A 60,948-nucleotide genomic window follows, 5' to 3' on the forward strand; every position below is an offset into this window, starting at 1 on the left:
CAAGGGGGATAGAGCAGTCATGATCGCCTGATGTTCAATGCGATCAAAAGCTTTGGAAAGATCCAAAGCTAAGACTGCCTTGGTGTGACTTGGAAGAAGCGGGTCAAAAAGGTCATGTGTGAGTTGCAACATGGCGTCCTGTGCGGATAGATGGGGGCGGAATCCCACCATGCTATGCGGGTAAAGATTGTTGTCTGCCATGTGACTTGTGAGTCTCGCTAATACCACATGCTCGAGGAGCTTCCCGAGGCATGAGGTTAGCGAAATCGGGCGAAGGTTTTGAATGGTAAGTGGTTTGGTGGGTTTGGGTATGAATATTACCTTCGCGTGGCGCCAGGACTGAGGGAGGTTGCCCTCCCTCCAGCACTGGTTGAAGTATTTCGTAATCTGGGTGATCGATCCCAGCCGCGGCGGTTGAATTTCTTTGCAGGAGAAATTCTAGAGGCCCGTGTACTGTGCGATGTCAGTGCACGTTAAAGAACCCCAGTTGGTCGAAATATCCGGGGCCCTCCACTACGGCGTCTCTCATAGCCAGAGTCGCTTTGGGACGTTAAACCCCATAAACCAACCAACCAACCAACCATTTTTGAGAAGAGGAAATGGCTCAGACCGTGGAGGTCTGAGCCATTTCCTCTCTCAAAAATGGTCGGTCGGTCGGTCGGTCGGTCGGTCGGTCGGTCGGTCGGTCGGTCGGTCGGTCGGTCGGTCGGTCGGTCGGTCGGTCGGTTGGTTGGTTTATGGGATTTAACGTCCCAAAGCGACTCAGGCTATGAGAGGCGCCGTAGTGGAGCGCCCGGTGTTCCTCTGGGGACACCAGGTCCACACACGCTTGCTCCAACATGCGCGCTCACACGCGCAATAGCATGGGGTACAGGGCCCTTTGCTGCTGTGCATCGCCGCCACTCCTCTCTGGTGCAACAGCACAAAGGCGCCTATGCACAACTACTTAAAGGCTAATTATTGATTAATCACTAAATACTAATTAGCTGCTAATGAGTGCCGCTTAAGCTTCGGCTTTAGGAGTGGAACGCGACAGCGTGTTGTAGCGCTTCGAGGGAGTCCACGGAAGGCCACCACCCGTTCGGCGCGATGCCTTGCCCTTAGAACGCGATGCTTTTTGAGGAAAGGAAATGGCGCAGTAATTCTCTCTCATCTCGGTGGACATCTGAAGCCCACCGAAAGGAAGGGAGGAAGTGGGAGTGAAAGAAGAAAGAGAAAGATGCGCGTATTGAAGAAAATTAAAATTGTATTTGAGGAAACGAAAATACGCAGTAACTGTCTCACATATCTCGGTGGGCACCCGTCGTACAGGAAGGAAGGAAGTGAGAGTGAAAGAAGAAAGAGAAAGAGGGGCCGTAATGAAGAAAATGAAAAGTGTATTTGAGGAAAGGAAACTAGGCAGTAACTGTCTCATATATCTCCGTGGACACGCGTCAAAAGCCGCATCAGGCTGCGGCCGTGTATCTGTATTTTTCAGCCAGCGTCCGTCCCGCGCGGCGGGCGCGGTTGTTGCGACGCGCGTCTTTACTCTGTCTTCTTATCTTTCAATTATCTTCTATCTGCACGTGGCAGCGGTGGTGGCTCGGCTTGAGCCAGTTGGCAGGCCCGTGCACATTCCTTTTCATTCTTCTCTCAGTCGCAGTCGCAACCAAAAGCCGGACACTTCTGCTGACATCCACGTAGAATACATAGTGGCGGGCCAGGTCTTCCGCCCGCGCCAGGCGCCGCCCATTATGGTCCTCACGTTCATGTTCGCGGGAAGTGGGCGCACGTGGAGGGCGCATATAAGAGTGGTGTGTTGGATGTGCAGTCGGGCAAGGAGGCGGCAACCCGACGATAGAGGCACACCTTACGGCGCAGGTGGTACGGCTCTCCACAACTCGAACTGGCCGACAAGTCCTGAGTGATTTAAACATCAATTGCCCTCGACAGCTAGCCACCAAGATCGACATCCCAGCCTCATGGAGAGGACAACTCAAGGCAGCTCCACTACCCAGGAATATGCACCCTGATTTTCACCAGCCAAGACGACAAGCACGAGCTGAAGCCATGAAAAGACACTACGGCGGGCGCGAGGGCGTGTTCTATGTCGATGCTGCGGGTCCTGAGCAGGGAATGACGGCCGTCGCGGTAGCGCACCAAAATACAACAGTCGACGGACTAGTACTGGCTAGCCAGGACATACTGGCTGCGGAAGAAGTGGCGACTGCTGTAGCTGCAACACACACTAGCTCAATATACATTCTCACAGATTCACAGACAGCGTATCGCAATTACCTCAGGGGCAGGGTCGCACCGCTAGCAGCTAAAATCCTGCAAGATAGCTACATCCGTGGCTACCAACCCACACACAAACACTTAATATGGGTACCAGGTGGTGGTGGTGAAAACATTTATTCAGAACAGGAGGTGTTTGGATCGGCCCGTAAGGGACCGATCCTCACAAACACTAGGTGGAGGTCCCTAGTTTGGGACCCCAGTGGCGGTAGCCGCCGCCCGGGCGCGCCCGACCAAGGCTTGTTGGGCCTGTAAGTCGTGGCAGCCGAGCAGGGTCGCCTCCCAGTCCTCCCGGGTTGGGTTGGGGATAGGGGGAATGGCCGGGTTGGAGGGGCAGGCCCACACCATGTGATAGGTGTCCGAAGACACCGCACCACAGTGCGGGCAGCTGCCGCTAAAGGAGGGGTCAAAATGTTTTAGTGCTGCCGGGCACAGCAATGTATTGGTGAAAAGGCGGAGAAGAAGCCGCTCATCCGCCTTCTTGAGGCCTTTACATGGGCTAGGGTAAAGGCGATGGCTATCTTGAAAGTAGGTTGCGATATTTTTGAACGTATAAACCGGATTAAAATCGGGTTCCTGATCAGGTGGGGAGGAGAAAACAGCCCGGTGAGAGAGCGCGCGGGCGGCTGCGTCTGCTGCCTCGTTTCCTGCCAACCCCTGATGAGCAGGGGCCCATATGAGGTGACGGTGTGCGGGGTCCGTATCCCGTATGCAATTTTGGTATATTCGATAGGCTAGGAAGGGAGTGCTGCCTTGTTCGACGTTCCGACAGGCCCCTCGCGAGTCGGTAATTATGTATTTTGAATTGGAATGTGAGGCCGCGAGAGCAATCGCGACCTCTTCTGCTTGTGTTGCACTGCGGGCTCTGAAAGTGAGGCCGTTAACTGTGTTGCGTTTGTGAACTACCGCGGCCGTGTACCATCCCCCGTGGTGAGGGCCGGAGGCGTCCACGTAGTATACACCTGTTTTGTTGCCATAATATCGGGCTAGCGCTTCCGCTCGTGCCAGGCGCCGACCATTATGGTCTTCATGTGACATGTTTGCTCATTTCTCCCCCGGGCACCCAGTGCGGATGCCGTGGAACCTCCTACCCCACTACTAACTTACAATGACATACTTCAGCACTTAAGATTATCCCGTCGGGTCTACCCTCCGCCGGCTAAGACACTAGATAAAGGGGAGGAACAACACCTCCGAAAGCTACAGACCAACACTTACAACAACCCACGAAGACTACATGCCATAGACCCGGAGTCATTTGACTCACAATGCAAATTCTGCGGGGAGAAGGCGGACCTGTACCATATGGTATGGGCCTGCCAACGAAACCAGGCGATCACTGTTAATAACCAGCCAACGCAGGAGGGGTGGGAGGCAGCTCTGTCCAGCTCGGACGAAAAGAGTCAAAAGCAACTCGTCGAAAGAGCCCGGACAGCAGCCTACGCCAATGGGGTTCCGGACTGAGAGCTCCAACCACCGCTACAACCTCCTAAACCATTTCATTAAAATATTTTCACCACCACCACCGACGATGTCTTCGAGAGACGTGTGTATTGGTTGGTCAAGTGGGCTTCCCGGAGCTCCCGAAATGTGTTCACCATGCCCAGCCCCAGGAGGCGCTTGTTGGTGTGGGCCTGCCCCTCCAACCTTGCTATCCCCCCTCACCCCAACCCAACCCGGGAGGACTGGGAGGCGACCCTGCTCGGCTGCTCTGACCTGCAGGCCCCACGGGCCTTGGTCGCGCGAGCACTGGCGGCGGCCGACGCCACTGGGGTCCCGAACTAGGGACCTCCACCTAGTATTGTAAGGGCTGGCCCCCTCTGGGTCAGGTCATGCATAACCTCCAGTAGTGTATGTGTAAATAAATGTTTTCCACTACCATCTGCTGACAGCCTTCTGTCGACAACGATGAGGCGTTAAAGGCTTTCGCCTCGACCACCTGGGGATCTTTGACGTGCGCTGACATCGCACAGCACACGGGCGCCTTATGCGTTGCGCCTCCATCGAAACGCGGGTGCCGCGGACGGGTTCGATGGATTCTTGCAGCGGAATTCGTTCACAGACCCGAACACGGAAAGTTAAACGAAGACGACGCGCACCTTAATCTTCTCATGCGCCATCTGCTGGGGCAGCGGTGTACTACATCAGATTTCCCGGCTTTTAGAGCGCAGCTCTTTGGCGTCCGTTCCTGGGTTTCGCGTCGTCGTCGGCCTCGTAACCAGCTCCGCCCCCCTTTCATCCCCCCAGCGCTATCGGCGTCAGCGGCATCAGTCAGTCGCTGCTATCTCTTCCCTCCTCCCTTTATCGTGTTGTCCGCTTGCTGCGCGCGCTTCTGCCCCCATCGTTTGCCGCTGGGTGTACACGCCGCCCCCCTCCCCCTCTTCCTGCGAGTCTCCGGTTGTCAAAGCGCCGGCTCGAACTTAATTCCTTTCTTCGCTCCTCCTCCAATGCAACCCCTGTGCGGTGGCAATCAGAGAGCCAGATTGGTGGCGGCGGATCTGTATATGTGCACCGCCCGAGCCGAAATTGCGAATACGTGTGAAAAATAAAAAAAAAATTCTGTGATAGCGCATACATGTGTTGCTCGATTTCTTTGCCTCAATCTATCGAAAAGGTGAAACAGCTTATTTGCTGCGCTCAAATTTCGCATTAGGAAGTAACGTAATCGTCGGTAATTTTTCGGTGGCTGCTGCATGCCAGCGCCGCTACGCAACGTCAAGCAAATGGGATATGAAACGCCAGTATGCACTTTGCTACTCTCTTAATCACTGCGTCCTTAATTCCAACCTGTGTAATTACACAATACTTACTAACATACAGTCGTACCACTTTGCGTGAAAGGCCGCATGGTATCTCTGAAGAGAAGTTTATTTGAACCCAGGAGCATAAAAGGGACAGCCTCCCCTCTACAAAACAGCAAAACACATCACGGCGACAGATGTCGCCCGATGCGCACACATACAATCACAAGCAACGTAAGTGTCCAAAGTACAAGAGTTCAAGAGGGTCCATACGCGCGGGGAAAGCACGCGGGAGGAAGACCGCGCACCAATTCCGCGCACAAACATCGCGCACTACACTGGCGTGCGACACTCAATATGGCAGGAGCCGCACCGTCACACGGCCCCTGCTTGCGATGATGAAGCGGGTGCTCCAGCGTCGCAGGAACTCTTCTTCCGGCAGCGTCACCCTTTATAAGTACGCCTGCTGGAACAGGCGTGCTCGCACTCGCTGCAACATCGGGAACATGGCCCGCTGGGGTCGGCCCTGCAAGGAAGCGGCGCCTCTCTGGCGCCACAAAACAAAGGCGCCTGCACACAGTAATAGCCGCACAAGCGTATCGCACGGCCTAGTGCGGGCGTCGAGAGAAACAAAAAACATACGCGACATAAGTCGCCAAAACGTTCTTGCCACTACACACTCAAACATGGCGTGCTCGAGAGTCTCGGTCTCGCCGCACTGCGGACACCGCGAAGAGGGTGCGCTGCCCCACGCTGCGACGCGGACCCCCGTAGGCAAGACCCTCCAGCCTCGCAGCCAGCCGAAGTAGCGGACCCCTGGTGGAAGCGTGTGAGACGTCATGTCTCGCCACCGTACCCGCCTGCTCCGCTCTAGCTGTTCAGGTGTAGCCTCCTGGATGGCAAGGAGCTCGCAAATGCGGGAGGCCTGCGTCTGAGAGACGTCGACCTCGGGCAGGGTAGACTCTGCCTTCCAGCAGACATACCGGAAGAACCCCGGCTGCTGTTCGGCTGAAGGATCTACAAGGCGACCAAAAAAAGAGGCGCCGTGACGTCCCGAGGAGGTAGGCGAGAAGACCTCTCCCTGGGTAGTCAGTGGCGTTGATCAGGTCGTGGACGCCTCGGACAGCGAGCACGCTGCACATAGGTTGGGCAGGCTAACCCGCCCATGCGCGTGGGAAGGCGGAGGAGCGCGCGAGCGACGGTCTCCGTCTTTCCCGCCCAGAAAAAACTGCCACAAAGTGTGGCCAAGCGGCGCTTTAAAGTGCGCGGCAGGCATGCGACGCGAGCGATGTAATAGAGCTTCGCGCACACGGAAGATCTGATGATAAATGCCCGCTCCGACAGCGACAGGCGAAAACGCGATGCTACTGCCAGACGCTGCTCTGCGGTCGCTCTCAACTCTACGTTTCGCGGGCTACCTCCCCTGAGGAGACGAACACTACTCCTAGGACCTTAACCGCCGAGACCCACTCTACATCGCCAAGCAGGTCTGACGAAAAAGCCCCGGAGCGCAGGGCTTGGCTCTTGCCCCTGTTAAGCAGGGCACCGGGCAGCTCGCTGTAATTCGAAAAAAGCCGTAAGAACACTACGTAACTGTCCTCGTCCCGCAAAAACAGAGACACGTCGTCAGCGTACGCGGACACCTTCACCTGACCTTGCCCCGGCAAAGGGAAACCGCGCACCGATGGACTAGCTGCTATGCGACGCAGGAGCGGGTCTAAACTTAAAACGAACTACATTGGCGACAGGGGACAGCCCTGTCTAACGCCGCGTTCTATGCTAAAGGGGTCGCTCAACGAGCTGTTAAACAACAAACGAGCTGTAAGGCCAGAGTACAGCTGTTCTAGACGCTCCACGAACTCCGGCGGAAAGCCGAAAGCCCCTAGGACGCCGAAAAGGTAGCGGTGCTCGACACGATCAAAGGCTTCCGCCTGATCGAGTGAGACAAAACAGCCCGGTATTAAGCAGCAGTTGTTGACAGAAATGTCACGCTTTTCAGTTGGTAGAAACGGTCGTGACGTCACAGTGCGCGAATTTCAAACGGGGCCAATTGTACTTTGGCTACTAACCATGCAACCAATTAAAGGGATCGTATAGTGATGCTCCAAGTAAGTGGGACTGAGTTTACCTAATTGCTTACTTAACCAATTAGCCTGATTAACCTTTCTAGTCAGACCAGATAAATAAATAAAACCGAGTAGGAAATTGGCCGAGCTTGGGAATCGAACCCCGGTCTCCGGAGTGCGAGACGAGCACGCTACCAGCTACCACTCCGCCATGCCAGCTCGATGGTTTGGAATGAACAAAGGCGCGTCTAGTGAATACGGTGTCTTCGTTCACTCCCATTTTCCTCCCTTCCCGTTACGGCAAGGTTTAGGTGTCCACCGAGATATGAGAGACAAATACATTTCCTTTCCACAAAAATCAATTTACCGACGAGCAAGGCGTAGAACGTTGTTGTTGTTGTGACTGAGAGAAGGATGAAAAGGCAATTGCACGGGCCTGCCTACTGGCTCGAGCCGAGCCACCACCGCTGCCACGTGCAGATATGGGAGAGTTAAAAGAACAGAGGAAAGAGAAAAAGGAAAGAAGAGACGCGCGTCGCAGCAACTGCGTCCGCCGGAGCGGACGCTGCTGAAAAAAAAACAGATAAGCGGCCGAAGCCGCGCTCGCCGAAGCGAGGACAGATACCCTCACTCCCGCAAGGCGTAGAACCGAACGGGCGATGGCGTTACGGCGAAGTTCAGGTGTCCAGCGAGATATGCGAGACAGATACATTTGCTTTCCTCAAAAACCAATTTACCGACGAGCAAGGCATAGAGCCGAACGGGCGATGGCGTTCTATGGACTCCCTGGCAGCGTTGCAAGACGCTGTCGCGTTCCACTCTTAGAGGCGAAGCTTAACATCTTAACCACACATCAGTGACACAAGCAGCAACACTGCGCTTAAAGGGGTGGAGACACCAAATTTTGAAGCTATAAAAAGCCTGCTATGGGATTCCTATGTATGCAAGGGCAGTCACTGCCAGGTGTTGGACGCAACAAACGTTTAAAAAATATTTTAATTCGGTTCCAAAGATTACCTAAATGCTCACTCTCACGACCTAGACCCATTCGCTAGCGCCATCAACCATGACGTCACAAGGGGTGTAGAAAAATAAAGTTTTAGTGACGTCATACCAAAATACAGTGACGTACGATGAGCGGGGCACAGCCGCGTGAGCGCAGTCGACGCACCAGCGAGCCGCGTTTGCTGCTAACCGCCACTCGCTCGGTTTGCGGCGCGCCGTCCGATTGCAGCTCGTTGCCTGCGTCCGGCCTGCTAGATGTCAACGGCGGGCCGCTCGCGGCAACAACGACGGGAAGCGGCAGCCAATGCGAGCGCGGAGAGCGGCAGCGTCATGATGACATAGGGCGCACTCCTTGGAGCCGGGCGGCCTGCGCCAGTCTTCGTGCCGAACGCCGGCATCTGAAGAACGCGATAGTATTGTTTGTTCACGTTCATAGCAAACCCTGGGATATATGAATATCAAAAATGCATCGTTTGTGACGATCGTTGGCAAATACCGAGTTCCTGGTTGTTATAGCGGGACAATCTTTAGGGCCAAGCAACCCTGAGCTACCATGTGTCACGTGTTGGCGGCTTTCCCGCCAGTCTGTACCCTGCCACCAGCAATAAAGGACGTAACATATAATTGGCGACGAGGTAAAAATGGCAACTGCGCTGGGCACGATTGGGGAATTCGTTCCAACAGAGGCGACGTCTTGGCCCTTGTATTTGGAGCGCCTCGAATTTTTCTTTCAAGCAAACGACATCGACGGTAACGAGAAGAAGCGAGCAACGCTCTGCAGCGTTTGCGGCCCAGCAACGTATGCCATCGTTCGCTCCCTTTGTTCTCCGGATGCGCCGTCGGCCGTGGCCTACGATGAGATCGTCAGGCGTCTCTCAAACCACTTCTCGCCGCGACCGTCGGTGACAGTACAGCGTTTCAAGTTTGGCACACGTCAACAGCAGCCCGGTGAGTCAATTGCCGACTACATCGCAGAATTGCGACGTCTCTCGGAACACTGCGATTTCGGTGCGTCGCTCGATGACATGTTGCGCGACCGGCTAGTGTGCGGGGTGCGAAGCGAGACCCTTCAGCGTCGGTTGCTGGCGGAGCCGGAGCTTACGTTTGCTACAGCTCGGGAGAAAGCCATTGCAATGGAATCTGCGCAGCGACAGACCGAGCAAATTCGCGGCAGTGCCGCATCGTGTGAAGTTGGCAGCGTGAGCGGGCAGCGTTTCGACCCGTGTGTTGCGAAGGTCTCTGCGCCAGTGACAGCCAAGGAGGGTACCCATAAGCAGGCTGGTTCGCCTGGGAGCACAAGCGTATGTTTCCGCTGCAAGGGTGCGCATTCGCCAAGCAGTTGCCCATTCATGAATATGCAGTGCCACTTCTGCAAGCAACGAGGGCACATAGTGAGAGCATGCAGGAGGAAGGCGGCAGCTCGCGCTTCGGCTGAACCCAACTCTCAGAACAAAACACGGGCCAGTGGAGGCCGTCACAAGAATGCTGCGTCGGACGTTTACGACGTGTTCGTGCTGTCTGGTGAAGAGCCAGCCGTGAGAGTGGAAGTGCGCGTCAACGGAAGTCCCCTAGAGATGGAGGTGGACTCTGGTGCAGTGTGTTCAGTCATCAACGACCGGACTATGCAGAAGCTGCGAATATCGAAAAGGGCGTTGCGCCCAAGTACTCTTCATCTCCGAGCTTACAATAACAAGGAACTACGAGTGTTGGGTGAACTGACCGTGAAGGTGGAATTCAAGGGGCAGGAACATCGCCTGCGATTGGTGGTGGTTAAGGGTGCTAGTATCGGACTTCTCGGTCGGGACTGGTTCAAGTCTTTGGGAATAAGTCTGAGTGGTGTTCACAGTGTGTACGAGCCGAGTCGAACTGGCAGTAGGGAAACAACAGCCTTGCTCAAGAAGTATTCTGCAGTCTTTGAGCCTGGACTTGGGACAAGTAAAGGGCCTCCTGTACGCATAGAGGTGAACCCGGCAGCTCCGCCGCGATTTCTGAAGCCACGACAAGTACCGTTTGCATTGAGACCGAAGGTGGACGAAGCACTGGACAAGTTGGTGAGCCAAGGCATTTTCCAGCCTGTGCGGCACTCGAAGTGGGCAACACCTGTCGTTCCAGTTGTCAAAAAAGATGGATCGATAAGGATCTGTGGGGACTACAAGAGCACAGTCAATCGTGTAGTGCAGTGGGAGACGTATCCCCTGCCGACACCGGAGCAGCTGTTTGCCAGGCTGGCAGGTTGCTCGAAGTTTTCAAGGCTAGACCTCGGACAGGCGTATCAACAGAAGACTGTTGATGAAGAAACAGCTGACTTGTTGACGGTTACAACACATCGGGGACTGTTCCGCGTAACCCGTCTTCAATTTGGCGTGGCAGTGGCAGTGGCTATCTTTCAGAGGTACATGGAAGAACTGTTGCATGGAATTGATGGTGTTCTTGTGTTCTTGGATGACATCTTGATCGGTGGAAAGGATGAGGTGCAGCACAATGCTCGTTTACAAGAAGTGCTCAAAAGAATTCATGAAGACGGTCTGCGACTAAAGTTTGACAAATGTCAATTTGGTGTTGAGGAAGTGTGTTACTTGGGATTCCGTGTGAACTCTGCAGGTGTGCAGCCGACAGAAGACAAGGTGCGTGCTATTCACAAGGCCCCAGAGCCGACATGCAAAAAGGAACTTCAAGCCTTTTTAGGAGCTCTGAACTTTTACAACAAGTTTCTTAAAGGAGCAGCTCATGCCTTGGAGCCACTGTACCGGCTGTTGGACAAGGGTCGCGAGTGGCGTTGGATGGAAGCTGAGGCGGAAGCATTTCGCCAGGCGAAAGATCTGCTACAGTCATCACATGTTCTGGTGCACTATGATGTCAACAAACCCCTAGTGCTGGCCTGTGACGCATCCCCGTACGGACTGGGTGCTGTGTTGAGTCATGTGTGCGAAGATGGCAGCGAGAGACCGGTTGCATATGCGTCGAGAACTATGAGTGCGGCAGAACGGAATTATGCCCAGACAGACCGAGAAGCGCTCGCCATCGGCTTTGGCATAAAGAAGTATCATCAGTTTCTATATGGGAGACATTTCAAAATTGTGACAGACCACAAACCCCTCTTAGGACTGTTGCACCATGCCAAGCCCATTCCCCAGGTGCTATCACCACGGATGCTGCGTTGGACCCTCATGTTATCGGCTTATGACTATGAAATTGAGTATCGACCAGCGGAGAAGCTTTCCAATGCTGATGCATTCAGTCGTTTACCACTGAGAGCCAGTAGGGCAGAGGAAGAGGAGCAGCGTCTTGGGGAAGTAGGGATGCTGGAAATGGCGCCGGAAGTAGCATGGAACTCTAGGAAGGTGGCAAGATTCACGTCAAGGGATAAGCTGTTGGCTAGAGTCTGCAATTGGGTGCAGCATGGGTGGCCAGAGGGTAAGCTGCCAGAAGAGTTTGCAGCGTTTGTGAGCCGCAAGCATGAACTGTCGGTGTACCAAGGTTGTTTGCTGTGGGGCAGTCGTGTGGTCATTCCAGAGCCAGCTCGACCGTATGTCATGGACATTCTTCACACAGCTCATCCAGGAATTGTCAAGATGAAGGGGCTTGCCAGAGGAGCCGTGTGGTGGCCAGGAATCGACAGAGATGTTGAGCAGAAGGTGAGAGACTGTGCACGTTGTCAGGAATCCAGGTCTGCGCCAGCAGCTGCAAAGATTCACCCTTGGGAATTCACCAAGCGTCCTTGGACAAGACTACACATCGATTTTGCTGGGCCCTTCCAAGGCAAAGTTTTCCTCATTGTGGTGGACTCTCACTCAAAGTGGTTGGAAGTGTGCCGGATGAATTCCATGTCGACAGCTACAGTTTGTGCGAAGCTTCGTTTCCTTTTTGCTACCCATGGCATTCCAGAAACTGTTGTTTCTGATAATGGCACTGCCTTTTGTTCGGAGGAGTTCAGAGACTTCATGTGCCGGAATCAAATCCGACATGTGACCGTTGCCCCATATCACCCTTCTTCGAATGGTCAAGCAGAACGCATGGTGCGCGAAACCAAGGGAGTACTCAAGCGAATGGTTGGAGGCGATATCGACACACGTCTGGCTAGGTTTTTAATGACCCAGCATATCCTGCCTCATGCTACAACAGGCAAGAGCCCGGCCGAATTGCTAATGGGCAGGAAACTTTCAACTGTGTTAGAGCGTCTGCATCCTGACCTGCAGTCCAGTGTGCAGCAGAAACAAGAGCAGGTGATGCAGCGCCGTAGCCAGGCAGTGCGACTGTTTGATGTGGGGGATCGAGTGTTTGTGCGCAACTATCTCTATGGGCCCAAGTGGTTGCCGGGCATTGTGGATGCTGTCACAGGACCAGTGTCGTACTTGGTCGTCACCAAGGACGGTCGTCGATGGAGACGTCATGTTGACCAACTCAGAAGTCGTTCTGCCAGCTACGCATTGGACAGTTTCGCTTCTGGGAGGTGTGAAGAGGAGGAACCGCTGGTTGCTTCCCCGGCAGGGTGTTCCGGGCTTGGCATTCCTTCAAGCCTAGAGGACCCTGGAAGACGGGACCAAGGAGAAAGACTGGAGGAGGCTGCAGCGCCCAGTACCGAATCTGCTTCCTGTGGTGAGGACCGTGAAGCGAGTGCTTCCCTTCAAGTCCAGCGACCACAGCGCCAACGCAGCCGCCCTGCGTATCTGAAGGACTTCGTGACGTAGGGGGGAGGAGTGTTATAGCGGGACAATCTTTAGGGCCAAGCAACCCTGAGCTACCATGTGTCACGTGTTGGCGGCTTTCCCGCCAGTCTGTACCCTGCCACCAGCAATAAAGGACGTAACACTGGTAGAAGTGATGACTGCGATGCAAGCAAATTTCATCCCATAGCCGGTTTTGTGCTGCTGCTACCTGGTGCGGTTCGCCTGCCGTCTGCTAGCTCTGTTGCTGAAGACGTCGTGGAAATCGAGCATATCTTTTATTATGGGACGAGTTCACAGTAAAGGGGTGCCGAGCGGAGCACGTTTCTGAGCGCTGGCCAGTCCCGAAGCTCCCTCAGCTGCGGAGTCGATATCGAAAGCAGCTAGGCCTAGCGACGACTAGGGCAGTCTGGGACCAGCGCGCAGGTCGTCGGCCGGCGTTGCCGCAGGCAGTGTCGCTGCCGAAAGATCCACTTTTAGCACAGATGCATGCTGTCGTATCTCGAATCTAGAAAGCATCCTTTCTGGTGGCATGGCTGTTTTGTATTTTCTTGTGCGGACGTGAAGTACGCCGAGTCTGCCGGCCGGTAGGTCAGCCTGGATACCGTCTGCCGACGTCATAAAAGCGAGCTAAAGAGTGTTCTTGACGTAAATAATAAACCATGGGACAAGAAATGTGAAAAAAGTGTCATTTTTGAGGATCGCTGACCAATAATGAGCTGCTAGTAGAGGTAACAACTGTGATATGAGCAAATTTCTCACAACCGCGCCTAGCAGCTGCCGCTGGCGCGACGTCGGGGTCCGGCTCGCCTGGCGCCCGCTAGCTCCGCTGCCGAAGGCGTCGAGGAGATTGACCATACTATTATTTTATTGTGAGATGATTCTGTTAACACTACAGCTATTTGTGAAAAGTAGGCCTTTTATTATAGCGCAGGCGACTTCCGAAGCGCCGGCCGCTTGCTAAACAGGCTATAGGCCTAGCGACGACCACGGCAGTCAGGCAGCAGCAGAGCTCGTCGCCCGGAGCGCCCGCGAGCGGTGCCGTTGCCGAAAGCTCCCAACATAAGCAGACATGCTTTGTCGCTGCTCGAGTATAGCTGGCAGTTCTGATAACAAGGCGATCTTGTCTTTTCTTGTGATATTTGTACACCATCCCAAGCAGCGCTCAGGTACTGCTGCACGGCAGCGAAGTGTGACACCGGTTGTGGGCGCAGCTTGGGTAGAGCGGCGCAGCGATGCTTACTGGCATTTTGCAAAGTGTTTCGCATCCTCACGCGAACCCGCGAAGGCGATATTAGCGTGCGAACAAAAAAAAAGTCGATGTCCTCACTCGTTGGAACCAGATCTGTCAGAATCCGAGCTGCTGGGACTAGACGTGCAGTTGTTTGTTTTCATATGCGCTGGTCAGCACGTGTGTGGGAAAGCAGACGATGCAGCAGTAGGTGCGTCACAACTTTTGTGGGCCCACGTGACCAAGCGAAGCAGTTGATCTTCCCCTTCTGTGACGTCACTGTACAACTCGGCGTTCCGAAACCGAAACCGAAAATCGTTCACCTAAAAATGCTATAATAAATTATTCACTGTGAATATATGAATCTTTGAGCGTGTATCATGCTTCCTGGAGCCATAAGAAACGTTTGCAACTAAGAACGCGCGAACCACAAATTTGGTGTCTCCACCCCTTTAAAGGGGCACCGCGATGATTCTTCAGTACCCGTTAATATCATTAAATAGATTCGTCATGCTTTCCAGAGACCAGAGCAAAAAGAATTATTGAAATCGGAGCATGCAAACGAAAGTTATTCCACTCTGAAAATTCGAAATGAAATGCTCAGACGAAAACGCATTTCACTCACCCATTTCACTCACCCAGTACCAAGATTGGGCGCTACCAATCAGAACCGCGCCTAGCGCACACGCAGCGGAAGCGTGCATGCAGTTGTTGCTTTGTCGGGGCTGTAGACAGCCGCGCATTTTGACGGCGTCTTCCCACCGTGTACGCGACGCCGTAGTCAGGGCAGGGGTGACTAACGACAAAGGAAGCTCCCCGAAGTTTCTTTTTTAGTCGGACTGGAAGGCTGTCAGCGGTAGCCCCCCTCCCCCCCAAACTCGACTCCCGTCTCCTGTCCGGCCTTTCTCTTCACAATTTCGGGCAAGGTGTGTCGACTGGCTTTTTTTTCGCTGCCGTCTTGGTATGGTCACGGCCGGTCTCGACGCGCGCGCTTTCTGGTCTGAGCCAACGTTTTTTGAACAGCGCTGGCCGCCACGAAGGTTTGAAGCGGAATAGAAAGTGTCGCCCCTAGCTGAATTCTTGTTAGTTTTCGTTCGCTTTCCCTGCTTCTTTCCAGTTATTGTGGCATGCGAAAAGCTTTCAGTACTCAGACACATAATATTTTGGATCAATTTCGTAAGTATAATGGAACAATATGCAAACTGGACGCCCAACCAATGAGAAAGGCAGCGCCCTATCTGGATGCCACCTCATTTCCGCTGCCGCAAATGGCCGCCGCGTTGCGACACCATCGGCTCGAAACAAGCATTTCTAGCGAAGATTAAAATATCAAATATTATTATTTCGGCGATCTCATTGCGCGTTCAGGACTCACAATATCCCTTACTCTGCATACAAATAACAAAGAACCCATGCATTATGTACGTCGCAGGGTACCTTTAAGGCTTTCGCCTCACCGCACTTTAGGTCAACAAAGTGCCCCCCTGAATTTTCCCGTTCTCGAAGTGAACGTGAACAAGTCACGCGTTAGCGCGAGAGACGAGAAAACCCAGCGTCCGGGCACGCTGCAGGTCTGCGCAGGGCTTACGAGCCCCGCTAATACCTTGCTCGACCTTTTGGCCAGCAGCGACGCCGCGATCTTGTAATCTGCATTAAGCAGAGTGATCGGGCGCCACGCCTGCGGGTCAGATGGACACCCGCCTGGCTTCAAGATGAGCACTACACGACTGTCTCTGAGACTCCGGCCTCTCGCCGACCCTGACAAAGGCATTCACTATCCGTTGGAGGTGTTCCTCCAGGACGGTGTAGAACGTGGTATAGAAGTGGCCGAATGGTATAAATATACGTGTAATGCATATGTAATTCGCATTGCATATCCATGTTTCCTAATCACTTTCATTCCACAAATCCATGTGCGGCATCACTTTTAGCGCGACGTCACGTGTGACGTCAGTCCTTTTTCCGCTAAACGGAAGCATTTTCACTATCACGTTGAAATGTTGTGGATGTACCGCTCAGTTTGCCTGCCAAGCCAACCGGTGATGACGGCACCTGGTGTTTTGACCTTTTCTAGCATATAAAACCTTCACTTTCAATCTCTCTCGCTTTGCGTTTCGAAGGATGCAAAAGGCGGCCGTGTGCTGCGCGATGGTGCACATTAAAGGTTTCCAGATGGTCGAAATTAGTGCGGAGCCCTCTACTACGGCGCCTCTTTCCCTCTTTTTTTCTTCTTTCACTCATTTCCCTCACGGCGCCGTTGAAGTGAGATAGTTACCATGGCTTTCATTTCCTGATAACCAATCATTTTGCTCTGTCGTTAGAATGCGGTGATCTATCCACACAGGACTTCTCTTTCTTCTTTCACTTCCACCTTCCTGGCTTCCCTCATGGCGCTTTTGAGGTGATATATTTCCCAAGCCTTTCATTTCCTGATAACCAATAATTTTGTTCTGTCATTACATTGCGGTAATCTATCCACACACGGCAACTTCAGTAGATCCTCAGCGTCAATTTAGAAATCTATGTTTAAAATAAAACTCGACGCAACCAGAGGAATATGGGGGTTGTCTTGTGCATTCAAATTGCGTAACGCTTAAAATACCCGTGCGTAACGCCAAGGAATCAGGCCTTGCCGAGGAACCAATGTACCGTCTACGTGCTTTTAGAAAAGGTGAATATTTCTCACATTTTGCGTTCAGTAGCAGTGTTTCGGATTGGGGCGTCGAACTGACGGGCGACAGTAGTCGCTGTTCTGTAAAATTTCTGTGTGTCGGGCGACAATAGTCGCGGTTCTGTATCTTTGTGTGTCGGGCGACAATAGTCGCCGTTCTGTGTCTTTGTATGTCGGGCGACACCAGTCGCCGCACTGTAACTTTGTACAACCGAGGGTCGGTTGTCCCTTTTCAGACAACGGACCAATAAAATACTCTTCACAGCACATGCCATGTGTGTCTGTTGTTTGCCTGTGGTGTCGGACGGGTGGGCGGGCCTCAATTCTGCGTCGTGATCCGCCGGTACTGCCAGGGCCTCCCTGTAGAGGTCGCGGAATAGCTCTGCGCACAAATTCTGTGCCCGCCCGCTACAAAGGGCAATGCCACAATATCATCATATCATCATCACCCCGGCGACGCAGGACGAGCTCTACGCGACGCTGAAGAAAATGAACGCTGACTTGGCCCCTGGACCTGACGGTATCCCCTTTAGCTTTCACGCAAAGTTCTACGAAGTACTGGAAGGCCCCCTGCTCGGCGGGCATTCGTAGTTCGACGACTGACGAGCACGTTTGCTGCTTACGCCGCTGCCGTGCTGTTTAGTTCTTTTGCGGGCACAAGTCAGCCCAAATAAAGAGCTTCGTTTGCAAGTCTTGTTGCTGTCTTCCTGACTGCTGGACTGCCGTCACTACAGCGTGACAATATTACACTAGCGTGCTGTCCCGTCGGTTCCTTTTGTCGCTGTCCTTGTGCTTTCCACGCTAGTTGCAATGTCGAAGTCACTAACGAATTCACACCAACTAGCCCAACTGCCTTCCATGATCATGATAATATTACAACCATCACAACTGCAAATTCGTTTTCGGCGCCTTTTTGGTGATGATGATAGTGACCGACAGCGGTAGAACTAGTAGAACCCTGGTGGATCGAGGTAGGTTTTAACAGCGCAGCTGGTGGTGGCGTTGCTTCGGCCAGCGGCACGAGCGGCAGCAGCGTTCGGGATCGGGTTGATCAGGCCACGCGCGGCTGGTCGTGATCGGAGCTGTGTGGACTTGAACGTCACGTCACAGTCCTACGACGCCGCTGCGCTCGAAATTGGCTGCATCCTCAACGCCTCCGCATGCAGCGTCAGCAGTATTCCACTCGGGACACCTGATTTGACCTGAGACACCTGTGTGTAAAGTGAAACGTGCTCGCGGCGACCTGCAGGGGCGGCTTCGAATATCCGGTAGGGTGTGTTTTAAGGACTGTGATAACAAAAAATCCCGCCCTACTAGGAGGGGAGCGCAACCAGGATGTCTCACCAAACCGGAATACAAGGTAAGGGAGCATGTTTCTGGCCCTGTGATCCCTCGGGTAGGGTCTTTAACTTGGTTGTGTTGTTGGGTGGCCTGGAAGTGGCATAACTACTGCTTGTGTGCGTCCGTTTTGATGGAAAGCCTGCGTGCCCTTGACCTCAGCAGCGGCGAAAGCAAAGCCAAGTGCTAGAAATAAACTTAGGTGTGCTGCAACATGCTGGCATCCACCTAAAATCAGTACTTTGCGACCGTCGGGTGCCCCTATTACCTGCTTGTTTGCATACTTGCTATTGTCACGTACGACTTGCCACCGTTTTTTAATGTCTCGCATATGTTATGCAAGCACCTGATTTCCTTCGCGTGTGATCGTTAACTAGCGCGTCTATTGTAGTTGACACCCTTCGTTTTTTTGTTGTTGTTTTTTTTTTTGGATTCCATGTCATCTCGTTTTGATCTTCCTGACTGTAAACACAGCCTGTAAGAGGCGTTTGCAGCGGTCGGAAGTGAAATGAAAACAAATCCTTTTTTTTTTTTTTTTTTTTGCAGCGAACGAGGAGCTGAGAAAGTTCTTCGGAAAGTGCCGTAGCGGTAGCGCCCGTGTTTTCAAAGTGTCGATTGTTGATGGCAAGTATTGCTTTTGGTTTCCATTTAACTGTTGGGTTAGTGGGTTGCACAGCTGTGATGGCTGGGCTGGTTTTTAATGACCTGAAACGTTCGCTGCTCCCTTGTTTCAGAGCAACTAACGCTTGTCGACCAGAAGCCACCTAAGGACAACTGGGAACGGGGTAAGAGCACTATTCTTCACTGTTGTTACGGTCCAGGGTGGAAAGGAGACTCGGGTTTAAGCGTAACTCTTGGTTGCAATTAGTTACTAAGCACAGTCGTCCTGATCTGGCAAAAGTGAAGAAGAAACATTTGATTAGCAGCAAGCAGTGGAATATGGTCTTGGCAAGTAATTGAGATATACAGCTAACATTTCAAGTGTAGCATATTTCTGCGACAATTTGCCAAAATTGTTGCAAACTTTTCTTGTAATTTTCGTTTTCTATTTTGTTAGCCCGGTGAATTTCATATGCCCAGCTTTGAGACCATATGGAGACTTTTTCTGATTCTTGTGTATCGGGACCGATGGTGCTCGGGTGCTTTTCACCGCTTAAGATAGCATTGTTTCTTGAACAGCGGTGTACTGGAATATTGCTGTGACGTTTCAGCTTACAAGTGTTAAGGGAGTACAAACTCCAAATTTTTGCTTGCGTGTTTTCTTCTTTGCTATGATGCGTAAGACACTACAATACATATCTCTCCATGTGGTATTATCCTACGACCGCTAAAGTTATTTATAATTGAACTTCTTCTTGATCATATTTATTTTTTGGTTTCATCAACCCAACGATGGCTGTGACGTGTACGAAGTGTTTAGGTCGTGCGAGGCATGAGAAAAATTCCAATATAATTGCTGATATGTAGTTTTAATGCAATAAAACACATAAGCCAACCTGCTTCAGAACTAAAATGACAACGAACATGATGAAACCAAAACGTTGACGGTGACATGCAAGGCGCGTTTCTCTTTTGAGGCAGGAAAAAACTGCAGTGTCACCGCTTAAAAGTTTTTGTCTTTCTAGTTGTCGAAGCAGGTTAGCTTAAATATTGTAGTGAATTAAAACTCCGTATCAACAGTTATATTGCAGTTCCTTTTTTTCATGTCTCACATGACCTAAACACTTTATATACGTTACAGCCATTGTTTGGTTGATGAAATTGAACTAAACTTTATCAAGAAGAAATTTAATTATAAATTATTTATCAGTCATACAGAAATACCAAGTGGAGATCCATATATAGTAGCATATAGGGCATCATAGTAAAGATTTGGTTTATGGGGGTTTATTGCCCCAAAGCGACTCAGGCAGTTAGGGATGCGCATCATTGTAAAGAAGAAAGCTTGTAGTCAAAATGTGATGTCTATACTCCTTCAAGTATATTCCTTTTGAGGCGAAAGCCTTTAATGCCTCATTGTTGTTGACAGAAGGTTGTCAGCAGAGGTATCACGCTTTTCAAGTCAGACCAGAAAAAAATCTTTGTGCTCAATGGGATTCGAACCACCATCCTTCCGTTCGCAGCCGATCGTGCTAATGGCTACGCTACTTCCTGCCAATGCATATGTAGTTCTCGTTGTCTAGGACGCTGGAGAGTGTTTGCAGAAAGGCGTCGAATCAGACGGATGCCTCCAAAACGCCCTCCAGTGTCTCCAGCATTTAACCCTTTCGCTGTCACGGACGTACCGGTACGTTTTCGCGCTTCCCCCCCACAGTGTCACTGACGTACAGGTACGTTCTCTATCGTGCGTTCAAAATTTCGCGCTTGAGCGCAAAGCTGACGCTCTTGGACTACCCGCGCCATCTGTTGAATCTTTCTACAAGTTTGTATTTTCGCCCCTTACTGTTTTGGTACGTGTAGTGAAGAGTACGGAGCGTCTGCCATCCCACCCCTCTCTCTTTGCTGAGTGGCGCGGTCGCTCCGCGTTCGCCGGATCATGACGCGCGCGTGTGTGGTTATGGTACAGAGGCTAGAAGGTTTTCCTAGTGTCGTGAACGGCCGCCGTTTCAAGGGGCCCCTGTGAAACCGGTTTGGATGCACAGCGTAGGTGGCGCTGCAGCTGCCAGGCGTGCGGCTTTTGGCGCGCTATGCAAGCCGCGCCGTTCGCCCAGCCAGTTGGCAAGTGCGCGCGGGCGATTTGTGACATTGAAGGTGATGCCACACATCACACAATCACATGTGCATCCAAACGCATTCGAAAAAATGCGTGTAAACCTTGCATTTCAGCTGTTCAGTCAGGAAGTACTAAAGGGTATTTTCTTTTACCGGGACCATTTGCAAAGGGACAACGTCAGAAACATCGAACCGACAGAACGGTTTGTTTGAACGGTTTGTCATCTAGAATCCCATCAAAAGGCCTTCATGCTGATTCAAGAAGTGCACAGTTTTTGAATGAGTTCATTGTTTTTCTCAAGGAATGGGAGGAACATGCTGCACAGTATGGTGGCGGCTTTTTAAGTGCAGGAACTGCCCTTGGGCTGCGTGTAACGCTGCAAAGCACACTGTCGCTTGTAAAATACCTGACCACGTCGCTGCAATACAAGTACTTGTTGACTGCAAACCTAAGCCAAGACAGGATCGAGAATGTATTTGGGATTGTGCGCCAGTGCTTCGGTTGCAATGATCATCCAACTCTGGGGCATTTTTTGACAATTATCAACAACCTTTCTTTCTACAGCCTCGCAAAGCCTCCAAAAGGAGCAAACGTACCTGCAGAAGTCGTGACTGCCCTCTTGCAACCATCTGATGTTCCCCCCCAAAAAAATGAACGAATAACTGAACTTGTCGATAATTTACTGGATGGCGGAAACTTGGCTTCTGCTGCAGAGCTGCTCGAGGAGCACAGCAGCCTGAGCGATCATCAGGGCTTTGTAGACAAAAAAAAGTGACAGCAGACTAATTTTTTATGTAGCTGGGTATGTTGTAAGAAAAATCCTTAAAAGATTTCCTTGCCCCGAATGTGCAACTTGTTTCAGCACTTCGTCTTTGCAAGCCGAGTCAAACAACAATGCCTCACTTACTCGAAATTTTGACCATGGAGGCTTAGTTTATCCATCAAGGCCAATTGAACAGCTCATAGCTAAGCTTGAGGACGCATTTACGGTGTTTTTCAGCCGCAATGAGCTACACGCAGATAGCATGGTCAGCTTTCTGCATTTTCTTCAGGGACGTGAGCTTCAAGGTGTGGGCTGCGCGGAGCATGGACGTTGAATTACGACAGAAGTGGTCAAGTTTTACGCCTTGACTAGGATGCATTTCCTTGTAGAGTCGGTAAACAAAGAGCTCGGCGCGCAGCGAGAAAAGAAAAAGTTGCTGAAAATGAGGCGCTGTCAGTAGCCTTGCACAGGGCACTTCGCACAAAAAAAGGCATTAGTACATTGTTGTCATGGAACCTTGTGTAATAAAGACGTTCCACCCTGCAATTTGTGCCGCTTCCTTTTCTCATTTCGGTATCATGTACAAAATGCGTTTTTACGCTTCTTTACGGCGCAGTAGGTGAGGCCCGACGTGACGCTTGCATTTGCTCCTGCCGCGGCACACTGTCGGTGTTACAGCTAGTCCGTGTCGAATCTAAATGAGAAGAGAACCTATGCCAGTGTTTGCACCGTCTTTAACACTTTAACGCCTTGTCAAAGCAGTGATAGCAACCCACACACGATCAACCGACTGAACCAGCGAGCACTACCCATAGGGGCTTCTTGCGCCCGCCCGCACGCCAGCGGGCGGCAGCGCCATCTGCCTTGAGCATTGCAAGTTATTTCAGCTGCGCCGGCCTGGTCGCGACACTAGGAAAACCTTCTAGCCTCTGTAGTTATGGGTCCAAGGGTTTTTCTGCCATCTGCCGCTGTTTTGCAGGTTTTTATTTTTCTTCTGTCGGCGTGTGAGCTACGGCGCTTCAAGTTCAAGGGCGCGCACCGTTGCCACTCCGAGAGTCAAAGAAACCGACACATGACTCGATCGCTGCTTTCGCTTCGCTCTCTCGTCGCACCCTCGCTTGCGGCTGGCAGCAGCAAACGTAAAGCTCCTCTAACTTTGTTTTAGCCTTTTTCCATCTCCCTCTCTCATCTTTATTACACAGCGTCCCATTTCTCTCCGTTTTGCGGGCCACTGAAAGCATACCCCCGCTGCGCGTGGTTACTTTCGGATATGGCTGACCGCGCGGGACCTTCCTCTGCGCATTGGAGCGGTGGCTCTTCCGATTCTGAATACGAGCCGAGCTCAGATTTGGACTCCGACAGCGTCTCATCCGAGGAAGAGGCGAGTTCCGCATCGTCAGATTCTGATGTTGAAACAGCGGGACCATCATCCCGGAAGCGTGCGACACTGGGGGTGCGTCACGGGCAGAAACACCCGACAGCGAAAGGGTTAAGATTCACAAAAAATTGTGTACTTCATTAACACCTTAACCACACATCAGTGACACAAGCAGCAACACCGCGTTAAAGGCTTTCGCCTCTCCGCACTTTAGGTCAACAAAGTGTCCCCCTGAATTTTTTATAGCAGTGCAACCTTGTTCAGTAAGGCAGGATTGTTCTGCGTGTAGTACAAGATATGGAAACCATTGCGTTGGCTAGCATTTTTTTTTTTATATCCCTGATGCAGACTATGACACCCTTGTACTTCCCCTGCTCGAGCGTGGCCAGCCCTGCTACCTTTTCTACCGGCTTGATTCGACGTGCCCCAACGGATATGACTGGCTCTTCATCAGCTGGTCGCCTGATGATTCGCCTGTAAGTCCAAATTTTTTTCTAATCTGCGCTTAGTTCATGTGTTATGTCAGTTTTTTTTTAAAGGCCTCTGGTATTCAAGAAATGTTCTCAAGTCAGCACTGCCAGGGGAAAGCTGTCAAGCAATGATTGATTCCAGTACAAAGCTGTTTGTGCTTAAGACACAACAAAGTTTTGTGCTTGTACTCCTATAGGTGGCGAGACCATGTGTGCACCTGTTGGGGCTGCACTTGTGGCCATTGCCAGCAAGCAGTGTTGGAGGTTCGTGGTGGTGTTATACCTGTATCACAGTCGGGAATCTACTCGCACTGAAAAGACAGTCCTGCAGTTTTGTTGTGCTCCTTAACTCTTTCCATACCATGGGGAAAATGACCATTTTCTGAAGGTTACAGTACATTTTTTTTTTTTTCTGTAAAAACTATTGCATTAAATATTTATTGCAATATCCAAAAACAGAGCTGAATAAAGGTGCTTTCCATTCATATAAGCTTAAACAACAAATTTCATGTTGCAACAAAAAATTTTATTTGCTAAAAACGAGATTTTCGGAAAAGTTGAACAAAACTAGCAAAGACACGCTTGCATCTAAAAAGAAAAAAATGTTAAAAATTTTCTGAAATATGAAAAATGTTTGTTACTCTATTGGCCACTATCTCGAAAAAAAAAAATCATTTCGATCTTGAATAGTATTCTTGCTACAAACAATAACTGGAAGCCCTATAGTTGTGCATCGGAGCGCGGCTGCTTGTGTTTCAGGTTGGTTTCCATCATCACCGATGTGAAAATTCAATCATCTTAGGGCCTTGCAACATTTTCAGGTTCGTTGCACAGGTCACCGATTAAATCACTCGCAGACGAAATGGAGTCCTGAGATTTGCTATGTGTTAGAACGCATGGCACGTATGTGGAGGCTGCCAAGCGACTTTGATGTTGCTGCATCTTCGGAGCGTGTTAAAAAAAAATGCAGTTTTGTAGGGGCAAAAAAAAACTATATCGGAAACAAAACTTCAATTCTCCGGCTACAAGCCAGATCATGCCTGTAAGCAATGCGGAAGGCTCCGAAGTCGAGCAGTGAAGGCGTCCTCTGCAGGCAACATGGCGGGCCATGAGCACAGGTCCGCATCTTTATTTCTTCGCAGCACATTAGAAAGTGCCCCTTCAAGGGACAAAAGAAAACTACATCTGAAACAAAACTTTGGTTCCTTGCCTACAAACTATACCTGCGGCATGGCCATTAGCAACGCAGAAGGTTCTGGAATCAGGGCATGAAATGATCGTTAGCGGGCTAACGATGCTCTACGGGCGCGGTACGGAAAGAGTTAAATGAAGCCTTTCCAGCATTGCAACTTGTGCACAAGGAATTATTCTGCAGGTCAAAGAGCAGCTTGGTCATTGTTGCCACAGTTGGTGTGTCACATGTGGCCAAACAAGGGTACAGTTTTGAGATGTCTGCAGCAATGAATTGTTGATTCACGTTAGTGGTGACAGTTACGTGTTCTTTTGGGCCAGTGTTGCCCCTGACAGGCAGCCTGATCTTTCTGACCAAGCTTTCCTCATTTGTCAGCGTGATTGCACGGTGCATATCCAGGAGCACATTCTGAGTTTGACAGCATTTCAAACTCGCCTAAGCCAAGAGCAGAGGGACACCTTAGAGGCAGAGAAATGGCAGGCTGGATGTTTGACTGGATATGTCGCCCATAAAAACTGAAGCGTAAAGTCATTTCCTGCAGGAAGTGCCGCGCTTTCCATAATAAGGGAAATCCCACGTTCCTTTAAGCGTTGCCGATCTTTGCTCGGATGACATCGAAGTAGCGGCTGTTCTAATGTGACTGAATGTGTGTATAGATGGTGACTTCTGGAGTGGATTATGTTCTGCTGTGAGTGAATGTGTGCATAGGTGGTGACTGCGGGAGTGGAATATGTACTATTATAAGTGACTGCGAGCATAGCGGGGCAGATCTGACCGGTTTTAGGACATTATTAACATACAAGTGACGCTACGGTAGAGCAATTGCCGGCAGAATAAGCAAGGCTAATCCCACCTGTAGCATACAACAACGCAACTCTCTCGGCAGAGTCATAGAGCCCTTACATGAGCGTACTGGCTCCTAAGAGTGAATAGTTGCTGAACTAATGAAACGAGGCCGTATTCACGCAGGTTCGCCAGAAGATGTTATATGCGTCAACAAAAGCAACGCTCAAGAAGGAGTTTGGCGGTGGCAACATCACGCACGAGCTGTTTGGCACATCGCGCGATGAAATGCGCCTTCAAGGAGTGAGACGGGTGCTGGCCTCGGAGCACGAGACGTCACCTGCTCCACTGACAGAGGCGGAAAAGGAGCTTCGCCATATCCGCCGCGGAGAGGCATCAGCGACAGGTGGCGTCGACTCACGGCACCAAACCCTTCGTGGCCTCCAGTTCCCCATCTCTGACGATGCAGTCGGGGCCCTGTTCGACCTCAAGAACGGCGATGTCTCCTACGTTCAGTTGGTGAGAGCTCTTTTCCACGGTGGCCAGTGGTGTGATCACTGGTGAATTGAAACCGGATTTGTAGGTTTGTGCAAGTGGAGCGTTGCACTGATTTACTCGCTGCTCAGAAATTGATATTGACACTAAGTTGCTGATATCAGCCGATTATCCCTTCACTGCACTCTTTAAAGGGTCATGGTCCCGTCTGGGTCATGGAAAGTTCAGGTGCAACCCTTACACGGATTTATTTATTTTTAAACATTTCCTTCGGGAAAACGGGGTGCAGCCCATACACGGGTGCAGCCCTTACACGCATTTATAATACGTGTGCTCACCTGCACCCCTGTTCAGCACTGTTCTTGCTTTCGCAGAGCATCGACCCGTCCAAGGAGGAGATCAACCTGGAGGTGCGCGACAATGTCACAGTGGAGGGGCTGGCATCTCGTGTTCCCCGCGACCACCCCCGCTACCACCTCTTCCTTTTCCCCCACAAGCACCAGGGGGAAAAGTTCAAGAGCATCGGTGAGCACCTGTCACCTGCTCTCAGAAGTTGCACTGATGGGAAGAGATGTTTGTGAGAAGTTGAGACTGTGTGGAACCCTAGAATGACACATGCAATTCTGCATCTCAGCCCTGACACACACACGTACACACACATATGCACATCTGTCATAATGAATTCCAGCATCCCACATGCCATGCTGACATAAATGGCTGCTGGCCTCAGTAGATGTGCAAGGCGTGGCTGCATAAATGGTTGCACACACATCATACGGGATTCCCTGCATGCTTTCTACATGTAGTTACGTTACATTCCCCACTGGTATGATGTTGCACACATAACAGGAGTCGTTGGCAAAATGTGCCAAAAGCTTCATGCTCCGAGTGACCTGAGATCATTGTTGAGAATGAGGAAACTGCTGCTGCGTTCAAATGTTGATATTAACACATCATGCAAGTGAAGACTTCGTTTTGTGTCGCGATGCACTGCTCGCTTCAACTGTCCACGAGCACGGGCTGACAATTTCACTTAGTGACAAGGGGTAAAGATTTTGACTGCTGAATGGAAGTGTGCAGCTTCTGTTCCTTATATCAGTCATTTTCAGCTTTATATAGCTCGATAAGTGATGTAATATGAACCTCAACCCACGCACTTCTGTAAACGATATCAGTGTAATAGCTTCAGTAGTGTGCGGTACTATTCAAACTGTGCCTTATGTCAGTTTTTTCAGCTTGATATAGCTCGATAAGTGATGTTATATGAAACTCAACCCACGCACTTCTGTAAACGATATCAGCGTAATAGCTTCAGTAGTGTGCGGTACTATTCAAACTGAGCCTTATGTCAGTTTTTTCAGCTTGAGATAGCTCGATAAGTGATGTTATATGAACCTCAACCCACGCACTTCTGTAAACGATATCAGTGTAATAGCTTCAGTAGTGTGCGGTACTATTCAAACTGTGCCTTATGTCAGTTTTTTCAGCTTTATATAGCTCGATAAGTGATGTTGTATGAACCTCAACCCACGCACTTCTGTAAACGATATCAGTGTAATAGCTTCAGTAGTGTGCGGTACCATTCAAACTGTGCCCTTTATACAACTGTAGCATTCTATGTCCGAGCATAAGGAACATGTCAGGTTGTACTTTCCTTTGCAGTTTTTTGGCATGTGTTGAAAGTAGAGTCTCTCTCACTGCTCATTCCTCACTCCGTTTTGTGCCTGCATGTGTGCAGTGTTCGTCTACTCCATAGCGGGCAGCGAGTGCCCCGTCAAGGAGCGTATGCTCTACTCCAGCTGCAAGCTCCCGCTCGTGGAGACCATCGAGACGCAGGTTGGGGTGCCCATCACCAAGAAGGTGAGTCGGAGTGCTCGCTGTAATTGCTCTTACAGTGGGACAGAGGAACGGTCTGTGTATGGTGACTAGATCAGTTGCAGTCTGAAAAACCAGTCTGCTATTGTATCAGCATAGTATTAGGACAAAATGAAGCAGGCAGTGCAGTTTTGGTTACTGTTACCTGCGTAAGATATGTAACTGAACAGGCGTGCTCAGTTTTCATTCTGACGTTTCCCTCTTCTGTGCCAGGTTGAAATTGATGACCCGAGTGAGCTGAACGAGGCCTTCCTGATCGACCAGCTGCACCCAAAGCAGAACATCTGCAAGCAGAAATTTGCCAAGCCAAAGGGCCCGGCCAATCGTGGGGCCCGGCGGCTCATTCGCACCGCCGAGCCGGAGAACTGACGCTGGCACCACCCCGTATTTATGGACTTCTGTGTATTGTCTCTTACGTGGCAAGGCTGTGAGGTGTGGTGGCTGTTGAGCGTCAGCCTCTCGAAGAAGTGCTGGTCAGACAGAAAGAAGCCGGACCTCCTTTCCTGGTGCAAAAACATGGGCTCTGGCTCTCAAGATTATTACGCACGCAGCTCATAATGTGCTTCTTCGGCGTGCACACTTAAGCGGTGTCCGTCTATGCAACACTCAAAACTGCGTCTAGGCACAAAGGGATGGTTGTCACATGCCTTGCTCTGGTCTGTACAGTTGGCTCGCTTGTTGCCCCACTCCCATGCATGGTTGCAGTGGTGTTTGTATATGGTGTGTACCTCTTCAACTATTATATCGGTTCAGAAAAGAATGGCTAAAAAAAAACCCGGTCCCGAAGGTCTGACAACTTATCTAAGAGTGTTTGCCTTGATTGAGTGATGGACATTTTTTTTATTTCTTAAAACTGCAACTTTCTTCACAGATGATGTCTTTGTGGTGATTGCCTGTACACAGTGCCATTGCTGATGCAACTGAACAGTTGGCAGCCAGAACTGGCTTTTACTGGTTACACGAAGCTTCAATCTCCATCAAAAGTTTGCAGGCCATCTTGTGCATAATTGTAGATGTTTCCAGGATGCGCAAAAGATGTAGGAACTGATAGAAGTCCCCTGCCAACTCTAGGAACTCGCTTTTCCAAGGGCAGCAAGGACACTTCCCCACAGGTGCCTATGACTTAGCTTGTACGCTAATTGGCCTGCATACTTTTTGATGAAACTGTATGTCTGTGCTGACCTGTGCAGTGTCATGCCTGGGCACTATGACTTCTAGAGAACCCCCCCTTATTGCGTGCATTTAGCCACGATTGCCCCCTACCCGAGTGAGCCTTGCTCTTGGAGTTCGAAGGCCTGTAATACAAACAGCCCTGTGATAAGGGACACATGACATCACACATGTAAAAGAAGTGTGCAGTGTGCCAGAAGGTGAAAATGTTCAGCTGACAGAATGCATTTGTACTCTGTACTCTGACAGTGCGACATTTCTACCGGTGTGCTGCAGTAATGTCAAGCAACCAAAATTTGGGCATGACATGCCAGTTGCATGTCATGCCCAGTCGCACGTCATGCCCAGTCTCACGTCATGCCAGTTGCATGTCATGCCCAGTTGCATGCCCAAGAAGTAGGTACCATGGGGACAAGTAGTATGTTGAGGCAGCCCTGAAAAGAATGAATAAAATGCCTTGGCCAGTGTCACTGTGTGCAACAGGCTCATAGGGAGTAGAAACTTAGTCGAGGGTGGCAGAGAATACAGTGGACAATGCCGACCTATGCTGGCCATGAGTGGCACAGGATTGGGTTTATTCGGGAATGCTGGCTGAGCACTTGTTCTGCAGTTGACTCGACTTTGTTTTGCGGTTGTGATGGCGGTAGTGAGAATGTGCTCTGCACCTATCTCGCCAAGAAAGTCGTCCTAAAAGTGTGCTGTAGGACTGTTGCATGCATCCATTGCGTGGTGCAAACCCTAGTCCGGCTTTGCACACATCTCTGGAGATTATTTGTGGCAAAAATGGTCGAGCTGGTACCAATTTCAACTAAGAGGTTCAGTATTTAGTCAACCCAATCCAGCACATTAATATTGTGGTTTGGTTTGGTCAATGCTAGTGTAAATAATTTAAAAATTGAGGCTAGCTGTTGTAGTTACTGCCATTTGCAGCTACTAGATAGCCGGACTTTCAGACAGACAAGTCTATAGTTGGCAAAAGCAGAGAGTAGGCAGTGGGGGTAACAGGCGAGAGCAGGACACTTTGTTTTCTTTTTAATTGGACTAAACTCGGCGAGGTTCATGCAGTGGACATGCAGTAAGTGGGTATGGTGGTACTTTTTTTTGTACAACCAACTAACCTGTTTGAAGTGACTCTATGTTAGTTCCCAGGATGAGATCTCAAATTTATACTTCATGTAGATAGCGTCAATATGAAAGTAACTGCTTTCGTGCTGACTGAACAAGACTAACAAGTGTTTCCTGGCATGACAATCGCTTACTCCAATAAAAGTGACTGGGAAAGATAGAAGAATGGATGGGCCTGCTCTACCCATGCATTTTATTTGGCCTCCTTGCAAATGCAAACTGCAGTAGACCGTTTTGTTCGAATGTGCTAACCCTAAAGTGTTCACCGTAGTACAGATTGACACTCTCTGTACTTATGTGGTTAATTACAGTTCCTTGACCCACCTAGTTCCACACCGCTTTATAGAACCTGTAGCACTAGTGTTTTTTTCTTTTTTTTCGGTGATGTTCGGTTGGAAGTTGGGAGTAAGTGCTGCTGCAACTGGAACAGTGCCTTGCAATGCTTAAAAAACTCACTGCCACCACAGCACAGTTAAAAATAAGAAATGGGCTGAAGGCTGCTTGCTTCAGAGTGTGGCTAAGGTCATAAGGAGACTGTGAATCTAGAATGTTCAGTGCTTGCTAAGTCTTTCATTGCACCTTTGTCATTGCTTTCTTGTTTTTGCAAACACTAGCCCTATCATGGCTCACAAATTTAGTGCTTCATTGTGTTCGTGGACTTGCACCCCCATTGATTTGGTTACAAATGGGCATGCTCTGGCTCAACTCTGAGCATGCCATCGGTTTCTCAAGCTGCTACACATTTGTATCATACTTTTGTTAAACTCTGGTGCTACTTATTTATAAAAGCTGTTCATTTGGTACTGACAAAACTAGTATTTGTCAACAGCACATGCAGTTAACCAACCACATAAGCCTATTCTCATTTCCTGCTTTCCTGTGGTTCTGAACAGAGATTTCGAAAGCAAGTTCACAAACTGGCTATAGGCTGTTTTAGTGCAGTTCTTGTAGCTGAAAAATTTTTCTCACTGTTTCAGATGTCCTCACATAGTGACATACATATGAAAATTCAGCAATTCTGGAAAGAACTTGATTTGCAGAGACAGGAACATGCAACCGAGGGCTAGTGATCACAGTTGTCTGAAGAGTCGCAACCAAGCTTGTGGCATCTAATGGTAAAATCTAGAATGGTGTACTTTTCAGTGGCTTAATTGCATTCAGTGTAAACTAGTAGTACGGTTTACATTTCAGGATAGAAGCCCGAGCACTAGTAATCTTGTAACAAGGTCGCAAAACAAGTAGAGGTATATCCTCTATTCAGTGCCTTGCGTTACTAATGGTGGGTTCACGCAATGCACGCTGCAATCATTTTTTGTCTCCTTAAGGGGGGACGAGGGTCTCAAAACTAATTTATAACTATAATCTCATGAAATTTTGCACACAGATGCATTTTTCTCTTCTGATTCCAAATATGTAATCATATTTGAGCTGGTGGTCTTAAATCTTAAAGTATAGAATGTAATTAGGTAATTTCTTACGCAGCTTTAATGAACTTTCTCATTGCATTTTGTTGCTTTTGTTTACATGAATTGATAGCCAGAAAGTTCCGATACCCGATGACATTCTTCGTTTTTCTCTAAAGGCATGTCCTTCTGATATGCTATGTTGAGAGTAAAAGGTCGCAGTATTTGACAGTGCAACTCGTTAAGATAATTGTAAATTGCTATTTATATGTGGTCTAAACAAAAAAAGTAAATGTCATTGGGTATGGGAACTCTGACTATCAATTCATGTAAATAAAAGCAACAAAATGCAATGAGAAAGTTCATTAAGGCTGCGTAAGAAATTACCTAATTACACTCTAGAATTCAAGATAACTTTTGATCTAAGACCACCAGTTCATTATGACTACATTTTTGGAATAAGGGGAGAAAAACACATCTGTGTGCAAAATTTCATCAGATTCTAGCCACAAATAAAAAGGTCAGTTTTAAGACCCTCGTCCCCCCCTTAAGTTCAGTCCTGGTGCACAAGACACAAGGGACATATAAAGGCAGGCAGAACATCATCTCGTGAACAGTATTCCAGCACAGCAAAACTCAGCTTCAAAAATCGCTCACTACTAGTTCAAGACGGATAAGAAACTTATGTACGAGACATTTTATTTTTTACCAATCAGGGTTTCGGTACCATGTTCAACTGCTGGGGTTCCTAGAAGATCAAGAAACAAGTAGACGTGTTGATTTCTACGCACTTCGTGGCACTGTGCAAAGAACCGCTTCTTGTATTGCAAATGAGGTACCCAGGAACATGAATGTGATTTTAATAAAAGGATCTATACAGGGTCTAATGCTCAAGTCTCTCTATGGAGCACTTTTTCGCCTCGTGTCATGATGGTGGCGCTGCTGCTTGTGCTTCTCTTTGCTTTCTCCACATTTCCTTCTTCTCGCTGCAAAGTTCAGAACAAGAAAAATGATTTCCCCTCAAAAAAAAATTCACGGGGCGCTTTGGCTCTCTAAAGTGCTTCAAGGTGAAAGCCCTTCCTGGCGCACTGCTTGTGTTCGCAGTAATGAGGTATGCAATGCGTTCACCCATGGACGTCTTACGCCACCTGTCGGAGCGGACGACAACTATTTTTTATTAGTTGTCGTCTGCTCCAGAAGGGGCCGTCAGGCATCCGTGGGTGAACGCATTACTTCAAATCCGCGCGCTCTGACGGCGTAACCATTTCGACCAACTGAAAAGTGTGACATCTCTGTCGACAACGATGAGGCACTAAGGGCTTTCGCCTTAATAAAGGACCTTCAATCAATCAATTCCTACACACCACGGAACAGAACCAAAAACCCGCATCATTTTCTATGTAAAGTAAAATGTTTATTTCATCTGAAATAAAAGCACGTGAGAGTTTGCTTTGACTTGTGGGTGGCCCTGGAAGAGGTTACTGAAGAAGCGGCTACAAAAGGCCTTTCATGTGGAGGAAAAATATAAAAAGTATAAATGACTCAGAATCGATTAATCGAGATGTACCTGCATAGAAGCGAAAGTGATCATTCTAATGGCCTAAAACTATGCTAATATCAAGGCCTTACTTTTCTAGCTAGAAGCTCCTGCTTTAATTAAAAGGCAGTGACAGCTTGCGCTTTTATTTCACATCACTGTCACTGTGTCAAAACATTGCAGTTCCAAAATATTCATGACAGGAGGTAGGCACAACACCACTATGATCTCGCACAACTTTAGAATGAAGCGGCAAATGCCCCTCAAAGGAAACCCTCCAACCAATGGGGTCGGCCACTTTTCATGGTGTCCTGGTTAGTCCCCTGTCATGCTAGAATGATGGGCTTAACCGCATGACAACTGATTAACCGTGCTAGCATGATGGGGTTAAACACGACATCACAAAAACCGGTCAACGCCATTGGTTGGAGGGTCTGTTTTGAGGGTAATTTGCCGCTTCATTCTTCAGTAGCATCCGACTATAGACAAAGTGATGGTGACTCATAATCTAATTAAACGTTTCATCACAAGATGCCACCACACATACTACAGATCGCAGCCACATGTTGGAGTGCCAATACACTAAATGAAATGTGTGCAGTCTCCCTCAAAATTATGCACGCCATCTAGCATCACTGGAATTGTCAACAGGCGACGTGCTGGGGATTCCGCGTCACAAGTGATACATGGAACCTCCACAGAGTGAAAAGCATCGCACTCTTCTATATCCCAAATCAATGACATGCCAGAAATGCCTCGGGGCCCCTACCACACGCTCTGGCAGCATCTAAGGCTGCTTGTGTCAAAGACTGTTTGTCAAGCTATATTCTGTCTCGCACTTTGTTCACAACATGCTCATTGGCTCCATTCACACCTGTTAAAGGGCAACTCAAGATGGTTTTAGAATTCGATGAGTTTGAAAAGGAGCCGAATGTGTGAGACTTGCAGGTAAAGCACACAAAATCTTTTTGCGCTACCACTTCAAATGGGGACGCAATCACAGAAAGAACTGCTGTATAATACAAATGTTAGAAGCATACTTGAGTATGCTTGCACAGTCTGGGATCCGAAATCCTTTCTTGACGTTCAAAAGCTAGAAAGAGTTCAGAATTTGGCTGTTCGTTTTGTTTTCAATAACTATGGGCGATATTTTAGTGTAACGACCGCGGAAAAATCTTTGGGTTGAGACTCCCTTCAAAAACGTAGGAAAGTTCTGCGTTTAAAATTATTTCATAATATATTTCATTCTAGAACTGGAATAGACAGAACCAAATATATAGCCAACCCTGATTACGTGTCTTTACGAAGAGATCATCCACTTAAAGTTAAAGAATACAGATGCCGGACTGAGCTTTTTAAAATATCTTTTTTCCCCCAAAACGGTTTCGGAATGGAACAAGCTGCCTGAGGAAGTAGTGTCCATACTATCAAATGATTAATTTTCTTCCATGCTGTGACATTTTTTATGTATAATAATTCCGTGTTCTTTCTATCTCATTGTTATCTTTTTTTTATAACCACCTGCATGAGGTGCAATTTGTGTACTTTTTCTTCAACCCCCCCACTGTAATGCCAGACAATGGCGCTGTGGGTATGATGATAAATAAATAAATAAATAAAGCGGCGTCGGCGTTCAGGCTTCTCTGCAGAGCACAGCGACAGGCAGAGACCATAGTGATGACGTCAAGTATGGCAGTGCTAAGTTTCCAGCGAAGAAACTGTCGTTTCATGGAGAAAAACAAATGTCGTCGAAGGAGAAGCTCACAAAGCGTTGTTTGACGGCATCGGAAGATGCACAGAAGCATATAGGCAAAGGCAGCGGCCATCTGAGATTTCGGCAACAATGAAGTCGCCACGAGTTTCCCCACACTCCTCCAGCACAGTGAAGAGAAGCCTGAACATCGTCACGGTTTTAATCGGTGATTATGTCACCATTTTAAATGCTAGCGCAAAACTACTTTACATGCTTTACCTAAAAGCTCAATAGATTCAAATTGTTGAATCTTGAATTCTCTAAAAACCATTTCACCTATCCTTTAATATGTGTTTCCCGTTCATGCAAAGGAACTCAAAACTCTGCTAACTCAACGCACACTGACAGAATATGTGCCGCCTTTGTCAAAAGTAACCAGGCTGCATGGTTTGCTTTTAGCTCGTACAGTGGAGCCCTTACGGCTTCCCTCAAGCTGAAATGGTCGTTAAAGGTAAAGATTGGGGGTCTTCTTACCCTCCAATACCTTTTGAACTTCAGGAAAGCCACAAGGGCCCCACTATACAAGCTAGAAGCAAACCATGCAACCTGGTTACTTTTGACAAAGACGGCACATAATGTATGGTGCAATATTCTGACTTTCACATAATACCACGGCTTCAAGCAGTGCAGAGTTGATATGCGATGAGGACGCGCAGCTTTTGTTGCTTGCATAGCACTGCAATTCAGTACGGAATGCGTCGCGAAGCTCACAAGCAAGCTTTGATTTGTTCCGGCCATTACAACCAGTACTCTGGAAGCCCCACCTGTAATCCTGAATCCAGTAACTATGCTGCCAGTACCGAAACTCCTGCACAGTCACCCCACATGCCTTGGTACCTAGGCTCATAAGTACACCTCCGGCAAACCTGCAAAGAGAGAAGGAGAAGGACAACACGCAGTCAGATCGTCAGTTAATGTCTGTCATGGGCAGGAACAGACTTGTATGAAAGGTGATGAGCTGAACTTGAATGCAGGGCTTCCTGTTATGAGACACACCTGTCCTCGCAATGGAGAACCGAGATAAGTAGTGGAGGCATAAGTGTGCTGTCATCACAGAGCACACTGGCAGCTGTTGAGTTTCGCCTCCGTCGAAACGCGATCGCCAGACCAGGGCTGAACCCAGGTCTTTCGGCTCAGTAGTCAAGTGCCCTAGCCACTGAGCCACTGCAGCGGGTTCTTAGCACAGGAAGAATTGGTTGGTTGGTCAAATGTTTAGGGGAATCCCCCAAGGTGGAGTAGATTTGTAATAAGGGAGTAATTACTCACTGACATCCACCCGAGCGCAGCCATACGGCTACAAAGGAAAGCTATACAGCTTTCTCAGAAACTTCGCAGTTAGAGAAAAATTCGTCCTGGTCCGAGGTTCGAACCCGGGACCACCGCTTCACCGGAGCAGTCGCTCTACCAATTGAGCTAACTGGGACAGCAAGCTTATGGCAGGGTGATAGTGAATTGATCAATAACTCGAAGTGGGAACAGTGTTGGTCAAATGTTTAGGGGAATCCCCCAAGGTGGAGTAGATTTGTAATAAGGGAGTGATTACTCATTGGCATCCACCCGAGCGCAGCCATACGGCTACAAAGGAGAGCTACACAGCTTTCTCAAACATTTGACCAACACAGTTCCCACTTCGAGTTATTGATCAATTCGATCTCTGCCTACCATAAGCTTGCCGTCCTGGTTAGCTCAGTTGGTAGAGCAACTGCTCCGGTGAAGCGGTGGTCCTGGGTTCGAACCCTGGACCAGGACGAATTTTTCTTTAACTACGAAGTTTCTGAGAAAGCTGCATAGCTTTCCTTTGTAGCCGTATGGCTGCGCTCGGGTGGATGCCAATGAGTAATTACTCCCTTATTACAATTGGTTGGTTTAGGTTGGTTTATGGGGTTTAACGTCCCAAAGCGACTCAGGCTATGAGAGACGCCGTAGTGGAGGGCTCCGGAAATTTCGACCACCTGGGGTTCTTTAACGTGCACTGACATCGCACAGTACACGGGCCTCTAGAATTTCTCCTCCAAAGAAATTCTAGCCGCCGCGGCCAGGATGGAACCCACGTCTTTCGGGTCAGCAGCCGAGCACCATAACCACTGAGCCACCGCAGCGGCTCAAAGGAATTGGCGCTGTGCATGCATCCTACCTCCTTTCCGTTCCATCTGACATGGAAACGTCGGACACAATGGAAAAAAAAGAAACGCTGTTTCCCATCCACAAAGAGCTCTCTGCACTCTTTATAACAAATGCAATGCATGTACGTGGTGTCCCGCATTAAAGAAAACTGACTCACTACAGCAGCACAGAACTAATGAATGACATCCAACATAGTATGACATGCTTGGAAGTGGTGTCCACCACATTTCAAACAGCAAACTTGGATAAGCTGGAAAGAACTTGGATCAAAACTCAACATTTTTGTCTGGATCTACTAAAGTCACGTGAAGTGAAAGTCACCAGACTGTTGGCCTGTGCAACAACAAGCTATAGGTCAGACAGTGTAAGAGTGCACTTGTAAGAGTGCGAACAGGAATGTGACAATGACATCAAAGTGCATGTACTTATATGGTTTTTTCTTTGCAGAGAGCCAGATGGTGTTGAGCTGACCACTGATCGACAGTTTAAGTTCGCACCTATTTTTATTGGCAACACAAATCAGTTAAGCTGTGTGGTGTGATAGCTGTCCTTTCGGCATCTTATTGCTCATAAGCGATTAAAGTCTGCCACCCAGAAACATACAGCAAAGAGGAGAGGTGTTTGGTTTTATTAAAAACATGGGACTTGCAAACACAGCTCAACCAGTGCACACCACAGTGACTGCAAGTACAAAGCAACTCAACATGCTCAGTAGCACAAATGCGTTCACTGCAGGACTAAGGCCTCTTTCAATGACATCCAGTCAACCCTGTCCTATGCCAGTTGCATCCAACATATCTCTGCAAACTTCTCTGCCGCATCCTGCTGTGCTTAGCTTCTCTTGGAATCTACTCCGTTACCCTAAGTGACCATCGATTACTGTTCTCCCACTTTAATGCCCTGCCCATGCCCATTTCTTCTTCTTGGTTTCAGCTAGGGTATCGTTAACTCGTTTTTTTTCTAAACCCACTAAGCTCTTTTCATGCTTCTTAGAGTTATTACACCAATCATTCTCCTTTCCACAGCTCATTGCATCATCCTTAGTTTCATTTCAGGCCTCTTCGTTAGCCTCCACATTTCTGCCTCACGAGTGAGGACCAGTAAGATGCAGTAATAAGGGAGTAATTACTCATTTGCATCCACCCGAGCGCAGCCTTTGTAGCCATACGGCTACAAAGGTAGCCATACCGTATTTGACCAACACAGTTCCCACTTCGAGCTATTGATCAATTCGCTCTCGTCCTACCATAAGCTTGCCGTCCTGGTTAGCTCAATTGGTAGAGCAACTGCTCCGGTGTAGCGGTGGTCCCGGGTTCGAACCCCGGACCAGGACGAATTTTTCTTTAACTACGAAGTTTCTGAGAAAGCTGTGTAGCTTTCCTTTGTAGCCGTACGGCTGCGCTCGGGTGGATGACAATGAGTAATTACTCCCTTATTACAAATCTACTCCACCTTGGGGGTTTCCCCTAAACATTTGACCAGTAAGATGCAGCTTTTATCAACTTTCCTCTAGAGGGATACTGGTGAACTGCTATTCACCACTTGACAGTGCCTGCCAAATGCACTATCACCCTATTCTTATTCTCCTAGTTGTTTCACTCTCGCGATTCCATTACTTGCGCTGGACAGATGTATTCCCTCACCATTTCCAGTACTCCGATGCCTATACTGTGTGAGTGGGCAAACCCGAATTCTCATGAGCACATAGGAAACCTCTGAAGGGGCTAAATACTGCAGCTCCCTTGATTCCAGCAGTGCGGATGCAATATGGGCGCCCAACAGACTCACCCTAGTATGCCCCCGAGACTGGCACCAACGAGTGAGCCCAGGAGTCCCATGTTCGCTTTGAAGCACAAGCCTGCAAGTGCTGTAGGAAGGAGGGGGGGGGTGGAGAGAGAGATGGCAACTCAGTGCATCACAGTAATGGCAGTGAAAGACACAGAGAGACTGTTTCAGTGCAGTGGGCACTCGAGTTGAGATAGCAGCCTTGAAATTGTAAAGCTTATCTGCACTGCAGCATACATGTGACAGCAGACATGTTAGTTAGAGCTCGCAAAGCATACAGAGAAATAGTACAATGAACATAAGTGCACAAAACTGATCTTAGGAGGGTATTTATTTATTATACCCTCAGGGTACAAATGTACATTACAGAGGGGAGGGGCGGATGCAGAGGCATACACATTTTACACAAAAAAGTTATTAGTAAAAAATATACACAATCTCTGTAAAACCAGTACAAAAACGAAAGTAAGCATACAAAAAGAATGAAAAAGAACAAAGGTACAAAGAGTAAACTATGACATCGGTAACGGTGTTAATAAATACAGAAAAATATGGCAAGGAAAACAAATAATAAACAAGGAATGCAGTTCCTAATAAACAAACAGTCATATTGGGAATATGAACACCATCTATGAACGCCATGATGATGATATGAGCACTAGCTATGAAAAGAAGCTGTGTAATGCTGATTTAAAGTTCTCAATTTCAGATATACTTGTTAGTGATGCTGGTAGGTTATTCCAGTCATTGCTTGTCCGAGGAATAAACGAGTATGAATATGCAAGCGTATTTGAGTGTGGAATATGTACCTTTTTGCTGTGGTCACGGCGAGTTGAAATGTATGACGGTGGTTGAACCCAAAGATAGCGCAAGGTTGTGTTATGATGGTATATTTTTAGGGGTGTGCGAATATTCGAAATTTTCGAATATAATTCGAATATTATATTTTTAGTATTCGTATTCGATTCGAAATCCACGTATTCGTGTTGTTTCGAATATTCGACACGACGCGAATATTCGTATCTAGCCGAATATTCTATTACGAGTACTGGCGTTCATTGCGGTCCGCAAGTCTTATCGACAGAAGAGCAAGGTTCCGGGCTAGTTGGTAAGGTTTGGTTTGGTTTATGGGGTTTAACGTCCCAAAGCGACTAAGGCTATGAGAGACGCCGTAGTGAAGGGCTCCGGAAATTTCGACCACCTGGGGTTCTTTAACGTGCACTGACATCGCACAGTACACGGGCCTCTAGAATTTCTCCTCCAAAGAAATTCCAGCCGCCGCGGCCGGGATCGAACCCGCGTCCTTTGGGTCAGCAGCCGAGCACCATAGCCACTGAGCCACCGCGGCGGCATAGCATTTAAAGGAAGAAACAGCGCGACAAAACACGGACACACGAAGAAATGACACACACACGAGCGCTGTGTGTGTGTCTGCAGTGGCTATACCTGCGAGCTGGTATAGTCAGAGCTGTGCACGAAATACCTCGCAATACGTGCTGCCAGCGCTCGTGTGTGTGTCATTTCTTCGTGTGTCCGTGTTTCGTTGCGCTGTTTCTTCCTTTATCGACAGAGACATAACAACATGGCAGCGCCCGTAGCAATGCCTAACGTTGGGCCATGCAGTAGCTGACTGCGCTGGTGAGCTTCTTTGTGGCTGTACCTGCGAGCTGGTATAGTCAGAGCTGTGCACGAAATACCTCGCAATAAGTGCCAGTTCAGTGCCAATTGAGAGGGCATTTTCTGTGGCTGGAGGAGTCGTTTCGGCTAGAAGGGAACTACTTCTGCCTGACCATGTGGAGCAGCCGGTTTTCCTTCACGACAACCTTTTATCTTCATCCCAGCAACATGCTTTTGTGCTTATGGCAAGCTAGCCTTGATCAATGCTGTGTACTAGCCATCTTCTCTGATATTTCCACTCTTGTAAGAACAATGTTCGAGACTTTGATACTTTTTGCGCAGCCACACACACTTTTTGTGCTCATTTCAGCACTGATAGTTGAACTGTGATGTTCTTAGGTGCTCAAATACATATTTTGTAGTGGTTAAATGCGTCTGTCTTTGATTATTCGATATTCGATTCGATATTCGGAACCAAGTATTCGTATTCGATTCGTATTCGAAAAATTTGATATTCGCACACCCCTATATATTTTATATACCATCATGGCTATATATATATATATATATATATATATATATATATATATATATATATATATATACCATCATGGGCTAGTTCCTCCGAGAGTGGTGCTAAAGAAAACTGGGCTAGCTCCTCTGAGTGGTAAAGAAAACTGTCATGGGACACATACGCCATTTGCACTTCGCCTGCACTGAAAGTTTCGTAGCTGCCTTGGCCAGGATTGAACCCGCGACATTGTGGTAAGCAAACAAACGCCTAAGCCACTGAGCTACTCCAGCGGGTTAATTCATAGATGCAAAAGAGAGCAAAAGGAATACACTGCAAGGCAGCATAGCTGCTGGCTGGTGAACTTAAGGCAAATCGTTAGTTTGGTTGGTTTATGGGGTTTAATGTCCCAAAGCGACTCAAGCTATGAAAGACACCGTAGTGAAGGGTTTCGGAAATTTCGACCACCTGGGGTTCTTGTAACGTGCACTGGCATCGCACAGTACACGGGCCTCTAGAATTTCGCCTCCACTGAAATTCGATCGCCACGGCCAGGATCGAACCCGCGCCTTTCGGGTCAGCAGCCGAGTACCATAACCACTGAGTCACCGCGGCGGCTAAAAGGCAACTCGCACTGAACACAACTCATTGTTTGATCTCCACTTTTCATGTGTTCACATGCAGTGTAAAGCATGATGTGAAAGAGTCACTTGGCATGCTGAAGCGTGCCTTGTTGGGCCAGTTAGTGTATGGTCATCAGAGAATAAAGCCACTGGCAAAAGATGAAGCATATACAAAGAGAACTGCATAAAAAATATGCTTCTCTCAGTTAAACCTCTCACTCATTTGCTCGAAAATTTGATGCAGAAACGATGTTTGACAGTCTTAATGTTTCAATACCTTGTTTGGATGATGTACTCGCCGGATTCAATCAGAATTAGAAACTGACGTCGTCTACAGCATCAGCAACATAAAACAAGCATCATGTTTGGATGATGTACTCGCCTGATTTGATCGGAATTAGAAATGAACGTCGTCTGCAGCATCAGCAACATAAAACAAGCAGCTTCATGTAGGTAATACCGGTTGCGCCATCTGGTGCCTACCTGAGGAAAGATTGTTTTACCATTGAAGCTGCAATGAACGGGGGAGGGGCGAGCGGCTCATCTGAAAATGCTTTCTTGACTGCTTTAACAATACTGAGCAAAAGCAGTCGAGAAGGCATCCTCAAATGAGCTGCTCATACAACTCCACTTATCATAGCTTCAATGGTAAAAACAATCATTCTCGGGTAGGCACCAGATGGCAGCACCAGTATCACCCATGTTAAAGTTGCTTGTTTTGGGTCAACAACGCTGCAGATGACTTAGATTTCTACTTAATTCTGGTCAAATCAGGAAAGTACATCATCCAAACATTGTGTTGAAACAAATACTGTCGTGTGCCACCTCTGCACCTAATTTCAGAACAAAAACGCGAGTGGTTAACTAAGAGAAGCATTTTATGACGCGCATTTAGCATTGCAGCAGTCAGTATAGTATAGTATACAGCTTTAGCTGAATATGGGAAGGAGGACCAGATTCATAATGCTTGTCATATTTATTTGTGCATATGCAGGCAAAACCAATTACCAAGATTTTCATTCACACCAAGCCAAGAACACTAAGCTCAGGCACACAAAATTCAGCTGGTACTTTCATAACACAAGCGTTCAGTAAGAAAGGGGCTTCCTCAAAATGCAACCATAGTAGTCTGAAATGAGCCAACACATGTTTTCACAAAACACTATTAACTGGTTTTCTAACTCTTCAGTGCTAGCTGTAAGGTAAATTATTAAACGACAAGTGTTGACAACTGTTAACTTATGATAAAATAGTTGAAGGAGGTGAATCACCAGTTCACACACACCGTGGATTTTGCACTATGTAATTTGGATGCTATATCTCACTCATACCACACAATGCTTCTATGCAAAGCCATCATATGCTAAGCAAGAACTCAATCTAAGGTTTCTTGGACCATACTGTAACAAGTTATACAGAAGGTTACCATTGCCATCACTTTTCACAGAACTTCACATCAAAGCCTCCTTTGAAACTTGTCGGTCTAAATCGATCTTAACTAAAGTTGTTCCGAGCCAGCACTGTACCTACTCCAACAGCCCACAAAAAAGAGCTGATGGTCGATTTGTGTAGTTAGGCCAAATGCGAATTAGGTGCTCTAGCACTTCGATTTTCACTTCGGTTTTGGTGTTTGGATCCATTGTTCATGAATGGAAGTTGTTCGAATAGCGACAATGGATTAATGCCTGTATATGCATCATTGGTTACTTTACATTCATAGATCCCTTGCAGTCTTCATACCACTTCGGTCACAGTGATGCAGTGGCTAAGCAATGCGCCACTGCCCTACAATGGTAGGTGCTGCCATCGACGAGGCTTGTGCGATCTACGTTGCTCTTCCCAAGCAACCTCTCACAACCAATCATTAATTGAACTGACACCTGCCATTGCACATCAGTCCTCGTATCCATAGAGTTGCACAGAGTTACTATACTGACTGTACATCGTGTCCCCGATGTCAGAGTCTACACACGCTGCCTACCATGAGAAAACGAGACCAGCATATCGAAAAAAATACGTTTCAAATCGTTCTGTTGTGTTTCTCTGCACAAGAGCCGGGTATTCGTTTATCTAGGCAAGGAGCTTTCGAATGACACAAAAAATGTACAGTCGATAGAAGTCCGTAGATTGTCCCTGCAAGTGTTGCCTTAACACACACAGTTCGCAATCCAGTTCCAATGCCATAAAGTTGCACTTTATTCGTTCACGGTTTGTTCACGAAAGCATCGTCACAACACAAATTACCCTAGATTTACAGATGGCCAGACACTAAATGTGCCTTTTTTCCCATGGAGACCACATTATTTACATCACCATACATCATGTCAACGGGCCTTCCACTTGCAATGGTTCCCCATCGGTGAACAAAGCTTCAATTAAGGTTGGAATCAACCATGTCTAGCCTATTTCAAGAGTTCAGAAGCACAAACACTGCACCAGCAACCCAGAGTGGTGGTATGCAGTACTCAGGGTTTAAAATCCCAAAACTACACTTGGCTATGGGTAACATCATGGTGAAGGACTCCAGATTACTAATATCGATCACCTGGGACTCTCTGATGCACACTGACATCGTATGGCACACGTATTTCTTTTGAATTTCGCCTTCATCAAAATTGCCGTCCCTGCTACCTCGGGTGCAGCAGTCAAGTGCCAAAGTCACTTAGCCAGCGCACTGAGCAGCCTAAAGCTTCCTGGCTACTAATGGTAGCCCAGAGGCGTTTTTTAACCCTTTGAGGGTCGAATTATTTTGAAGAAAACTTTCCCAGGTGGTCAAATTACTTTATTGCGGATCTTGAATCTACAAAATGTATATAATCGAGAATAAATAGTAAAAAAAAATTAGGAACAGTACTTTGGTGACAGCATCACTCACAACTGGAAAATGTTCAATAGAATAGAATAGCAACGGTGATAAGCAAGCTAAGAGCAGCACCAATAAAGATAGAAATCAACTTTCGCCGCCTCTGCAAAACAGTGCCCACAAAGAGAAAACACGTTTCGCGCGACTCCGTTGCGATCCCGCGGCGGAATCGAAACCGCGTAGGCACGTTGCCACAGAGGGCGAGAATACCTCGCGAGCAACGGTGATAAGCAAGCTAAGAGCAGCGCCAATAAAGATAGAAATCAACTTCGGCGGCCCCTGTAAAATAGTGCTGACAAAAAGAAAACTCAAATTTCACGCGACTCCGTTGCGATCACGCGGCGAAACCAAAACTACAAAAGGGGTGTTGCCGCAGTCTGTGCCGCCGCGCTAAAGCTAGACATAAGTTCTGCCTATCTCCGTAAGAAGGCAGCACAAAATTCAAACACTTCTTGTAAGTCCTAAGAGGTGGCAGCAACCCCCAGTGAGCACGCATTGATCTTTTGGCGCAAAATTTCAAACGGAAGATCGAAACCGTACCCGTACGGCAAAGACCTTGCGGGACAGAAAACCACCGCCGTACATATATGGCAAAAACCTTCAAAGGGTTAAGGAAATCTGTGGCTAAAGAAACCACAACCTGACACCACACTACTCCTGAAATGGAACTCCCATCACACGGATTATAACTTACCTCCGCCTGCAACGTGTTCTGCTATGCCAAACTTATTCCTATACGTGAATCCTGCAGTGACAGTAGCCCTGAAAGAAGGGAAAATGAGGGGTTTATTGGAAACACCTTGTACACTGGCTCAGCTTTTGTCTAAAGCAGGCATCTCAAACCAAAGTATTCATGACGGACAGCAGCCGAATGCCGTTTGCTCGTTATGCTAACCTGCAAACAGAAGCCTTCCAGAACAGTAGTTACAAACATGCCGGTTACTTGTGAAAGCCGTGGGTCGCCCTCCTATGAATAAATTTATTCACTCACTCACTCACTTTTCAAAGACTTGTCACACCCAACAAGACGACCACTCTGTTAGTAGTAGCGAAAGCAAAACAGTCATGTGGCATAGTATGTGGCATAGTGTGCGAGTCATGTGAGTCATGTGGCATAGTATGCATTAACATTACTCTCCCCCCTGACGGTGAAGGGTGGCATGACTCAGCCCATTAATCATCAATCGCCATGTGACACGCCCTGGTTTCCCTATTGCCACTAGTCACTTTCCACCAACCCATCCTCCCTTCAATCTTCCCCTGCCTTCTCCCTCCTCTATCATTCCCTTTCTCTCTCCAATTTGGTTCGCAATTTGCATCGAAGCAGCTGCCAATGTTGCTTCAGAACTAACAGAACAGCTACCTGTCATAAGATGTCAAATTTAGTTACCAGTATACTATAAACAGAAAAATCGCTCAATAGAATAAGTACGGTTGGTTTCCACAATTTCCTTGGCAGAGAAGGGTGCCGAGGGCCATCACTAGGCTTTAGTTAGGTTGGCTTCATCGCATAACAGTGATGTGGTGCGGAATACAGGCACGAGGGACCGAAGACCTCGCCCGCAAGCACACCTCGTGTTCATGTCATCATGCTGTTTCACAGCGCTAGTGCTGACAACAGCAGTTCAAGGTCACAACTCATCTCCACACATGGAAAATTCTGGGAGAGCCTTTAGGAGAAGAGCCACTTACAGGGGAGCGGAGCACAGTTTGATGTATCAAACAGCTGGCGAAACTGTAGTTAATATAGCTAGACTTTCCTATACTTTTACACAAGCTTTTCAAGGGGATAATCAGTGTGTTCGATATAGCCAATAATTCGAAATATCCCAGTTTGACTTAATGCCCACGGAAATAACACCAGAAAGCCTGTTTGCCGATACGAACAAAAAACACATATGCTACACTCCTGAAAAATAAAAATTAATAATGCTAAACTTAAACTACAACTAACCACTGCATAAATACTGGGCAATTCCAGTTATATTAGCTAAGGCATGCCTAGTTGCTCGCCATTCTCAGATTACTATATTACACACTTTTGGTTATCACTCCTCTCAAAGGAGGTCTGCACAGGCGTACACCACATTACTTCATGGATGTCATTAGCTGCCCTTTATGATGTGGCTGACTTTTGCAAAAATTTTCAGAAATCTGTGCATGAAGTAACCTGAATTCAACTTTCACAGGATAGCTCCCACTCGGCAGTCAAAACCGAAACGTCCGAGAAACACTGCAATCAAAAATAATTTACGATTCCCGACGGTGATTTATGTTCACTAATGTCTTGCTCACTAAAAAGAACACACAACAGAAATTTGTCTCTGCACTCCTTTATGACCACCAGCACTTCGGCCCCCAGAACTGCGCTGTACTTACATGTAAATCGCCGAGAAAGCTCCCGTCCTCCAACCAATCTTGAAGGCTCCTTTGCTGAACTGTAGAAGCATTGTGTCCTGGAGTTCACGCTGCAAGGAAAGGAACCAACTAAAACGCAAGCACCTCCAAAGTTGTGAGCACCACCAAAACAGGCACAACTTCTCACAGCCACAAATGATCAATTAGATTTAGCATGAAGACGCAAACAAGGCTTTACTGACACACAGGATGGGATGCTTTCTTAAAGGGGCCCAGAAACACAATCTTAGTTAACTGGTTTGCCTGTTGATTGCATACGGTGAGTTATAATGGTGCTATTAGCGTCGGTAATGCCGCATACATTCCGTTCTTTAATATTTTAATGTCCTCCCAAAAACAACTTCATAGCTCTGATGGTGTCGCCACCCAGTGGCGGGTTTTTAGCAGCGAATATGACATCACCTGGCGCGAGCTTGATGATCGGACAAAAGTAAATATACTGCAAATTGTGTGAATAAATAGAGACACATTTTGTCACCTGTCTGCGTTTTATATTAGATCAACAAAAACAACTTGTTTGTCTTAGATAAAAGCCCTGCAAAGCAAGTAAAATAAAAATACACCACCAGGGCGCTCTGGCATGGAAACGACGCTGCCAGTCTCAGCAAGAACGAGTTACAGAGAGCAGGCAACCATGGAGTACAAACTTCCGCGACGTGCTCTGGCTGGCTGTTTTGATTGGTTGCGCCAGGTGCCGTCATTGGGAGAGCGAAATAGGAGTGGGAAGCCCCGCCAAAATCGAGTTGAGGGCAGCGTTTTGTTTGCTTGTATTTTGACATTTCTCCACTGAATAACTCCCGTTCCTGTGCATCGATTCCTGTAGTTCTTTTTAAGTCAGCATCTGTGTGACATAAAGAACCCACCTGAAGTATAGCCGGTATCCCCCCAAACAGTGTTTCGCAGCCCCTTTAAATACAGCCATGCCAGACCGACAAGGCACAGATACACTCATGCCTAAGCTGCCTGGCATGACTGAGATGCGTAACCACCATCGAAAATTTATTTAACGTGACTCCGGCACAGAATTTTTATTTGTGTGCGAGGAGCACTGCTTAAGATTTAATGGTGCACTGTGCAATTCGCGCACTCAGAGTCAGTCTGCACATATCTACTGCAGGCCATACGGGAAGGTGACAAGGAAATAAACTTTTTTATCTAACACTCTGCTTCTTAACTTTTGACTGCACATGCAGAATTTCACTCCAAATTTACAAAGCTTCAAGACACCCTGAACTTCTTCAGCCTCGCAGACTAATCACTTGGGGCTTTCACGATAGCACTTTGGGTGCCCTGTGTTTAGTGGCAAGAGAAAAAATTGAATTGAAAATTGGTTTTGAGGAAAGGAAATGACGCAGTATCTGTCTCACATCTCCGTGGACACCTGAACTGCACTGTGAGGGAAGGGATGAAGGAAGGAGTGACAGAAGAAAGGGAGAAAGAGGTGCCGTAGTGGAGGGCTCCCCCTCCTCCAGATTGTGTAGTGGAGGGCTCCGGATTAATTTCGACCACCTGAGGATCTTTAACGTGCACTAACATCGCACAGCACACAGGCGCATTTTGCGCTTCGCTTCCATCGAAACGCGGCCGCTGCCGTCAGGTTCGAACCCGGGTACTCCAGCTCGGTAGACGAGCACCTTAACCACTGAGCCACCGCGGCAGGTATGCCGAGGGACAGAGTCTTAGCTATAAGCTTGACCATCTTCAGCCTGCTGACAGAGATGAAAATTCTCGGACATTGGCAACAGAGATTTAGAGCCTTGAAAGCGCACCAAACACTGTTCCACATCCAGTAGGAGTTGTGCTTATGCAATGGCTTGCAACTTCGCTGCACACATGTCCTTAACTGTCTTTCTTTTTTCCCACCAAGTCCCCTTTCCCTAGTGAAGGTTAGCCAACCAAGCCTTCCTTTCCCCACTCTTTCAACTCTCTTAAACTCCAGAGAGCAAGGATATCAAAGCAGCCCGGCTAGCCAGAAGCTCTCCTGACCCCCACCACCTGCATTTATGAAACTAAAGGTGTTGAAATAGCGTCATCATGACATGCCATTAGGACAGGCAGACACATCATAGGCAACAGCACGTAATATCGGCACTGTGAGCACTGCGCATTGCAGCATAACATGCTCTCTAGAAACAATTTCAAATGCACCACAAGCAAGGTCAACGTTATCTAAGGAAACTTAACGGGCGGAAAAAAAAAAATCCAGACGAAATTCCATCGACTTTTAAAAAGGGGCTAAATGTTACTAGTATATCAGAGGTCTCAAACATGCAGCCCGCAGGACTCCAGCCACTGTTCCGGATGAACCTCAATCGTTCTCTCTTATTTTCCCTCTGATAATCTGTAGCTGCATATAATTCCTTGAAGTGTGGTTGCCACAGCCTACATTATTAGTTAGCGTTCCAAAATAAGGGTCAGGATACTTCGAATACAACTGAAGGAGGCGAAATTATAGAGGCCCGTGTACTGTGGGATGCGAGTGCACGTTAAAGAACCCTAGGTGGTCGAAAGTTCCGAAGCCCTTCCCTGGGGCGTCCCTCGTAGCCTGAGTCGCTTTGGGACGTTAAACCACCATAAACCATAAACAAACTGAAAAAACAAGTAAATAAAAAAAAGACCTAAGTTTTTGGTTTTGCTGTTTATTTTATCCCTTTACTTTTTCGTTTGCTTCCTTCTTGGCCCTCTCCATCTCAGACAATTGGCCCACAAGAGACAACTGGCCCACAAGAGACAATTGGCCCACAAGAGACAATTGGTCCACAAGAGACGATTGGCCCACAAGAGACAATTGGTCCACAAGAGACAATTGGCCCACAAGAGACGATTGGCCCACAAGAGACAATTGGCAACAAGAGACAATTGGCCCACAAGAGACAATTGGCCCACAAGAGGCAATTGGCCAACAAGAGACAATTGGCCCACAACAGACAATTGACCCACAACATGCAATTGGCCCACAAAAGACAATTGGCCCACAAGAGACAACTGGCCCACAAGAGACAACTGGCCCACAAGAGACAACTGGCCCACAAGAGACAATTGGCCCACAACAGACAATTGGCCCACAACAGACAATTGGCCCACAACAGACAATTGGCCCACAAAAGACAATTGGCCCACAAGAGACAATTGGCTCACAAAAGACAATTGGCCCACAAGAGACAATTGGCCCACAAGAGGCAACTGGCCCACAGGGCGCCATACATAATACAACAGGCACAACTACCACTGTCAGATCTTCTGACACTAAGGTAAATCGAAATTTCTTTTCGGCGTTTTGCATTTTTTTCCCTTCTTTTTCTGTGAACTTTTGCTGTCACAGTTAGTCAGAAAGCAATGACAGTTTTCATGTTAACCGCACTGCCAAAAGAAGGCAAAGTTATAAGATATGGCGCCCAGGGGCTCTACAAATAAAGAGGTGAGACAGCATGGAAACGTGACCAAAAGACCGAGAGGTTTTTATCAAATGCACCGACCGCTGCCTGCCTGGTGTTGAGAAAGACGTTGCCCTGGTTCTGGCGTATGTAGTTGGCCCTGGCGGTTGTGGCGTAGTTCCATCCACCGATAATGGATCCTACGACGGCTGCGAAAACGCCCGTCGACTCCACCAAACGCAGCTCCGGCCCCAGACCAGCACTGCAGAAGTGCAAAAAGTGATGATTCCTCACTTTGGCATAGCAGTGAAAAAGACAACAAAAGCAACGTACCCCTGAGCGTTCTTAGTTTTGAATGACTGCTGCCATCTTTTGCATACATTATCTAGCAAGCAACCCCTTGTCCTATCTGCTCACAGCAGACAGAAATAGGGGAGCTCGATTCTGGCAGTCCGACACCATAGGCAGCATAGGAGGGTTCTCGCACAGCTGTCACCCTTAAAGGAGCTGCGAAACACTGCTTGGGGGTATACCGGCTATACTTCAGGTGGGTTCTTTATGTCACACAGATGCTGACTTAAAAAGAATTACAGGAATCGATGCACAAGAACGGGAGTTATTCAGTGAAGAAATTTCAAAATACAAGCAAACAAAACGCTGCCCTCAACTCGATTTTGGCGGGGCTTCCCACTCCTATTTCGCTTTCCCAATGACGGCACCTGGCGCAACCAATCAAAACAGCCAGCCAGAGCACGTTGCGGAAGTTTGTACTCCATGGTTGCCTGCTCTCTGTAACTCGTTCTTGCTGAGACTGGCAGCGTCGTTTCCATGCCAGAGCGCCCTGGTGGTGTATTTTTATTTTACTTGCTTTGCAGGACTTTTATCTAAGACAAACAAGTTGTTTTTGTTGATCTAGTATAAAACGCAGACAGGTGACAAAATGTGTCTCTATTTATTCACACAATTTGCAGTATATTTACTGTTTGTCTGATCATCAAGCTCGTGCCAGGTGATGTCATATCCGCTGCTAAAAACCCGCCACTGTGTGGCGACACCATCAGAGCCATGAAGTTGTTTTTGGGAGGACATTAAAATATTAAAAAACGGAATATACGCGGTATTACCGATGCTAATAGCACCATTATAACTCACTGTATCCAATCAACAGGCAAAACAGTTAACTAAGATTGTGTCTCTGGGCCCCTTTAACGTTCAGTCAGTTGTTGTTGTTAGCGGTGAGTTATTATTAATAAACATAAGAATGGAAGGAAAAGATGCTGCTGGCCGTGGCATCTGCCATCGAAACCTGAAGCACCTGAGCTGTGGCTAGAGGGAATAAAAGGACAGGGGAGAGGGGGAAAGAAAGGGGAGAGTGATAGCTTCAGCCACCCTCGAGTTCAGTCGCATTCTACATGACACTATAGCTAAAGGGCGGACGTTTTATATATATATTTTTTTAATATTCTGCGCCACACTTTTTTGTATCTTGGATAATGACTCAGCACAACATGAAAATGTTCACAAGTACATGAAACAGACAGGACAATGCTACCGACAAGTGATCAGTTGCCAGTAACGTATTGTCCTGACTGTCTCACATGTGAACATTTCATGTTGGCCAATTCGTTACTTAAGAGAATGAAGCACCAAATAGCCCAAAAACGTTTCGCTTGACTACACCTTCTTGACGTTTTTTTTTTCCCCTTTCAGAATGTAATTCGCCTGTTTTGTTGTTTTTGGAGACTTATGTGCTGTGGAACAATTATCATTTTTCTTTGTGGAAGGGAGGTGATATATGTACCATCTCTGTAAAGTAAAAAAATAACACACAGCTTATTTTGGCTTTTTTGCTAGCACTAGCAGTAGATGAGCCATTTGACAATCATACTTAGAGCTGTGCTTGCAGAAGGTGTTATCACACACACAAAAAAAATTGACAGGGGTTTAACGTAGTTAAACCGAGGAGACGTGCAAAAGCGGGTGTCCATTCTTAAATTGGCGGAAACAATTAAGCTCTGCCTTATGCGTATGACGTGATAGCGTAATGGGTTAATTCCCATATATGCAGAAGGTCATTCTCTACTTTATACTCATAGATCCCTGGGAGTCCTCATACCCTTCCTGGCACAGTGGTTAAGAGATGCACCACTGCACTGGCGGGTGGCTGTTTCTATCCCAGCCACCCGTCGGGATTTTGCGACCCATGTTGCTCTTCCCGAGCTACCTCTCGCACAGATGGCACGACGCTCATCGGAACTTACCCGAGCTTACCCGGGTTACTACCAGAGCTTACCCGAGTAGCTCGTGTAAGCTCGGGTAGTAACTCGGGTTGCTAGGCAATGGCACCAGATCGTACGTGCCGTTTTTGTCAATACGCTTGTGGTTAAGCATTTGGTTTAGCACGTGCCGGCTCCCTGGCCGGCACGACGCCGTCATGAGCTGTGAAACACAGCGCCTGTGCAAGGGTGGCGCCCTCTGGGTGTGTAGGCGACAGGCGGCAGCGGCGCAGCGCCATCTGTTGGAGCGCAGCTGAAGTGGTTGCTAGGCAATGGCAACTCAAGGTCATTTGGTAGCCGCACCACTACGAGCATGCGCAACGAGCTGAGCTGGGCTCCAGTAGTGTTGCTTTCGCAACAAAAATTAATGGAAGGGGGCAAGTGAAGGGAAAAGAGGTGCTTGTTATGATTTCGGTGGCTGTTGGCTTCCATCATGTGTAATAGAAGGGGAGTTAGTGGAAGTCAATTTCTCTGAACTGGGCTGTGCAAAAACCAAATAAATGAAAAACAAACATGCAAGAGGACAACTTCATACCTTTGCCACGCTTAGGCAAGTAAAACCATGACTTTCTAGCTACAAGCCTTCACAATGTAAATCATTTTGCCTGTCGTAATAGATGCAAATGCATTTCTCCAGGAGTGTTCTTCACTATGTTGCACCTGTTGACTTTTCCTGACAAGTCTCAGCTTTGAAAAAGCCCTCTCGACGTTCATCCTTGGGACTGGAAAGCTCAGCGGGCAAAGTGCTGCAGGAGCTAAGCACAGCCACTTATTCCAGCACGAGTACTATAAATAAAGTGCCACTTTTGAAAGGGCTACGCACCTTTTGAGACCACAAAAATTTTGTTACCTCTGTGTCAAAATGCACAATGTCTCGAAATACACAACCGCATTACTTAACCATGATCCTGCTGCTTTACCATGCCCTTCGCTTCCGCATTTTGTTGATTTTCTTGAGCAATTAAAAGTAAGCTATGCTTTTTAGCCAGCTAGCCACAGCATGAATGACAGGCATACAAACCTTTCCTGGAGAGAATTCAAACGGAAAGTCGAGTAAATCTTCAGTCGATTTTTTTTTTTTACAGTTTGAACTGAAGAAACTAACCATTAATTATAGCACTCATTCCGTCAACTTATGTGCCCTTGTCTCTTTATTTTTTTTTGCAGCATTTAATGCCTGCAGCAAGTACAAGCACTGTACCGTGTTGTGCTTCTTTATCGTATTTCCACCTAAACCTCTGGCTCATTACAGCTTGGTAACTTAGTCGGTGGTGCAATGTGTGTTGAGTGCAGAGACGCAGAAGATTACGCACTATTACCGGCTTACATCATGAGCACCCAAACCAGGAAAGTACCGCTGTCAAAGTTGCTACAAGACAAAAGTTTTGCAACATATAGCTCTGAGCGCAGTTTCACTGCAAATGAGCCAGTTGTTGAGGCGCGAAAATTTTAAAAAGTCGCTACGATAAAGATGCACAACACTGTACCGTCGTCAACATGCTTAACACGAACGCTCGATTGCACGTCCTGCACTAATATTATGGTCGGCGTCCGAGACCATGCTGCACAGTGTGTTTGTGGCAGTTTGAGACAGCTCATGCCTTGCTTCCACCCTAATATTGTCTCATACCCAGCGGCTGACCCATAGCGGTGCCTAATGTCAGTGGAGTGAGTGAGTGAAAAACATTTATTGCTCCAAAAATCAGGTTTTAGCGGTGGGCCGATGTCTTCATGTCTTCGGCCTCTTCACAAGGTTGGCGCCCCTATTCCAGGGCACCGCTGAGTCTTGCTGCTTCGCAGGCGTGCTGCACCAGTGCCCTTTGGGCCGTGAGCTCGCTGCTGGTCAGCAGGCCCTCCCATTGTTCCGCATTCGGGTCATTTAGCTTGTGAAATGCTCTGTTACGTTCGCATTCCCATGTGATGTGATATAGCATGGGGGTTGCTCCGCACCACGGACATGTGTCCCTGTATTGTGTAGGGAACATCTTATGTAGTATGTATAAATTGTGGAAAGTCCCCGCTTGCAGTCTCCGCCAGCAGACCACCTCGTGCTGTGTTAATGACGTGTGGGGTGGTGGGTATTTGAATCTCCGCCCTCTGTGGTAGTTTAATATTTCTGCATACGTTGGTTCCACCGTCATGGGGTCCTCCAGGGTTTCTGACTGCCCTGTTCGGCTCGTGATCTCGCGAACTAGGCTGTCTACCCTCGAGTTACCCTCTATCCCGGTGTGTGCCGGTATCCAGAAAATCCTGTGTCTTAAGGTTTTATTTGGAAGCTTTGCTTCGAGGAGGATGCTCAGCGCTTCCTTGCTTATTTTGCCCTGTATGTAGTTCCTGCATGCTGCTTTGGAGTCTGTTAGGATTATCAAAGACTTGTTCCTACGGTAACCTTCGGCCGCCGCTAGAGCTACGGCAGCTTCCTCCCCCTCCGTTACCGTACAGTTTCTTAATGTCGCGCTGCTAATTGGTTCCCCCATGTGGTCTACCACTGCTGCCGCGACTCGGAACTTTCTGGTCCTGTGGTCCCATGGATAGAGGGCCGCGTCTGTGTATACTGTGTTTTCCATTGTGGCTAGGTTCCGCTTCACATAGTCTGCCCTGGCCTGCCTTCTAGCGGCATGGAGGTTGGGATCCATATTTCTCGGCAGAGGGCTGATGTCCAGTGTCTGGCGGACCTCGTCTGGAATGCTAGCTGTTCTATCTACGATCCCTTCTACGTTGTGCCCTAATCTCTTTAGGAGCTTGCGGCCGGTGGCTGTCTGCTGGAGCCTGGCTATTTGCGCACTTAGCTGGAAGACACGTGCTCGAGCGTTCGTGTTAAGCGTGCTAACAATTGCACACTGGTAAAATGGTGGCTATGGACAAGCCAAGTGTGTGGTTTAGTGCAACATGGACACAGAGGCGCCCAGGAATGCTTGATTTCGTTCAAACTGAAAGCTATAGACAGCAATCATTTGCAGCAGTCACTGCATATCTGGGGGCACATACATTTAGAGCGATTGTAGACTGCACACTTCAGAAGAGTTTTAGATTCTTTCACTGTGCTTGTTGACCACTTCGTGACCTGTGTGTTTATTTTCTCACCGCGTTTTTACTGCATCGCGATTTCGCTGCGCGCATTTATAACCGCATCGTCTAGCTTGTATACTTACATCGCCCAGGGCCCTCAGGGTCTGAAATGTGCCACCACAAGCCATGAAAGCGCGACTGTTTACCAAGGTAATGAGCTTGACACGTTCTGAAATCGTTGTCAAAAAACTGAACCGAAAGCCGCGTACATTAGACGCAGTCCTCGATAGTTCAAGGCAATGTGCGGTACTCCCACACGCTCGCTCCAGTCTCGACCCGCTTATTTCGCACGACGGACCCTAACTTATGACGCACACTAGTGTAGCGACTGCTATTTCTTTCCAGGCAAACTAGCAGCGACCGAAACACACGTGGTTTCAGCTTCTGTAAGAACACAAGAAAGCCGCTGCAGAAAGTGCTTGCCAGGCCAAACTTACCTGATATCGAACATCATTTTTAAGCGCTCTATGCCGGTTTCGTTCGCGATGGCAGTGCTCATTTCAGGATTTTCCGGTCGAAATATTTCGCTTCGCAGGCCCTCAGGGGCACTGCTGATTTTCGAGTTGTCTTCAAAAGGCATCGTCGGAGGCTTGATTCGAGGCCGCTCGAACACTGGCGTTACATAGCACAGATTAAAAACACCGCAACTCGAGCCTATGCAGACCTCGATAGTTCAAGGCAATGTGCGGTACACCCGCCAACGCCGCACAGCAATTCCGCCTTCACTGTGAAAATTGCGCAGTTCCTATGCCGGCCACCTCCACCACCGCAACGTTAGAAACCGCCATGGAAACCGCAATCGGACGACGCCATGCGGGATACGAAGGGCCAGCAAAATAACTCACGGAAAGAAGAGGCCTATTTTCACGTCCGATTTGAACCACAGCGAGCTCGAGCGCGACCATCGTTTTGGCGAAGAGATGTGCCTGACAGCTAAAATATAAAAACGTGCTAGGTTCGGCGGTTTGGTCAAGCTTTAGCCAAAACGTTGCTTTAGCCCAAGTCGGCTACCTAATAAGCCTAAAACACGCTGGCACGCATAAAATTTTCTTATGACTCTAAGTACGCGTCATAAACAGCGGCATCATGCGGATCTCGCCTTGAAGAAAAAATATTTTTAAAAACAGTTTTCAAAAAGAGGCGCGTACTTCGTCGGCCACACACATGTACAGCATTCATGAACAAAAGGTGCTTCCAGAAAACTTTATTAACGCGAAAGCATTGCTAGGCTATGTCGGCGGCTTTCTGTCATCAAAATCGTGTCCACAGCGATTGTCGGAAACTATACAGAGATATCGTTTAAAAAGTGGTTATAATCGAAGGAAGATGATCTGAGGATGCGGGCAGTACCACGTGACATACCATGTTTTTTTACCACGTGATATGCCCACGTGGCCAAAAAGGTGGGCGGAGCCAACACGCGTAGCGAAATTTGAATGTCCGAAATGAATACCAAGGTGAAACGATGGGGGCTTCGGAGTCAATCGAAATCTAATCAATAATTAACAAATGATAGAAACGCCAGTAGTAAATGAAGATGAATTAAGGTGCATTAGAGTGAATTAAGGTGAACTAATTATAAATTTAGGTGGATTAATGTGACTACATTGCGACTTAATGATACACTGCAGTGAATTAAAAGAAATGAATTAGAGTAAATCAATTGAGATTTAAGTGATTGAAGTTTGAATTGAATAGATTGATTTTGAATTAAATGCGAATTAATTATAGAATAGGGTAGATGAAATTATGGGCTTTGGAGTTAATCGAAATCTAATCAATAATTAAGGTGGATTAGTGTGGCTATAATGTGACGTAATATACATTGCAACGAATTAAAAGTGAATTAGAGTAAATCAACTGTGAATTAAGTGTGAATTAAAAGAATCAATTCTGATTTAAGTGCAAATTAAAAGGATTGATTGTGAATAAAGTGTGAATTAAATTGTTTAATTGTGGATTAAATGCGAATTAATTATAGAGTAATGTGCATTAACTGTGGTTTAAGTTGTAATAAATGACTTCATTCCAATGAATTAAGAGTGAATTAAATGGATTAATTGTGTTAAAATTGTGAATTCAGTGAGTGAAGTGGGATTTAAATGAATTAATCAGGGTGCCATCAAAGACATCACCTATATGGAGCAATTAGAGGTGGCGAGGAGGCGTCGATGCTTTCGCATTACTGCAATGCGGTTTCTGCAGTGCCCTCTAACGTTCTGGTTGGCTGCGTTGTTTGTTTCTCGTTGTTGTGTCTCCAGACACATGTTTGCATGCAAAGGACGAAAGATCTGCCAGTAGACATCACGGCGGATTAATGCGACGTCTCGTCGAACAAGGCAGCACACATTTAATTCCGTATGCTCCAATAAAATGCGCGTGCGCAGAAAGGAAGAAAAAAGGCTTTGAAAATTGGTTTTCGAGGAAAGGAAATGGAGCGCAGAAACATGTATCTCGGTGGACACCCGAACTGTGCCAGTAAGGAAGGGATAAAGGAGCTAGCTAGTGAAAGAAGAAAGGAAGATGTGGCGCTCGAGCGTCTACCGAGCCCGGAGTACCCGGGTTCGAACCCGACCATGGCGGCCGCATTTCGGTTTGGTTTGGTTTGTGGGGTTTAACGTCCCAAAGCAACTCAGGCTATGACGCCGCAGTGAAGGGCTCCGGAAATTTCGACCACCTGGAGTTCTTTCACAGTGCACGGCCACATTTCGATGGAGGCGAAAAGAAAAAATGGCTGAGGCTTAACTTGGTTAAGCCTGGAGAATGCGAAGCATCATCGTGTCGCGTAATTTGCAGGCGCACAACCACAGCGACGGCGCGAGGTGGGCCCCCGTTTCTCCACTGTCGTGACGTCATCGTGTCACATGGTGTGACGTCATGTATCACGTGATTTGGAGGCGCACAACCACAGCGACGGCGCGAGGTGGGCCCCCATTTCTCCACTGCCGTGACGTCATCGTGTCACGTGGTGTGGCATCATCGTGTCACGTGATTTGGAGTCGCACAACCACAGCGACGGCGCGAGGTGGGCCCCCGTTTCTCCACTGTCGTGACGTCATCGTGTCACGTGGTGTGACGTCATGTATCACGTGATTTGGAGGCGCACAACCACAGCGACGGCGCGCGGTGGGCCCCCGTTTCTCTACTGTCGTGACGTCATCGTGTCACGTGGTGTGACGTCATGTATCACGTGATTTGGAGGCGCATAACCACGGTGAAGGGCTGAAGTGGTAGCTAAAGTAGTATGCTTCGCTTAAAAGGCGCCCGTGTGCTGTCAATGTCAGTGCATGGTCGAAATTATTCCGGACATCTCTTTTTTCTTTCATTTCCCCCTTTATCCCTTCCATTACGGCGCGGTTCAGGTGTCCACCGAGATGTGAAACAGATACTGCACCATTTCCTTCCCTCAAAACCAATTTTCATTTTCTTTTTTTCACCCGCCGCAATGGCTCAGTGGTTATAAGGGGCTCGTCTACCGAGCCGGAGTACCCGTGCTCGAACCCTACCGCGGCGGCCGCGTTTCGATGGTGGTGGTGGTGGTGGAAAACATTTATGTAAAGGTATAATACAGGAGGTTATGCATGAGCTGACCCAGAGGGGGCCAGCCCTTACAAATACTAGGTGGAGGTCCCTAGTTCGGGACCCGAGTGGCATCGGCCGCCGCCCGGGCTCGCGCCCGACCAAGGCCCGTTGGGCCTGCAGGTCAGAGCAGCCGAGCAAGGTCGCCTCCCAGTCCTCCCGGGTTGGGGTGAGGGGGGATAGCAGGGTTGGAGGGGCAGGCCCACACCATGTGGTAGATGTCCGAAGACTTCTCCGCACAGTGCGGACAGCTGCCAGAAAAAGAGGGTCGAAGTGTTTCAGAGCTACCGGGCACAGCAAAGTATTAGTGTACAGGCGGAGCAGAAGCCGCTCCTCCGCCTTTGAGAGACCTTTGGGCGGGGATAAAGACCATGGCCAGATCGATAGAGTAAAACGATGTCTTTGAAGGTTTAAGCTGGAATAAATTCGAGTTCCTGATCGTCAGGGTCGGAGGGGAATGTCCGTTGAGAGAGCGCGCGGGCGGCGGCGTCAGCTGCCTCATTTCCCTCAAGGCCCATGTGAGCGGGAGCCCAAACGATGGCGGAAATCAAAAGGCGCCCGTGTGCTGTGCGATGTCAGTGCACGTTAAAGATCCCCAGGGGGTCGAAATTATCCGGAGACCTCCACTATGGCACCTCTTCCTCTCTTTCTTCTTTCATTTCCCCCTTTATCCCTCCTGTTACGGCGCGGTTCAGGTGTCCACTGAGATGTGAAACAGATACTGCGCCGTTTCCTTCCCCCAAAACCAATTTTCATTTTCTTTTTTTCACCCGCCGCGGTGGCTCAGTGGTTATAAGTAGAGATGTGAAGGCCTGAAAAAAACACTGCAATTTTGGAAAAAAACCGGTTTTTTTCGTTTTTTTCACACGAGGAAAAATGGAAAAAAACATCTAAAATTTCACAACGCAATTTCAAGGTTTTATGATTGCTTGCTTTTAGTTTAGGTTTTTGCTTTCAAAACTATTACAGCGTGCATCGTTGAACGATTGGAGAATAGTCGACATCGCCGGTGCCAGGTAGTGTTTTTAAAACGTTCGTGCTGCGAGTGCGCGGGTTGAAGGCCAGGTCACATATAAGATCCAGGCTGGACTTAAAAGCACAGTAATACTTGAACGCACGGCTGAAGTAGAACAAAATAGCTGAAAATTTTTGTACAGAGCTACACACATGGCATAAATAACATAGGCTGCTGTGCACGTAAGCGTTTTAGCCAAATACAAGCCTAGCTTCTTCATTTCCAACGTAGCAGAGTACAGGACTGTTGTGTCCCCTTATTGCTTTTGTGTGTGTGCGCCCCCTCCTAACGACCACTCGCATTCCCCTCCTAACGACAGTTCGCATCCTCCTCCTAACGACCACTCAATCCTCCTCCTAACGACCGCTTGCCCCTCGTCGCACGCTGTCGCCGGATGCCCCCCCACGGTGCGCCCCCGCACCCTTCTCCTGTTCTGGGAAGCCACTCCCTGCCGTGGACGCTTCTCCACTCCCTCCTTTCTTCGGGCGGCCAGTTCGGCTCCTGCCTCGGTCGACGCTGGTCGCACCCTCTTCAGCTTTAAATAAACGAAGTCTAAAAGTACCGTGTGCGTCTTTCGCTGCATTCAACACAGCGACCGGACACGACAGTGGCGACGAGAAAGTGGATTCGACCCGCGCTACGCAACGCTATTGACAAGCCATGGCTACGCGAGGGTTTCCCAATCAGATACCAGAGTTCAACGGCTCATCGTGGTCATCGTGGGTTGGACGCCTTCAGTTCTACTTTGAAGCTAACAACATCACAGACCCAGCCTTGAAGAGGGCCAACCTGCTGACGCTGTGCGGGGAGCAGACCTACGATACTGTCTGCGCCCTTATTCAGCCAAGCACACCAGCGGCAGTGTCTTACGACGACATCGTAAAAGCGCTGCAAAAGCACTACGACCCAAGGCCATCCGAGGTCTACAGCCGGGCTCGCTTCCAACGACGAGATCAACTGGGAGGAGAAACTGTGAGCGCCTACGTAGCCGCGCTCAAGAAGCTCGCTGCCGACTGCAATTTTGGAACGCTGTCGACAACAGCT

General features: G+C 48.2%; 2 protein-coding genes across 3 annotated transcripts; one reads left to right on the plus strand and one right to left on the minus strand.

Annotated features, from left to right (window-relative positions):
• The first annotated feature begins 17,637 nt into the window (after window positions 1-17,637).
• Window positions 17,638-32,242, plus strand: twf (twinfilin actin binding protein). The gene is made up of 8 exons (XM_089553131.1): window positions 17,638-18,015; window positions 18,540-18,617; window positions 18,728-18,778; window positions 23,196-23,323; window positions 25,479-25,811; window positions 26,162-26,312; window positions 27,526-27,647; window positions 27,876-32,242. Exons 1-8 carry the CDS (start codon window positions 17,991-17,993, stop codon window positions 28,029-28,031), a joined length of 1,044 nt encoding a protein of 347 aa, XP_089409257.1. The 5' UTR covers window positions 17,638-17,990; the 3' UTR covers window positions 28,032-32,242.
• On the minus strand, window positions 32,205-56,140 carry 140up (RPII140-upstream gene protein). Of its 2 annotated transcripts, XM_089553133.1 has the most exons (7): window positions 55,748-56,139; window positions 50,068-50,227; window positions 46,553-46,641; window positions 44,868-44,935; window positions 38,563-38,641; window positions 35,415-35,516; window positions 32,205-32,346 (listed from the first exon to the last, which is right to left on the minus strand). In XM_089553133.1, exons 1-7 carry the CDS (start codon window positions 55,888-55,890, stop codon window positions 32,286-32,288), a joined length of 702 nt encoding a protein of 233 aa, XP_089409259.1. In that variant the 5' UTR covers window positions 55,891-56,139; the 3' UTR covers window positions 32,205-32,285. The 2 variants fall into 2 exon arrangements, with proteins under 2 accessions (XP_089409259.1, XP_089409258.1); XM_089553132.1 differs by lacking the exon at window positions 32,205-32,346 and having other exon boundaries at window positions 35,186-35,516; window positions 55,748-56,140.
• Window positions 56,141-60,948: the final 4,808 nt, after the last annotated feature.

This window comes from Amblyomma mixtum, chromosome 7 (assembly GCF_055824585.1).
Source record: "Amblyomma mixtum isolate Tamu chromosome 7, ASM5582458v1, whole genome shotgun sequence".
Taxonomy (NCBI): Eukaryota; Metazoa; Arthropoda; class Arachnida; order Ixodida; family Ixodidae; genus Amblyomma; species Amblyomma mixtum.

Excerpts from the sequence above, each read along its gene's own strand:
- 140up (XM_089553132.1), bottom strand. The coding sequence starts at position 55,890 with ATGCCTTTTGAAGACAACTCGAAAATCAGCAGTGCCCCTGAGGGCCTG. Across the intron at positions 44,936-46,552 it reads GCTTTCTCGGCGATTTACAT|GGCTACTGTCACTGCAGGAT; the intron begins GTAAGTACAGCG and ends CCCTTCTTTCAG. Across the intron at positions 38,642-44,867 it reads AGAACACGTTGCAGGCGGAG|CACTTGCAGGCTTGTGCTTC; the intron begins GTAAGTTATAAT and ends TCCTTCCTACAG.
- twf (XM_089553131.1), top strand. The coding sequence starts at position 17,991 with ATGTCTCACCAAACCGGAATACAAG. Across the intron at positions 18,618-18,727 it reads CAAAGTGTCGATTGTTGATG|AGCAACTAACGCTTGTCGAC; the intron begins GCAAGTATTGCT and ends CCCTTGTTTCAG. Across the intron at positions 26,313-27,525 it reads GGAAAAGTTCAAGAGCATCG|TGTTCGTCTACTCCATAGCG; the intron begins GTGAGCACCTGT and ends GCATGTGTGCAG.